At 43.4% G+C, this 72,089-nt stretch overlaps 1 long non-coding RNA gene across 2 annotated transcripts; it reads right to left on the bottom strand.

The window, feature by feature from the left end:
* Nucleotides 1-19,151: 19,151 nt before the first annotated feature.
* LOC118207450 lies at nt 19,152-55,109 on the bottom strand. 2 transcript variants are annotated; one of them, XR_004761381.1, is made up of 4 exons: nt 54,922-55,109; nt 35,735-35,881; nt 35,269-35,413; nt 19,152-20,087 (listed from the first exon to the last, which is right to left on the bottom strand). It is a non-coding gene; the product is annotated as an uncharacterized LOC118207450 (long non-coding RNA). The 2 variants fall into 2 exon arrangements; XR_004761383.1 differs by lacking the exon at nt 19,152-20,087 and adding an exon at nt 21,240-23,985.
* Nucleotides 55,110-72,089: the final 16,980 nt, after the last annotated feature.

Genomic DNA, 72,089 nt, shown 5'->3' with positions numbered 1-72,089 from the left:
CACATTGATATAGGTAGAGCAGTAATGGAGGAGAAATAGCTGAAAGTGCATGTGCATGTTTAAATGTGTGTGAGTGCGTGTGCGTGTGTCCGTGCGTGCGTGTGTGTGAATTTATACATGGGTGGCTGACATGACATGGGATTTTTATGTTCCCAGATGTCAAATATAAATAAATAATGATTAGATATCTAAAAATATATATTTTTCTATACTGTTGATAAGATAATGCATTGGACATCAGATTCAAGCAATGCCACAACATTTCTTTCCAAAATCTTCAGCCAAAAATGAAAAAGTTCATATGGTGTGACTGTCCAGAACATGGTTCACTGTGTTCAAACTTTTTAAAAAATGAGGAAAAATAGAAATAATTCTTTTTAAAGTTGAGTGTTGTCACAAAGGTTATCTAGTGGTGCTTAAATTATTGAAGTCAAAGCATAATACTGGAGCATAATACACTACTGCATAATACTCTGATTGAAAAGATTTTGTCCAAGAAATGAAAATCATATGGTGTAAATATATTTTAATCAACCAATTATTTTGACACCCTTGCAAAGAAAGAGTCCAGACTCAATTAGGAAGAACAAACTACATCTCTGGAGTACATGAAGAGGTCAAAAGGTGCCTTGTAAGTCTGTTCAATAAATAGCACTTTTATGTATTGCAAGTTCATTACACACTCTTGTCTTATGGTGTGACACATTTTACACAAAAATGCAATACAAGAGTAAACGTTGTCAGTACATTTAAAACATACCATGTTGCAATGAGTGTGTTACCTGGGTGCTGGCTGATCATCACTAGACTCCAGATTGCCCCAACTGTGTGAGACATCATATGGTGTGATGCTATATCATATTGTGTGACAGTGTTTTGCATGTCACACCATATGACACATCTGTCACACCATAGTACATGAATTTTATTTAAGATATTAAACACAAAAATCTAAATATTACAGCCATTCTTACTCCTGTGCTTTGTGTTTGTCACCTTGAGACAGACACTGTAGAAAGATGTCAAGAGCAGAGAAAACAAGGGAATTCAGAGAGAGAATTAAAGCCAACCCTGTAAGTAGAGAGGAGATCCTGAGGGAAAGATGAAGAAAGTAAACATGAACCAGATCTATTGACAGGACGAGTACAGTGGCCTGGAAAATCACTAATTAATTTATAAGTGTATAACATTGTGGTAATAGTGTTTTGTTTTTCTGTTAACAGATTTAAAGAGAAGAAACTGAAGGGGGATATAAAAACAAATCAGGGTTCAGTCTCTTCATCTAAAACAGAACAACTGAGAGAAATATGTAAAAATTCCCAGCTGAAATACAGACAAAAAAACTATAATGAAATATGGGTATTGCCATCACCCAGTATGGCTGTCAGCATCCTGTAATGAACACTCCACAGTTGAACACACACACATACACACACACATACACATACACACACACACATTTAATGGTGAATTCTTGTTATAATCAATGTTTTTCTTGTTTGAAATCAAAATCTATAACTTCTATATAAATTCTTTGATAAACTTTTTGCTATAAATTGCCTATTTTACAGATTAGTTAAAACACAAACTTTTCATAGATCATATAGAGCCAAGACTCTGAACAACAGAGTGTTTTTAAGCTTATAAACCACCCACAAGCACACATTTTTATAAATATATATGTGTGTGTGTATGCGCACGTGCGTGTGTGTGCGTGTGTATGTATGTATACGAGAGCACACTTGGCTGTTGAGAGAACACAGTTGCTGTTTTTAAGTGCCCGGGGCATGTGCAGCCCACACCCCCGCCCGTGTGGGCCCCGGGTAAATGAGGGGTCATGAGCAAGTGAGAAGAGCACTTCCCTTGGAAATACATTAAGGAGGCAGATATTGATTCCACATTCTAATTGTTTTTCGCTCCGATATATCCAATTACCCTTTGAACTTTCTATAGGAGCACCGGTGTCCCCCTAGGGAACCGTCAACTGGTGGTTTCTCCGTGGACAGGTCTAATGGCAGGAGAACACTGTGGGAGACGGGCAGGACATCAGCCAGTGAGGGAGCATTCTGCTGCTTTCTCACACATGTACACACGAACGCACTATGCGTGGAAGGAGGGTCACTGCTGTAAAAAGGTTATGATATTCTCTTAGTGTGCTTTTGAGATGCACGGGCATCTAGTAGCTATAATGTTTTGGATTGATATTCTATGTGATAAAACCCAACAGGGAACACAACTAAAACAGAAAATTGTTTCTTTTTTTTCTGTGTCATAGTTTCAGTCATAGTTCATCTCCTGTGCTGTTATGTCACAACAGTTGTGTGTGAATGTGCCAAACGGCAGACCTTCAAAAAGCTCGGCCCGGGCACAGCAGCTTTTAATGTAAACACGACTGTTTCCCCAAACATGGCAGCCCGTCCTTCAGAGAGGAATGTTGGACACAACCTGGTATCACTGTTTGCCAGGCTGACCTAGACACAACAGCACTAAAGAATTCAGAGCTTCTGCAAGGTTCACAAGCAGTGAGGGACCATCATTGATCTCTTCTCCATCAGAACAGAAGCCTGATGGATTTCCTTTAAGAGAGACGGGCCCGGCATTGCCAAACATTGCCCTTTCTCCCTATCCTACATTTGTGCATATTTTTTTGAGATGGTTTCACAGGTCTCAGTGGTGAAGGCCACGTTTGTACTGAGTCTTTCTCTGTCTTCTGTGTAGCCAATCAATATGCTTGTCAGACTATAACATTCTTGGTTGATGGTATCCCACAGTTTCTGACAGCCAATCTGCAGTGTGGAGCTGTCACTCAACACTCGTGGCCCACCCACCCCCCACCCCCCAAACCTTCCTTGTCTCACCGAGGGATCCTTACGGAGGCAGGACAGGACCCGCTGACCTTGTGCTGTCCAAGGGTCGCGTTGTGTTTGTTTGAATCTGCTCCTGCGACCCAGGCAGTTGGATTGGCCCATATTAAAGATGCTTATCACGGCTGCTCCCCATGCAGATAATAGCTCCCTCCCTAGCTGAGCCCCGCCACTGTGTCTCAGGGCGCTGATCAATAGGGGAACTACCGCAAACATGCCACTTGTTATTAACTGCCCAAGAAACACTCCATCACTGTGTCACCAGACCCTGTGCACCGCAGAGATGAATTTATACACTTATTAAAAATGCTGGGCACCCTAGTGACAACTTGGAGCTAACTCCCCCGTCCTTCCCTCGCTCGCTCATGCTCTCTCTCTCTCTTTCTGTCTTTCCACATCGTTCTTTCTTTCACTCCTTCTTTCCTGATTTCTCTCTGGCTTACTTTTTCTCGCTCTTTCCTATAGTCTCACTACATCACTCTTTCTGCCTATCATTCTCTCTTTCTGTCTCTTCCTGCTTTTTTCTTGAAGTGTTATTTTCTACTTTCTCACTTCTTTTTTCTTACTTCTTTTTCTTTGTGTCTTTCTATCTGGTTGCTCATCTCTCCCTCTCTCTGGTCCACTCTGACAGGCACTCGAGCCCTCCTCTTTTTCCAGCAGTCTCCCCTGGACTCTTAGCCCCTGTAGACTGTACTGTAAGCATATACAAAGAACAGAGAGAGATTTTATTGTGCCAGCAAATATCTTCAGAAGGTTTTCAGTTTGTGATATAAATTATTCACATTCTATCAATGCGGGCCTGATAGGCAGGGGAGTTTAACAATATTTAACAACAAAACAATATATTCAATTTGAAATGATCATTGTCAGATAAAATATATAAATATAGATATGCTTTGCACAAAAGGATTAATTAAGTTTAAAAAGGCAAGTAGCTCTGTGAGCATACAGGGTGTTCACAAACCTTTTCTCAAAAAAGAGCTCACGCGATCTTGATTCATTGTTTTTTTTAAGCTTATTTCTTCTGGATAAAGAGGAATTATCTCTCGCCGAATGAACATGAAAAAAAGCCTCCTTGGCTAATAAATTGTTGCTAAATTATGGCTATTCAGACAATGCATTAATTGGCTTTAGGCTGCAGTGCAAAATAATGCATTTAACAACAACAAAATAAAAAAATAATCATCAAATCAAGCTATCATCTTTAAGCCTACTCAAGTTCAACAAGTTTTGACAGAGTTAAAAGACATATTTATAAAAAGCAAAAAATAACATTAGGGCTATGACAGCTAACCATCGAATTGTTTAGGCTCTGTCTCATAAGGTTTAGTGCGTCTTGAGATTTGCCACATAACCTACTCCTCCTTTTCAGTGTCATTTTGATCAGGTAGAAATCATTACTTTGTGCCTACAGAGCCTACTGATATGGGCTGACAATGATAAGATGCTGCACTTTTCTACCAAAATAAGTGAGGAGCATTTTTGAAGTTGTAAGACTCATTATTTAGGCTCTAGCCTTCATTTATTTATTGATTTATTTGTTTATTTTCCAAGCCAGAATGTCCAGAAGGCCTTGCAATTCATAAACTTTGATCATTTTTACCATTTAAAATCAGCAGTGGCCAGCTAGTGTATGCAGACACAATGCAGAGGTTAAAGGGATGCTTTCTCCCTTATGCCTGCCAGTTGTGTGCAGAAGGGTAAGTGGTCTAAGCACTGCAAAATTCCTGAGATTTGCCCGAGTGTGATACACACTCCACAATAGCCTCCAGTCTACTCTTCTCCCAGTAGAATCAATGGTGAGTTATTTAGCAAATAAAGAGAAAAATCAATCTCACATATCGCAGGAGAATTTCTCTGACAGGGAGGCAGAAGGGTCTGTCGTGGTCTGGCCCCGACCCAATGTGACAACAGGGAATGAATGCAATACCAGAGACTTCATATTTGAACTGGAAGCAGGACAAAAATCTATGTTTGATTGTTATGAGTTAAAATCAAGTAATACTGAGCTCAATTAATAAAAGTAATGGTGAAAAGTTCAGGTCACTGTAAAAAATTACCACTACATTACAAATGAAAGTTAAAAAAAGACAGTTATGGAGGCAAAAAATGTGATAAAAGCACTCAACACAAATTGCCAGCACAGATACCATTTAGTATTATTATTATTATTAGTAGTAGTAGTAGTAGTAGTATCATTAGTATCATTAGTATTATTATTATTGTGTCATGGTTGTTGAATAGCGATAGTGATTGGTGATTAACTGCATATACACAGTATACACCTCTGCACTTAGTATATAGATGTCACCATTAGAAAACTGAGCCTCCTGGTAGTGTGGACCTAGCTTTAAACCTCAGCTGTTTCAGAGTGCAGTTAGGGTGCAGCTGGGAAAGTCCACTGAAACTTAAAGTGAACAAATTCCTCAGTACAACCCTGATCGCAATATGTAGGCTTGAAAAATCCCCTGAGCAATTAGAATCAGATGTGCCCCATGCACACATGCAAATACTGTATAAACTTTATATACACAGTCATGCACACATGCAGGATTAATTGCCTCCCTGTCATTATAGCGGGTCTTCCCTAGTCCTCAAATAAGACACAGGAGCAGGAGGATGGTTCATCTGAATAGGGTATTTCCAGTCCAAATATCTCATTACTGATGACATCACTACCGTGTTCCACCCATCCTAACAAAGTACACATTTGTCTAGTACTGCTGCTCTGTAAAACTTTATGGAATTTGGAATATCATTTGGTTGAAAACTACTACAGTTTCCCTCTACATTTTATGGTTTGCTGTGCAAGCTGCTACACCTGTATGTGCCTATGTGTGTGTGTGCACACACGTGTGTGTGTGTGTGTGCGTGTGTGTGTGTGTGTGGCGTGCATGCGTGTGTGTCTGTGTGTGTGTGTGTGTGTGTGTGTGGGATGTTGGGCTCTCTCTACACCTGTCATGGAGAGTCTGACCCATGGCATATGACCTGTACCCACCCCACCCCCCCAAATCACTTTTACTGCGTGAAAGCAACTGCCCTGCATGGACCTGCTGCTTCCCCTGCTATTTATATTTGCTGTCCCAGAGCTCAGTCTTAGGTATCTGTCGACACTTGCCTCCACACATCCCAGCATATATCCTGGGTCCAATCTGTTTTCAGCACAAATAAAACCAAATCTGTCAACAAACAACCAATAAACAGCTTAGGCTTTTCATGGACATCAGCTCCTTCCCTTTTGATGCGTTTATTCCTGTTTGTGTCAATACCGAAAAGGCATGCTGGGGAGAGGAAGCACTCCCAGGGAAATATCAAGGTGTTTTTTTAAAGCTAAAGCCTCATTATTGATCCTCAAGTCTTTTGTCAAGTTCCGCTATTCAATTTGAAAATGACCTGTAGGAATCCTGACAGAGCCTAGCATTTTTCATTACAGACAATATGCTAAAATGGCTAATTATTGTGACCAATTACCTGAGTAATTAGCCAATTATCCATGCGAGCAATCTATTGGATGGAGAAATCAATAGCTGTTGCGATGCATCAGATATTCCACTAATGCAGACGTTATTCCCCTCCTTTTCCCTCTTACCTGCCTAACACCCAGAAAGAGAAGAATGAAATAGCTGTGTGCTGGATTAATTCAACAAATTAATATTCATTGAATTTATTGATTAATACATGAATTAAGATGAGTCCAAGTCATCTGTCATAAGAAAGAATGGACACTGAACAAATCATTTTAGGACAGCAATAATAATTACAGCAAGCAGAACCATTGCAGGAAAGCCATATATGTGAAGACTGAACAAGAGTTTTATTGTTTAACATATATAATGTTTATGTAAATTATGTAAATTAAGAATGTTACTTCATTTACTTTGAAATAAAGATGGTGAGACTAAAGATGAAGGTACAGTCATAGAGCCCATGAAAATGTGATTATTATACGGCTCATTGGAGGAGCAGTAAGGGGTATTCAGTTATTATTATTATTATTATTATTATTATTATTATTATTATTAATCTCTAGAATGGGTGATGCCATGAATTAAAAATTATATAAGTGCATATAACATATAATAAATAAGAAGAGAGACAGCTGGAGACGGTGCTGGTGCCTCCTGCAGTCCCCTCCGACCCTGTCCTGGATTTCAGAGGGTAGACGGGAGCCAGGCCCCCAGGCCTCTTTAATTAAGAGCCACCGCCGCCCACCCCCTCGACCTGCCCAGCACGAGCCCGCAGCAGCCCTAATGAAAGAACTCAGCCACACGGCACTGACAGTTCCTCTCTCACCACTGCCCACATTCCTGCCTGCTGGGTCAGGTTCTGCGGCTCTTCAGCGTCCCTCCCTCTGGATTTCTACACTAAAACAGCACACTAAATCATATAAAGAAAACAAATATAGTATGGGGTGTTTAGTTTAAATGTACTTATCTATTCATTTGTGTATATATTATTATTTATCAATTTTTATAGTTACACACATTCATACATATGCACACATGCATACATACATACTGTACATACATACTGTACTTGCATTGGAAATACTTTGGAGAGGTAATATCTTCACAATCAGTTCAGCTTTGGATGGCTTCCAAATGTGTGTGCGGAAAAAATTTACATGCAAGAAACAGCAGACACGTAGAATTTTTTTTTTTTCAATTGCAATGGGAAGATTTCACAGTGGCGTTTATCACATCATCTAAAGCCAGGAATTGAAAGAATCTGGCTCCTGAGTGAGTGAGTGAAAAGGAGAGCTGGCGGTGTCAGAGTGGGTGTGGCCCTGTCAGTTACGGTGCTGAAGCATGGATGTGGAAAGGGCCGGGGCGAGCATTCCCACAGGAGCGAGCGGGAGGCTCGGGTCCCACTGAAACCCCGGGCCCTTATCTGCCCCAGCTATCAGCTGTGAAGAGGCCACTGGCGGATCCTCCACGCTCCCGGGCCTTCCCGCCCCCACCCCACCACCCCCCTCCCTGGCTGGTGGTTCACATGTCCCTCAGAGAGCACACACAGTAACCTGCCCCTGGAGAAGGAGCGTCAACACATCAGGAGGTATTAAGACTTAGCAGTGGTGTCCCAGTCTTACCTGAAAAGGATTGATGTGGGTGCATGTTTGTGTTTTAGCCCAGCATTAAGACACTTGATTCTATTCATCGAGGTGTTGATTGAAGACCGTGAATGGTTAATTGGTTGAACCGGGTGTCGTAGTACGGTGCTAAAACAAAACCTTCACCCACACCGGTGCTTTTTGGATAAGACTGGACACCCCTGCTTTAGAGTGTCACTGAAGACTACGGGGCTGTGGTTAATCCTTACCTAATCCTTAAATCTTTCTGATTGGAAAACGATCCAGGTGCCTTTTGTGGGCCTACGTATGTGTGTGTGTATGTGGGTGGGTGGGTCTATTTGCTGTCATTTAGATGTTCTACAAAATAAAGAAAAAAACCGTGAATATGATGGTTATAGAAACTTGTCCCTCAGATCTACTTTCGATTATTAGATGTTCCTTATAGGGTGACTCTCTACAAAGAGGGATAAAGCTCCTGCAGGTTGGGATATCTGGGCCTGGCAGCTAGACAAAGTGGAAATAAATTGCATTAAAATAGTGCAGCGCTTGTTACAAATTTGCATGTGAATTAGGGAAAGAGTGGAGGTAATTACTCAGGGCCAACGTAGCTAATTGAATAAGGTCTGTTGCAGCTCTTGCCTGCTTAGCCAATGTCATGACAATGGGGTGCTCTCCGTGAGCTGCCTTAAGGTGGGAGTATGCTTGATAAGAAGGTAAGCTCAGTCAAAATCGAACCACAGCCAAACACAGTGCTGCATGCAAACGTCTTTATACTCATGAACTGGTTGACACTCCATGTTGGCGCAGATTCAGGTTCTGCAGTTGTGATGATCATGGGAAACAAGGAAGAGACGTTTGCCACACCAAACACAGGACTGCGCTTCATGTGTATTCCTGAGTGGAGCATAACTCTTCTGAGATTATGAGGGTGTGTTTGGTGCGTGCAGTGTAATTAGTAAACCTAAGAGCTAAGAGTGTTTTATTTATAAAAGCTTCATTGTCTGAAAACACTCCTAAAAGACATAAAATTGTTGAAGACAAAACTTTCTTTCCATGCTCCCTAAGTATTTTCTCAGCACCAGTATATTCCAAATCCATGACCTTCCGGGAGTGAAAACAAAGTCAGATTGTCCTCAATTACACAGCATAAACACACACTCCCCAGGTTACTGTTTCCCTCCAAGCCTAATTGACTGAGCGAATGTCATGGCGAAGGTATACTCGGGTGCTGTTAATTATGAGCGGCGCCCAGTCTTAAACCGGGCGCTGTGAGGAGGCCGAGCGGCAGGAGCCTTCTGAGGGAGCGTGTGTTTGTGTTACGCTCCAGTGAGAGAGACGAGATAAGAGTGACACCTTCAGATGGACTCAGCCTGAGAGTGTCCGGGCCGGACTCTTCCCACAGCGAGGGCTGTTGTCCTCCCCCCCAGTCCCACGGCCCCTGCTGCAGCGCGCAGCCTGGCTGCATGGGAACGCGCCAGCAGCCGTCACCCCAGCGTGTTTACGGCGCGGCAGCCGCGGCAGGTACAAAGGTGCGGCGAGGGACAGTTCTCATGTCGCCGTTTCATGTCAGAGTGCTGTTACTTTGCTCCGGGCTGTCTCACGCCCAGAATTTCCACTCGCTGGCCTCTCGGCTGTTTTGACACGGATACACACAGACAGGGCTCATGCTCTCTCTCTCTCTCTCTCTCTCTCTCTCTCTCTCTCTCTCTCTCTCTCTCTCTCTCTCTCTCTCTCTCTCTCTCTCTCTCTCTCTCTCTCTCTCTCTCTCTCTCTCTCTCTCTCTCTCTCTCTCTCTCTCTCTCTCTCTCTCTCTGTCTCTCTCTCTCAGTTCTTCTGTCTCCCTTGATCCCACTGTCTTTTCTCAGCGCAAGGTTTGAAGCTTGAGCATGGGAACCAGGATCGGTGCGCTTTGCCATGCAAATCACCCGGGGGGGGGGGGGGGCGGGGGGCGAGGGGGGGTGGCGAGGGGGGACCCACGTGCCAGTCACTCCCACCTTTTTTGTCACAGCACCGGGGGGACTTGTTTTCGGCATGCCGCGAAGGCCCTTCAGGTGACTGACGGTGCACATTTTTGTCGTTTTTTTTTCTCTTCTCCTTTTTTTCCACCCATGCCTTCCCACAGAACCCGGCGAGACGCGGCGGTCCCACCACGCCTACTCTGCGTTATCTGCCTCTCCCATCAGCGGCGTATCAGCCCCATCTCCCCCCGCGCACCGCTTCACCGCACGGCCGCCACAGAGACTGCTGCCTCCTCACTCTATTCGCCTAGTCACCGGCCCAGTAACAGGCTTATCTACAAGGGCTACTCAGAACCATTTACACTTATTTCATTTATTTGCTTACTTGTGTTTATCCAGCAGAAGCACTGGATTATGGAGATAAAGGAGAACTGAAGATTGTGTTTATAGTAAAGATGGAACCTCCACTGTGTACCTGTGGGATGGTTTCGTGATCTCAGGTTTCCAAAAGCCCGTGCTTGGTGTCGTGTACGTCCAGGTCCCCTCTTTTTCACGTATCCTGTATTGTCTTTGTACTGTCATCCAACAGTTCAGAAGTCGACAGAGGTCAGTTCTACCCTGCTCTCAAAGTTATGGGACATGGAAGTCTGTTTTTCCAAAAGTTTGCTTTCTCTTCATGAACACAAACTAGAGAACACTAACAATGTTTCCCGCCCTGAGCGAGGAAACATTGAACATCCTGAAGCTGTATTTACAGGCAATACTGGAGTCCTGGTTTCTGTAGGCTCATTATGGTTAAAGACACTCTCCAGTTTTACAATCTGATTGGGTGATTAGAACTGAACTTGTATTGTGGTCCTCACCCATAACCTTGGCAGAAAAAAAGTCAAGCTGTATTTTCACTGATAATAAATGTACACTCAATACATTACAGCAGCAGAAGACATTACACAACTTTCTTTTCTGCTTGAGCAAAACAGGCATACTGGTGGGGAATAAAAGCATTTAAATTCTATTGGAACTATTTCCTTGACAGAAAGTGAGCAAATTATCAAAATATTCAGTGACTGTTTGTCTTATGTCTATAGTCATGAAGCCTAAACAACTCTAATGTCTGTTTCATACTAATTTAAAAATATATACAGGGGCGACATGGCTCAGGAGGTAAGAGCGGTTGTCTGGCAGTCGGGGGGTTGCCGGTTCGAATTCCCACCCTGGGCGTGTCGAAGTGTCCCTGAGCAAGACACCTAACCCCTAACTGCTCTGGTGAATGCGAGGCATCAATTGTAAAGCGCTTTGGATAAAAGCGCTATATAAATGCAGTCCATTTACCATTTACCATATACATGTTAAAATAAAATATTGAAAATACAGTGCATTATTCTACATATATAAATAGGGCTTCATATTTTTAGATAGAGTCCACCACCGAAGATAAAGAAAGTAGTCAAATATAGTATTAAAAATAATGATACTACATATATCTATTTCCATTCTGTTTTGAAACATCCTCTCACTTTGTCCTGTATTCGCTGTTCAGAGATAGTCCAAAATAAATCAAATTTACAACAACATCTTTTTACTGGCAGCAAGTGTCCACCCCCCAATGCCTCATGGACTAAGCCCCTCCCTGTCCCCTCTCTCCCCTCCAGTCATGCTCCAGCTCTAAATATAACCAGGTACATAACAGGAAGCTGATCTGTGGTGAAAGTACAGGGTGCCACTTCAGGTTATGTTCTGGGATACTTGGCAGTAATACCAAATTTTGAATTTTTCTAACATAGAGTAGGAATTCCCCAGTACTCCTGCTACTTGCTTTCTGCTGTGTCACAAACAGGACAACGTGACCACAGATGTGTTACTCTCTGTCACGGCACCATTTTGCCTCACAGAATAAATAGACAAAGGATGGTCTCTTCTTTACATTTCTTTCACATATTCTATTTACTTTCAGCAGCTTGAGGTGTGATGATTGGGGGGATATGATTGGGACCACTCCCAGTCCTCTGATTTGGCATAGACTGGAGGCAAGCAGAGTTAAGGGGGAGTAATGGGGAATGGAGGAAGACTTGAGCTGAGAGGGTGACTGTGTTTGGGCCAGGAGCATTCTCCCTTACTATTTTGTCATATCCTCTTCCCTGTGTTTCTACCTCTATATGCTTATTTTTGAGTTGCCGTACTTGCAGAAAATATTACATTTACATTTTAAGCAACCTTAATAACCAGGGCCGGCTACTGTAACCAATGGCAAAGGCCAGAGCTGGCCAGTACGAAGCCTTCTTGGATTCGTCCCAGCTGAATCTCGAGTGACAAGTTAGCGTATGTGTGTGGGTAATATTTTCTCTGGTCATCTCACATCTGTGCACAGGCCACTGAAGTGAAATCAGGTCCTCTAGACAAGCGATGTCATAACATCTCGCACACCTGTCCTGCATCTCCTATGGTTTGGACTCAGCACTGTCACTGGTCAAGTGTACATGACTGTCGGCTTCCATTACTGAAGGGATTTTTTTCTCCACTCTAAAATTAACAAAGGAAAGAGAAGTATAAGCACTGAAAATATCCCCAAATAAAAAAGTATGCAACAGTCTATAAACATAAACCCATACACATACCTGTACACTATAAGGATAAATATATGACCGTGTTTTTAATTCCTATACAGTACACCTAAATAAATACCTCCTTTTAATATTTACTCTGGAATTCATAGATATATAAATTAACGTGATTTAAATGTAATTTTATGTCACCATGCATGCATTTTATATATTGTTTTGTGTCTTCTCATGTGTATAAATAAAATCATGCATGTGCAATAAAATGTTTTGGTGTATCTGAGTGCCATGATGAACAGTCTCTTCATTCTATTTCCTGTCAACTTCCTGTCATTTGATTTACTGCTAGCTCTCTCTCTCACACACACACACATACAGAGAGACACACACACATACACACACAAAACACACCCACACATTCGCTCACTCCCTTTTTATCATTTGTCCTCTTTTCTCTCCCCTACACTTTCAGACACACTTTCTTCATCACTATCTTTCTCACAGACATACCTGTATATGCACTTTCTTTCGTTCTCTCACACACATTATCTTCCTTTCCTCTCTTTCTATTTTACCATCTGTCACACATGGATACACAGGCACCAGGGACAGAGGAATGGAGAGACTAAGCAGGTAGTTTGTTTTTAGTGCGACCCGCACCGAAGTGTTGAACAGGCGAGAGCAGATACAGACATACAGAGGTGAGCAGACATACAGAGGTCTCTTGCAACCCAAGCTTCATTTCACAAATGGGCTGTACCATCAGCACTGACCTACCTCCAGCACAGTCAGAGGCACTAACACACAGAGGGAACTGCGCTGAAAGAGTGACATCACCCTCAGTGATGAAAGAGGGGCCAGAGTCTGCCCCAAGGGCCCTCATGGAAGAGACAACACAAACCTTTTTTATTTAAGTCACAAAGCTCTCACGCATCCACAGCAAAGCTGATGCTGTCTCCTCTCTGTCTTCACCAGCACGTGCTCTGACGATGTCAACCTGTCCCACAACACCTGCCATCTCAATGGCAGACAAAGAGAGACTGAACCAAAACTGGCCACCAGTCACAAATTTCCAGTGCAAGGACACAGCTCAAAACAGGTTTTCTGTTACTGTTCTCATTGTTGTCATTTGTTCATTTTTTTTTTCTAACTGAAACAGAAAATGTAACCTTGATTTTGTTTCCCTCTTTGTTCTTCATCCGATTGGAAGAAGCGACCCACTTCCTCATATTGTCCACATCATTTCAGTGCTTTCCCCATGTCCTGTCAACACAAGTGGCACCTAAAAATTGACCACTCCAGGCAAAGCCCCGTCTAGCTCAGGACAAATTATCAAAAATCATTACACTTTGAAACACTCATGCATCATTCATACGGAAAATTGTGGACTACCTGATATAAAACACATTGATTTTAAGGCATCAACAAGCAACAACAAAGGCTGATAATCAATACCAACATTAAATGATGCCATATAAGTGCCTATGGCATGTATGTATTGAATAGGTCCTATTGTGAATAATTAAATAAGAGATTTGTATCGATCAGCAGTTTGCTCTTGTCTAATGCACTGGGCATTTCAATGTTGTTTTAACTTTCAAAGGTTCAAACAATCCAATATTCTGTCCCTAAACTCAATGAATGCCTTTGTATCCAATTGTCTAAATAACCCATTTGCTCCAGGTCTTAAATGTAACATTATTATATTTAATACAATATCATTTTTTTCCATTATAACATGTATCATTATGAACACTGTCACTCAGGTCCCCCAGTCAGGGTTAACTGGTGCACGCTGTGGAACTGTCATTCTCCTCTGCTGGAGTGTGTGTGGGCAAGAAGAGAGCGGCGAAAATGGCATCACCGCCATAGATACACGAGTGCTGTAAATCAGCGATACGATTAATGTGCCTTGCGTCACCTCTTCCTCAATCTTCCATGACAGTCACTGCACTGAAGCCAGACTGAGGCAGACGGAGGCGCAGGCCTCCCTCCTGGGGGAACCTGAATAAACGAGCGAATAAACACAATTAAACACAGAGGCCTGGTGGTGACCATGAGGGTCCGGTGTCTGGCCATAATTAAGATGTCTGTACGGGGCTGTCTGTATCAATAATGCAGGGGGGTGTGGTCAGCAGGTTGCCTGGCGAAGCATTAATCAGCCTGAGGAGGCCTGTGGGGTGAAGTTGCCCTGAGAGCCGAGACACATCGGGGGATTGAGGCACTGAAGAGGCAGCAGGTTACGCCTGTTTTCGTTGGTTAGTCCTGCTTTGCTATGGCCAGACCCTGGGTTTTTATTGGTTATTCCTTTTGTGATGGTGCAAGACCCGGACATTGAGTCAATCAATTAGACCACTATATATTCCATACTTTACTACAGTATTTTGGAGCAGAATGCATCACACAGCTGAAAGTCTATTGAGATACACTGGAAGGGCCTGAGCTGAGTTGTAGGGCCAGAGCTGAAACAGTTCTGTAAAATAGGGTGGTCCTGAATTCTCCCAGGCAATGTGAGAGACTCATCCACACTTATAAGAAACATGTACTTAAAGTTATTGCAGCAAAGGGAGGTTTTACCAGCTACTGCAGCCAGGATGGGACTTACTTTTCCCGACAGGGATGTTAAATGTCTGGTGATTTTGTTGTTGAGTAGCCAATGAAAAAGTAGTATTTTTTGTGTCATTTACAATATCATATCACCCTTTATATCACCTGTGACTTATGTGATTGTCAGATATCCTTTTGGTTCAAAATATCCCTAAAAACAGGAAATTAGTTGGGGGCGCACTTATTTTTATATAGGCACTGAATAAGGTACTGCACTGTTTTATGATTCCATAAACACTCACACACTGTAGAAAGATAGAGAGAGGGAAAGAGAGAAACACCAACACACTCTCTCACTCTGAGTCACAGCCCAGAGATGAGGTGACAATAGAATCCGCCTCAGTTTGTCAGCTACATGACTCCCCTCCTTGCCTTAGTTTCTCCATGCAGTGAATGTCACTTCACTTTCCAAGGGAGAAGAATGGAAAATCTAAACAAAACAAAAGGTACGAAGAATGGTGCTATCTCCCAAAGTATGCATCCTCCGTCTTCCACTCTAGTCTCTGTCCTTGAAATCTTCCCTTTTTACATGTGCACACACACATACACACACGTCCATATACAGCCATGCACACATATACACGTACATGTACGTACACACACACACAGTGCTGTCACACACAGACACCCACAGAGCAGAAAAATACCAATTTCTTCACGCTTTAACATATCATTAGCATAAAGTATTTTTGTCCATCTCTAGTGAACTCTAATGTTTTCACAATGTATCCCTCCTTATCATAACCTTCTCAGTCTTTTTATGTAAATTTCTTTTGGTTTTTAGAGATGTGATTGTGTTCTCGCGCACGCAAATGGTTCTTCTTTTCATTATGGCGGCGATCATTTATAATGATTGTTGTGATCATGATCATTTCAATGGCAATAATCACATCAATCTGTCCCGTGGTAAAGAGAGCCGTCCATCATCGCGCTCTTAATTGGCTGCAGTGTCTGATCCCGGCCCCATCACTCCGGGCTGGTTGCCCCTCCCCCTGCTTCTCCCCACCGCCGCTCCTGCATTTAAATGCCACTGAGGTATCGATCTACTCAATATAATCGCTTCTGTGCTGCCCGACTGCCGCAAGGAGCTCTTCCCTTCCCCTCGCCCCGACGCAAGACAGGTCCACAGCACAGGTAATTCCTCACGCCCACCGTCCGGGACAGGGGAAGCTCTTCCTAAACACTGAGAAAAGTTTCAGGCATGCACGCTGTGTGACTGTGTGTAAAATTCTGGCTGGATTTCGGAACACCGTGATTAATATCTGCAATACCCAGGTTCCACTCCACTCTTCCCGTCCCACGTTGCTCCATGGGGATGCGTTCGGCATGTCAATCAAAGTGTTACATTTTTACTTATTACATGAAAAAAATCATCTCCAAAAAAAAACAGGGAATGCTGGTGCGGGGGCGAGAGACAACCCGCCGCTCGTTCGCTCCTCCGCGTCCCCCCCGGCGCAAACTCTGAATATGAAACAGCGTCCTCAAGGAAGTTGGGGACGGGATTGTGCTACCGTCAGGTCAACCAGAGCTCCCATCAGGGAGTCAGGAGCAGCACAGCCTCCCTCAGCCTTCGTCTGTAGTCAAAGCAAACAGTTAACCTTGCCTTGGGCCCTGGCATAGTTACAAAGCTCCCCTCGCACCCAGCGCACTGAATCTGTCCTCTAAATTAAAACGGCTGCGGAGGGAGGGGGGAGGCTGACGAATAACAATGTCTGTTACTCTCAATTACAGCTTTAAATTGGAATCAATAGAGCAGGAACAACAGCTAGAGTTTTTCCTGCTGTGTGTGTATGCGTGTGCACGCGTGTGTTTGTGGGTGTGTGTGTGTGTGTGTGTCTGTGTGTCTGTGTGTTTTAGGTGATGGTAGAGGAAAAACAGGGCTTAAATTAAAAACAGGTTGTTTCCCTCAGAGTAATAAAAGTCATGAGAAATACACTATGTAAACTTGCAGGACGATGAATAGCAAACACAAGGTGCTGGTCTTCATTGTCAGTCTGTGTGTCTGTCTGTCTTTCTTTCTCTGTCTCTCATTTCCTTCTTCTGCCAAGGCCTTGAGCCAACCCCCACACCCCTGCCCCCCAACCCTTGCCTGGTTGCCTGGATACTGACCATGTGTTTTGCCATGGTAACATCTGGAATAAAGGTGGGTGGGCACTATGCCAGTGCAGGCCCAAAGTTTCACTGTAGCCATAAAACTAACAAAAATAAATCTTGTTCAACTGCTCTTCCCTGCTCCACTCAGCCCTACTCCCCTCCCGACTCATACTCCCACCTCCACCCATCCAGCAGTCTCGGAAGACTTAACCGTTTCTCCCTTCATGGCCTAAAGGCTCGGTAGGATTAAGATTGAAGCAGTGCTCATGGGATACCTGAGGTGGATTTGGAAGCTGCAAGACTTACATACAGACCATCTCCCCAAGCACACACACAAACACTCTGCAAACACATACATACAGTACATACATGGATGCATACATACATACATACATACATACATTTGTTTCTTAGGCTTTGTATTTGAAACAGTGGATTTGAAATGAAACAGTGAGATTAAAGTGCTGACTGTCAGATTTAATTTAAGGTTTTTGACATCCATGTATCCAGTGATCCATGTAGGAGTTACTACCCATTTTAAGCACAATCCCCCAATTTAGGGGGCCAAAAGTAAATGCACAAATCAACATAATCTCATGATGATGCCGTGCTGGGTCTGCAATGCTACCATCTTCAGCTTCTGTTACAGTAACATTCATTTATTTATTTTATTTTTATTTTTTTAGGGGGGGGGGCTTTCTGGCTTCAGCCTTCAGCAAGTGAAATGCATGTTCAATTGGATTCAGGTCAGGTGAGAATTCAGGTCAGTGTCAAGAACATTCCACTTTTTGGCCCTGAAAAACCCCTTGGTTGCTTTAGCAGGATGTCAGGGAAGTGAGGCTTATGTAAAAATATGTTCCAACAGTCAATGCCCTTGTTAAAATGTTCAGCACTCGTGCTGCACACAAGTGGTATTGCGTGCTAGAACGCCTCACTTAACCTACATATAAAATATATTTTATGTGGCTTAATTTTGTCATTATTATTGAAAATTACTATTATCAATTAAATCCAGTGAAAATAAACTCTACATCAGGTCTTAAGATTAAATCATTTAATTAAATAAGAAGCAGTCAATTAGAATAATTAATTGAAATCATACATTCTTTATTGAATGTAGACTCACTACTAATTTACAAAACAGAAGACATTAAACAAGACGTTAATTTGAAATTACCAGAAAAGAGAGAGAATGATAAGCCAGACCTTGCCAGAGAATTACACTCTTCTAGTTTCAGCACCACAGGAACAAAAGGAAACTAGGTAAAAACACACAGCCAAGGAAGCACCACCAAAATAAAAAGAGGAAATCCCTTCTTCAAAAGCCAATGGCAGCACAACACAACTTTTTCTTGCAGTCATCTGAAATACCTTAACCCAGCTGCAGGGCTTGAGGATGCCTTTCCTCATTGGATGATGCTGAGATAAGGTGTGGGGGGGGGGGGGGGGGGGGGAAAAGGGGGGGGGGGGAACCAGACTCATTTATTGACCTATCTAATAGCTGGCAATTTAGTTACTATTTAAATGTAGTTTAAAAAAGCAGGGCTATGAACCATGATATTATCATGAAAACATTCATGGTTTTAGCCTGTTTCTAATGAGACCAAACATTAATATGTTAGGAGCTAATTCAGCCCAGCTATTGAATACCTCTACAAGATGGAAAAGTACTCATGATTTTAACAGCATGTGATGGTTTTGATCCCCGAAAATGGGGGGACTATGCATAAAAAGGATTGTATTTCCTACACTGATCACTCAATATGGGTGCACCCTTAAATCAGAGCTGACAGTCGGTACATTGATCTCAAAATAACAACAAAAAAATTCCACTGTCCAAATGCTTACAGACTGCACTGTACACACAAGCATGCATACATACATACCTAAATATGCACATATGTATAGAGGCACATCCACACAAACACACAAGCTGTATACACAGATATAAATACATACATACACAAAAATGCACACACATGTGTACTGTATACACTTACACATACACACACACACACACAAGCACACAGGCTCAGATACACTGTGTTTCCAAAGTCATTTGAGTCTGTCCGCCTCTGATGGGCTCTATAAATCAGATCATTTCATGCTGTTACTGTCGGCCTAAACACAATGTTCCCTTTATTATCTGCTTCACCTCGGGATGCAAGTCACACATCATTTTTCTTTCAAACGTTTTCTCCGTCTTTTTTTACAATAGCGTGATTTCATTTGGTGCGTTGCGTTTACATAAAACAGGTCCCCCGCTCTTCGGCTGCTTTGAGGGCAAGAATATGTAAAACAGCCCTATCATCAAAACAAAAAAGTGGCGAGGAATATAGGGCAATCGAGTAAATTAAAATGCACCCCTGGAGACCTGTCTTTCTCTTTTCCCTTCTCTTCCTTCTTTGTATTCCATTCGCGCTGGCTTGTTTTAGACTTCAGTTCTCTCCTCATATCTTGCCAGGATCTGTCCCACCTCACCTCCAAGCTTGACCCCTGCAACACCAGTGAGTCAACACACTGCTGTTTCCAAAGTCTTGACCCTTAACCCTATATATATATAGAGTAACTGCAGAAACACAAATTGCATTGCAAGCCTATATCAGTGATGCATGTACAGATTTGTTTTCATAGTATGGTGCATTTGCTGTCTCTAGGTTCATCTCAGGACCCCAGTTCACCCTGGGAAACTCCAACCGGATTCTTGTGCCAAGCCAAGGGAGCAGAAGGTTCTGATTCAGGCGAACATCCCGGACTGATTTCTGTCTGGGCCTGGACCAGAGCCAAAACCGGCTCCACTCGCTCGGAGTGCTGGGGGGGGTTCAGACCCCCATGAACCATCACGTGTCCCAACCGCAGGCACTGGGTGTGTCACCTTTCTGTCGCCAGGGGCCCTGCGTTGAGGAGGTGTTTGGACCAACCACTGGAGCAGTGTCTGAGGAATGGGGGAATGGCAAGTGTAGGGGTGTGGCTTTAAATGCAAATGAGAGCATGCAACACGCATATCAATAAATCAATGTGCAGGCAATAAAGAGGGGTGGGCAGAGACTCTGTGGAGAGATACCCTGTTTATACAACAGGCAGGATTAGTGAATACATGGCAGTTCACCCCCCCTCCCCACAAAGCTCTCTTCACCCCACCACTCAGTCACACGTCAACCATATATACTGCACAGTGTCTCTTAACCAATGATTTAATGGCCAAGGTTTCTGGTGAAGAAAAAGATTTTAATTTCTTGGAACTGATAGTATGAAAAGATCCTCTATAGTACAATGTGAAAAATAAAAATAACCATGTTAAAATAGGCCTGACTTCTGAGTGACTAAGAAAGGGGACAATAATTGGATCCAGACATCTCAAAAAAAAGTGAGAAACAATCAGTTTTATCAAGCTATTTATGATGAAAAAACACACTTGTTTTATGTGTCATTCATTTCATCAGCATTAATCAAGGAACAGTTCTCGTGGATTAACAACGTATGCAGCAAAATGAAAGAAACATTTCAATTTCGTATAATTTTTCCAGTGCTGCCTTTATTCATAAAGTATGTCTCTTATTTTGCCCAACAGAAGGCACTGAGTTCCTACAACATGGTCAACGCAATTTCACACCAGCTCTCGCAGGCTGTAAGACTCCTGAGAGACTGGAACAAGAGAGCTCGTGTAGACCCCCCCTGCGCCTGTTGAGTGTGTCTGCATGTGATTAAATTTTTAGGGGGTATGTAAAAATAAACCATCTACATGGTCGAGGAGTTCAGTCTTATTTTCTGTGACAGGTTTATGGGGTCTGTGAAGGTATGGGGCCGTGAATGAGTTCATATATCTGTATCTGATACGAAGGGCTGGATGTCACAACATAACACCATATATTCCCAGTGCTCTAGTTTGATGTAGCAGAGAGGTGGCACAGGAGAGAGGCTGGCGTTTCAGAAAGTAACCTGGAACCTGCAGCACTTTGAAGTTGTACGCAATCTAAAATTAAAACACCAACACTGCTAGTCATTTTCATATTCCAAATGCATGTTTACTCTATTCCCCCCCCCCCCCCCCCCCCCAACAACAAAGAGGCATCCATCAAGAAACCTAAGTAGAACCATGTAATTATCTCAGTACAGTTGTGCTACAAAACGTCTCCTGTTGCAAAGCCAAAGAGCGGCGCTGCAGTTTGTGTGTAGAGATTTGTAATTACCAGAATACATTTAAATACATTTGGGCGGATGGCTCCTCTGAGAATATTGCTTTACGCCGGGGCTGGAGACAGCAGCCATCAGCCGGTGTTTTACGGAACCTCTCAGCCATTACCGGCCCCCGTAAGTGCGGCTCGGACAGAGAGCAGCCTTGACCAATGTGACCACTGCAGCGGTGACTCCTGCCTCGTCTGGGCCTGGTGCCACCACACAGGACCTTGGCCCATCCATTAGCTCCCCCTGTGCGGTTATGTAACCCGGCACAAGCGCCTCGCCCCCCTCCCTGCACTTCAGGAAAGAGTCAATTATTTATCAGCCATCTTGTATTCTTTCATCTCTGCTTTAATTGCTGCAGTGGACTTTGCTCAGGGACCGAAGTGCTCCTTTCTTGTGTCTAACCTGTTATCGGGGCTTTCTAATCAGGTAATCTTTCCAGGGGTCCTTGAGAATAAGGGTAGAATTGGGGGGTGGGTACAGCAGTCACCACGGAAACTGTGACTTCCTTCATTCCCGACAATGGAGGGGAACACACTGTTCCCTCTGTAAATCTCTCGATCACTGGGAGCAGTTTTTAAAATTTATTTTTCTCTTTATTTCCATCTCTGACAATGTGTGAAAGAGGTTTCCTTTTTCTCGCCACCTCTCGCACACACACGCACCCACACAAACACACAAGCGGGCGTACAGGGGCAGAAAGCTCTGACCTGCCCCTTGCTGACCCCCCGGTGACACAGCAGCCACAGGCACGGGGGTGGGGGCTTGACTGCCAGGCACCTCTCCTGCTCCGGGAGGTCAGAGAGGCCAACGCTACGCAGATCAGCGTCCTCTCACCAGCGTAACAGCCTCTGAGCAAACACAGCCTGACACAGCGGCCAGATGTCTGCCTCCCTCACAGCACGCACTCCGCAAACACACTCAGCAGACACATCCACACACCCGGCAAACGGTCTCACCACTGACAAATACACCGCCCACAGCTGCACAATCTGAGTGTGTATTTGATACGAAAAGATAATTAAAATTCTTTGCGTTTTAGTCTGGGGTTGAATTTTTATCAGAAAAGGAAACATTACTATTATTTTTCAATTATCTATATATTGTATGACAAAAAGTTGCATGAATGTATACTGAAGCAGGATTTATTTTTTTGGTCTCTGACAGGAAGAAATAGTTAGATTAATCAACATCATTGCTTCCAAAAGGCTGGAGAGCAGAAAGCCAGAGAAGGGCAGTGTGAGGACAGTATTATACCCATTTTCAAGTGGAACAGGGGTATGGGGGACCCCATGTAAGCAGTGCTGGCCATGCCTGTTGCCAAGGGAGAGGGGAAAAGGGATTTACGGGGCATTCCTCAAATTCTTCCGGTCTAGAAGCAGTGCCCCGGGCAGCAGAGTCACAGGGTCTGCCAGGAGTTTTTTGTAATTCCAGCCCACAAACCCCTGCATAGTGTCCTGGCAACACACCGAGGGAGGGGACACTCTGTGCATAAGAGAGGGGGGTCAGCCTGTAACACAGGAGAGAGACAACCTGTCAACCTGTACAGATGAGAGAGAAAAGGACAACTTGTCCATTAGAGATGAGAGAGAAGGGGACATTCTGTCTATTAGAGATGAGAGAGAAGAGGACATTCAGTCCACAAGAGATGAGAGGGAAGTGGACACTGTTCATAAGTTAGAAAGGAAAGGGAGCAATTCTTCCATTGGGGGAAAGTGAAGAGGACACATTGCTTATGACACATCATAAATAACAAATCAACTTCACATGAAAATTTGTCAATGAAGAGGCATTAAATAAGTAATTAAAAATTCTGTCCATATAATAATCATTATAATTATCATAAATAATAGTGTCATGTAAACTGGCCTGAGCTGCATCTGCCCTGAGCAGACACAGATCTGGAGCATAAGCACCACCTCATGCAGCCCGCCAGTCACTGGGCAATCTTCCTCACACAACAGTAGGCTGAAAGCAAATGATCACCAATAGACCTTGCGTGCATAGGATAATGCCTGATATGGCTTCTGTTAGCCTTACTGCACAACTGGGCTTTTGTTCTGGCTGGGTTCCCCAATGGGGTCTGGTTCCCATTCCTCGAAGCAGACCCCTCAGAGTGACATCACCCAGGGAGACAACTACACTATCAATTCAAGTGTGATGACATCACACCTCCTGCTAAGGAAAGTAAATGAGCATTTTGAGCACATGGCAATGTTTATGGGGACATGGGAATGAGAACAGGAGACAACAGAAGAGAGAGAAACAGAGAGGGTAAAAAATGAGAAAAGGTAGAGGGGTGAGAGAGAGAAATGGGGGGAGGGGTGTGGGAGAGAGGCGGAGGGAGACCGAGGAGGTGCAGATAAAAATCTATCATGTGTTGCCTGACAACCACTTTAGCCCTGAAACAGCAGATTCTGACTGTGCCCGCCGACAAATCTTTTCTATACATCATCTCGCAGGAAACAGCACATGATAAATTCTTAACACAATACATTTTGTCCAAAAGATTTAACATCTAATTCAGGCCTGACAGGTCTCTCCATCTCGTGGCTTTGCCCCGCACCATTGATCTCCCCCCTCGCTGCCCGGCCTTGGACCCAACAGTCAAGCTGGAAGGTGGAAATACAGGCCGCCGTCGCCACGCCAACCTGGAAGAGACCAATAAATCAGCGCCGCGTCACGCTGACGCAGGACAGAGGGCGGGGCTAGGCCTGGCGCACTAGAGGGCCGGAACACAGACACGCGCGAATCACAGACGCGCAACATTCACCTGCAGTTTCCTCCGCTCCTGAGAGGGCCAAAGCTTTCCTCAGGCATCCACTGCTCAGCCCAGCGCCGCACACGGCCACCTCCCTCACACACGTGTGCAGGGCAGGCTCCCTTGTGAGGCCCTTGTTTGCAAAGACGCTACTAGGAATCAATACAGTATGTGCTGTATCGACATGTGTTGTAGAGAGTCTTTGTACTTTGAAGTGTTTGATGCTTTGTTGATAGTTCAATATGTGTTTACCAAGTGAGCACCGATGTAGAAATTCAATGGAGAACAAAGTTTGCATCACACATTCATGGATTGCTACTTTTAAAGATTTTACTTGAATGTACTTTTTTTTCTAGATTGGGCTCTGTAGTTCAGAATTTTAGCTTTGCAAACAAACAATTCACATGTTGTTAAAGTGCAGATTCTGAGCTTTTATTACAGGCTATTTTCATACATTTTGGTTTGACCATGTAGAAATCACAGTAGCTTTTTATACATAGCCCCTGAAAAAAGCTGGAAAAACTGAATGGCCAGGTTACAGCTTGTTAAGAAGTAGCTAAAAGAGTTCTGGAAAAAGATCTTATGGACAGGTGAGATGAAGATTCAGTATCAGAGTGATGGCAAGAGCAAAATGTGGAGGCCAAAAGGAACTGCACAAGTTCCAAAGCAACAAGGGCGTAACTTTAGTTTGAATATTAGGGCGGGTGCCCGGGGGGAGTGGGTTGAAATGCATAGGAAGACAACTGTGGTGTGGGGATGGCTGGTTTAAGCAGCCACACCTGTCCTGGGTCAAGCTCATTAGACCTGGCCAATTGGATAATTGGTTAAGAATTAGATAATTGGCCAGGCTAATTGGACCCAGGAACAGGAGTGACTGCACCTGTGCGTAGTGAGGTAATCACTGCGCACAGGTTAAATCTGCCATCCTCACCCACACAAGGGAGCCTCTCTGTCATGACAGTGTTTTAGATCTGCTCACTTGGCTGTAACATCTTGCCAAACCCTCGTAAATAAATTTGGACTGCTGGAACATCATCTCCCTGTGTCTCTGTGCTGGAGGGCCCCTTGGAAAGCCTCTTCGGTGGCCTGTGGCAGGCTTGTTTGCCACAACAACATTGCATGAATGCATGAATTTCGGAGCGACATAGCTCAGGAGGTAAGAGCGGTTGTCTGGCAGTTGGAGGGTTGCCGGTTCGATCCCGCCCTGGGTGAGTTGAAGTGTCTCTGAGCAAGACACCTAACCCCTAATTGCTCCCAACGAGCTGATTGGCGCTTTGCATGGCAGCCATTTGCTTTTTGCATGTGAGTGTGAATGGGTGAATGAGACGCATCAATTGTAAAGCGCTTTGGATATATAAATATAGAGATAAAAGCGCTATATAAATTAAATACATTTACCATTAGAATTTTGCTGGTTTTTGCTAGCTGTCTATATTTAACATATTTAATAACATTATTAATAATATAGCAAATCTTACTACCTCAGATATCAAACTAGCCTGCTAGTTAATACACCTGATATGCACTGTATAATTCCATGTGGTATTATTACAATGCTATTATACATAATGGCAGAAATATTCCTCCCATATATATATATATATATCAATCTGTATATATGGCCGGCTAGTTACTACATCCATATTATCTGTTCATTTACAGCAATGATTTTTATGAAAACATCTTCTCCTGGCCATAATCTCCATATACAATCCAAAGAAAACTGAATTGTCAAATGCACAAAACTTCAATTTACTTCTCAATCATTTCTCAGTCGAGTTCTGGATTCATTTCAAGGTGTATTCAGAGCGGTCCAAAACAAATAATTCCACTGCACCCCTTTCTCCTCCCCTCTGTTCAGGGGTGTGTCCTTTGGTACTGTGTCACGGCCTCCTGAGTGAAGTTTGCAAGTGACGCTTGCGAGAGCAGAACATTTGATTGGACTGCAGCCATGAAAAAGAGAAACTAAGAGAAAGAGCGAGAGTTGAAGTTATTATTCAGCAGCTGTCAAACAAAGCATATATAAATTGGACAGTACCACAACATAAAAATAAAACCACAAAAAATCCAATAAAAAACACAACTTCAAACAAGAGAGAGAGAGCGAAAAAGTGTGAAAGATCCCACAGGGGCACAGGGGAAAATGTCAGCTCTACGATCATTTCCGAATGAACAAACATACACACAGCATGACCAGAGAGTTCTTTGAAATGACAGCATGTGGATTTAGGACTGAGGAATATGCACACAATTCTATTCAGCTCCAACCCTGAAAGGTGCTTAAACAAACAGTCCAGGGAAAAGTCAAGCCACATCTCCCCTTCAGCCTATTGGACTGACATCACTCATTAGCAGCAATTACAGAACTTCAAAACCATGTGAGACCGTCTCTTCACATGCACACACACACACACACACGCGCGCGCCCTATCTGGCAGAGTATTTTCAGGAAAAATGTTTTTTTTTTGAAGAGGCAGAGGCATTCAGAAAATTGGAGTTTTTGAATGAAACTAAACCCACAATGTCAGAAGCAGAGAAACAGCCCCCCCCCCCCCCCCCCCATTGGAGGTGGGGTCAGAGCTGGAAGAAGAGGAGTGTGGGGGGAGCATTTGGGGGAGGGAAGGGCTGGGGAGGCAGGTTGAAAGATCTGGTCATTCACTGACCAATCGCTCGGCATCTCTTCCCCTCCATTTACCGGGAGGTCACACTTCATGTTTTGTTCCCATGGTGACGGGTTTCAGAGTAACGTCAGTAATATCAAAGTGGGGCTGGAGCGAGGCCAGAGGAGCAGGGGTGAGGGCTAATCCAGGGGGAGCCAGCAAGGGGAGGATGAGAGGTGGGGGAGCCTCCCTCTCTGTCCATTTAAGTCAATCTGGCAGGGGAGGTGGGGGGGGGGGGCAGTGGTGATGCAGGAAGAAGGCAGTAGTGAGATGAGATGAAGATACAAATGAAAGGACAACTAGCTGACCGTGACAAAACAAAGTTGAGTGGGCAACAATTTATTTAAAATTTGCGTCCATTAAAATGAATCACTCATTCTCCTGTGTAATCAACATGGTTTCATCGTTTTACTGTTCCTGTACCAAAGTCGCTAGTCCAATGAATGCTCATTAAACATCTCCCAACATTATAAACTACAGTATAAACAGATGTATCCTGTTAGTAGATACTGTTTGGTAGACTTGTTTTGTAGTGGCTGGCTATTTTTAAGAGTCGAAAGATGTCTACCATAAGCTGGGCACCGCACTAAATGTTAATATAATGATAACAATATTCAATGGTTATTTGTTCATTAATATTAAGCGTTTCGAGAGATGGACAGATTTTACTTTAACTACACATCGAGTAACAGCCAATTCATCAGCTTAAAGACACACTTCTTTGTTTGAAAAGAACTTACTGTCAAGCGCCAGGGCCTCTTGTTTACTATCAGCATCAAATGCAGTTTAATGATACTCTCCAGGGTATTTTATCCATTAAATATATTATACTTGGAATACATTTTCACCACTTTTAGACTGTCTCCAAAATCAGACAAACAAACAGTGAAGTGAAGTGGGAAAAAGAAAATGCGCTGTGGTCTCTGTGGAAACCCGTCTGTTTAAATAACACAAAATCATTTGAGAGGAAAGGGTTACACAGTTCTTGCACAGCGCTGTGCTTCTTCAAGCTAATGGATTGCAATTCCTTAGATTATGGCTTGGCCACATTCCCGACATACAAGCAAATTGGAAGAATTACTAGGAGGACACAAGTCTCAGCGTTTGGAACGGTTAGACAAGGACTCGGATCGCCCTGCAGTACAGCATTTAGCAGCAGGAGACATGTAAAACCACTGCAATAATTAACTGTTGACTACACTTGGGAGAAAAACTAATTCTGCTATTTTTGCCATGGATTTGAATAAATCCTCAATTTGTGTTTCTCTAATCCCAGGTCATGTTTGGAATGTAGTCTGTACAATGTCCCCTGTTCTACACCCAGACATCTATGCAACAACCCCCCTGAATTAGTTTATTTCGCACACATGCACACACATGCACGCACACACACACACACACACACACACACAATCCAGGAACAGCCATTACCATGAAAACAAGAACACATGGTTGAGGCAAAAAGGCTGTCATTACCCTTTGCAAGATGTTCCCAGCATTTCAATTATCTAAAGTTTGTAAAGCCGTTGTGTTGAAATTGAGAAAGGCATGGTGCACTAATGCAATCCGCAGCGATTAAAGTGGTTCTGAACGAACGGAAAATGGCTCTATCTTTCGTGCTAATTAATTTAATGACTTGTTGCCCCAGGCTAAGCCCGAGTGCTGGTATTTCAGAGAGTACACCAACCGCCCCCATCTCTTTCTCTTACCCCCCTCTCTCTGACTCTCGCTCTCTCTCTATCTGCCTGTCTCTCTCTCTCGCTCTCTCGCTGTCTCTCTTTCTCTCTCTCTCTGTGCAAGGAATGGGAGTCACAGTGTGAATGCCTGTCTGCCTGACACAGACAGCTGGGGGAGCGATTCCATTTATATGACTTCTACTGATATGGGAGAATTCTTACAGCCCCAAAGAGCCTTTTTATTTATACAGTCATACTCCTGCCAGCTTTTCACTAAGACACTTACAGGACTCAGAGTGCACAAATCCTCATTTACTCCCTCCCACTCCACCCCCCAGGTCCCGCTCCTCCTTGTCTGGTGCGGTTTAAAGCTGCCACTACAGCTATGAGGGCAAAAACACATTTAAAATTTAGGAGAAGACCACAGGACACAAAGGCCAGCCAGCAGCCAAATCACACTCACCGGAGATGCCAGAAGATTCAGAGCTGAAGAGAAAATTTAAACTAAGCAATCTCACATTTAAAAATAAACTTAAATGAAGGAAAAATGGGAGTCATACACATGCACACTGCAAACTAGTCTGGATGTGGAGTAGAGTGCCCTTCTCTCAGGCTAGGATTGCTTGTGTTAAATCCACCTGGGCACCAGGGTGTGGGGCCAGCCACCATACTGTCAAGGCTGAAAAAGTAAGCTTGAGAAATGGTCATGCCTATGCTCAGGTATTGGAGGCCCCATGGTGCAGCAAGTTGAGTGGGAACACACCTTATGATGCAAAGACAGCAGAAGCAGCACCCCCACCCTCCATTTCAGCTGCTATCCAAGCCCACCCCTCTCTCCCTGTGGGGAGAGAGAGGCCGGAGAGAGAGGCTATGGGGAAACTGGCCTCCTCATACACATGTGGAAGCATTTTGGAGGTGATACTGGACTGTAAATCCCCACACTGGCTTGGGGGATGCTCAGATCATTACCAGAATTATTATTATTATTACTACCATAATCATTTCATTACTGATTTTTTTTCTTCCAAAAACTATGGATTGGGGGTGGGTAAAAAGCGCTGAAACAAATAGCAGATGTTTATATTCCTGGGGCTGCAGAGAGAGAGGAGGTGTGTGTGCAGGCCGGCGTTCTTCTGCTAGTCTGTTTATGGTCCACGAGAGCCTTTCGCCGTCCCTGCAGTCAGTCCCTCCTCTCTCATATATTTCCGTCTGTCTTTCATGTCTGTCCATCCCTTACAGAGGAGGGAGCGACATGGGCTCAGCTCTGTACAGTGTGGAGGGAGTTGCTTTATTGGATCTGGTAGTCTTTGATGCTGATTAAGCCCATGAGGTGTATATAGAGTGGAAAAAAGAAGAAAGAGGGAAAAAAAACCAAGGAACAAGAAAGGCTGTGACTCATGGCGGCTGTTCATGTGTGTTCATGATTTATACAGATGTTCCATTGACAGTTGGAGCACAGTTATGAGGTCCTGGAATGGATGGGGCTAACAGGGACCAAAAGAACTGTCTTTTCACCTGATCACGCAATCCTATGTTTGTGCTGTCTTCCCCTAAAGAACAAATGCTCCAACTTGATACCCATTCCACAAAGGCCTGTCTACAGTACAGTGATCAGTGATTTCCAGTTTCAACTACTCATATGGGGCAAGTGAGGTCAAACTATGACACCCTACAACTACAGCGACCGCAGCTAGCCTGTAGCCTGGCCATGTGCATTTGTGTAACAACACAATCTCATTGGCCAGCCATTTCTAATTGTTTCTAATTGTTACATAGCAATTTCCAGGACCCTCTCATTCCTGGAGATGGCCCCGATTTTGAGAGACGTGTGCTGCCACGCTCAGAGTCTGGCTGGAGATCAGCTCAGGGACTGACAGACGATAACAAGCAGAGGTCTCTGTCAGCTCAGGTAACGTCACACCTGCTTTTGGGATCAGCTGTCAAGATAGGAGCTGAGGATAACGCCACCCCGTCTACCAGACGGCACTCAAAGCACAGCAGGCGCTAACAGGCATGCCGTACCGCAGAGACAACCCAGAATACATGCATGAACACACACGCACGCACACACACATACGCACACACGCACACGCATGCACACACACACACACACACACACACACACACGCATGCACACACACACACACGCACACACATACGCACACACGCACACGCACACACGCATGCACACACACACACACATGCACACACTTACACACCAATACATATCAACATCTACATACACACTTGCCAGTGCACACACATACACACAGATGCACATAAACTCATGGACATATGCGTGCATGCGATCAATTCATTTATGTGCTCACACTCAGACATAAACACATATTTAAATAGCCACACACACCATCGTACAAACGCACAGAACATGTACATGTCATCAGCACAGAGATGCTTAAAGACAGATGGCCCCGATGACACAAGGAAACAACCAGAAACATACACAGTCCAGTCCAAGACCAGCCCATAGTATAGTAACAAGCCAACAAAGGGGGGGGAAAAAATGACTTTATATCATCATAGCAAATGACCAGATTCGCTGCCAGACATTCCAGGACAGGAAGCAGGACGATCAGACGTACTATAAGCTGAAAGCCATACGAGCCATGGAGCAAAAGAACAAAAGCTACAAATGACACAAAAGTGGGCCAGCGTCAGAAACAGCTCTGGCCTAATAAATCACCATTCCCACTCACAGGGGCCCTGTCGCCACGCGAGCGCGGCGCGCTGACTCCGTGTTGCACTGGCGGAGCAGGTCGAGCTCTACCCCTCGTCTGGGGGGACGTGTCAAGACACATTAGAGGCAGTCCCGCACCCAGACAAGCTTGGAAACGTCAGCCCAATTTGTTTCCCTAATAGCGACCACATTATTCCAATATGCCCTTGAGTGGAATTCAAGTTCACGAGCCACGGAGCGCCCAACTTCGCGCCGCACGTTATTAAAAGGGAGGTCACTTTGAGGTGTAAACATGCTGTCCTTTTCATTTGCTTATTTATTTATTTACACTACACACCCTCTGTCAGCAGAGGCAGCTGGGGTGTTGAGAGGGAGAGAGAGATAGCATTGGTTTGGGGGGGGGGGGTGGGGGGGGGGGGGGGCGGTAACGGAGAAGTCTCTTCCAAGACCTGCGTGAAAGGAAAGATTGTAGCACCATTCAAACCTAGGAACCAGAAGCAGAAGCAGTCTCAGTGACGCTAGCTTCTGTGAGCCCTACTGTTGACAAGGACGCTGGCCGGTGGAGCAGCGGGCTGGTTCACAGGGGAGCAGACACGGTTCAGAAAAGCCCAGTAGGACTGCTGTGACTTCACACAGAGGGAGTCCCCCCAACCCCCTCCACAGGCCCTCAGTGCTGTGAGCTGTGACCTTTCAAGGTGTTCTCGCCTCCACAGTCTCTTTCAGGGCCAAAACCAAACACCACACTTGGAAAGAATGAAAGTTTTTTGAAAGGAGAGATTATTTTACAAATTATTTTCCTTTTTTTTCTTTTTTCTTTTAATTTCTCTCTGTCTCTCTCTCTTTCTTTCTCTCTCTCTCCCTCCCTAATGAGGGATTGTGGGCAGTCAGGCTGTTCGCTGTTATTCAGGAGAGTGGGTTTGCTCTATCGACCCCCTGCGGTTAATATTCATAAAGGCTATTTCAGCAGCTTTAGACTTTAACATTGCAGCCGCTGTCCTAAATCAATTCCCATTGATCTACATCGGCTTTTCCTCCATTCATTGATCTCGTTTAAACTCACGCTCAAGGTCTTTTCAAACATATTTACTTTGCAATGAAGTCCTAGATGGCTATAATTTCTTTTTTTCTTTTCTGCAAATATCATTCTGATTCAGAGATAACAACAGGGCTGAAGTCACAATATGCATCTCGATATTTTCATCGAGGCAAGAAGGGTTGTTTACATCTTGAGAGAGAGAAAGAGAGAGGGAGAGAGAGAGAAACAGCTTGCAGGTGTTTCAGTGGTACCTGAGGGCTGCTTAAACTAGCTGTCATTAAAAATGCCATATATTCCTTTTAATCTAGTATCTCTCCCATACCCTCTTCCTCCTCTGCATGGAGAACAAAGGCAGCATTCAAATCCATTGCGATTCTCTTCACAGAACACAGACATGAAATGAGCGGTACCCGTCCAAACAAGTCCAACACGCACGCATGAAGTAGAGAAATACGCAATGTAATCAACTCGGACTGTAATTGTGGGCTGATTCAGACTGCAAACAAACGAATAAACAGAAACAAATAAATCAATGGCTATGTTTGGACACGCCACACTGTTAGGCACAGGAAATATGATCGTTTGCCTGGGTTCGTTAACTGCCCACAGCTGGAGCTCTGAATGGTAACTACCCCACTGAGTTAATCACTGCACCCCCACCCCTGCCCCAACTGCTCTCCTCTCCTTTCCTCTGCTCTTTTCCCCTCTCCTTTTTCTGGTCTCTCCTCCTCTCCTTTTCTCTCCTCTCCTGTCTCTGTCACCTTGTCACTGGGCATTGTTTGGCAAAGACTTTTCTTAATTTCCAGCTGTTCTTATTCCTGTCTTTAAGGGGATTGCTATATGAGCATTCACGCTCCCAGGTCTGTTAATCTCAGCCAGTCTGAACCCAGACACGCTCTGTACCTGACACACATCCAGCCCCTCCAACTAAGGGAGGGACACAAGCCCCCTCAGCCCTGCCCGAGCCTCCACCGGGGCCGCTGAGAGAGGACGGCCAACCTCTCCTGCCTGTCAGACAGCGACGAGGGGTCCGTGGCGGGCCGTGGCGGGTGCCAGCGCACAGGCCTGAGCAGAGCCAGGAGCAGGGAGCTCCCTGGGGAACACAGTCTGCAAGTCTGCTGCTTCCATGTTCATTTGTATTGCAAATCATCCATAAATATGTTAGTAACAGTCCATTTAACACTCACAAATAATGCATTTCCTCAAATAATATTTCACTGTGTATCTCCGTGGTTTGGTCATGCGATTGCAGATTGTTTTATTCTGTATTTAGTCAAGTCCATGTTGTTCTGTCCTATGTTCTGTGACGTTTTTGATAAAATCAAGGAAAATTAATTTCCTTCAATTTATGCTTCATACTAAATAGATAATTTACTACACTGACTATATCTATAAACATACGGTTTTATAAAATAGTTAGTGTGATATGAGGTTGCCCGTAATAACACATGCTACACAAATAATCCAAGCTCAATTTCTAACTGTAATGCTACCAAAAGCCAAACCCTAATTGTACCCTTGCACTGTAGCATAGATCTTGCTGATTTTGATCGTTCATAACCCAGTATTTGAATTTTTTGACAAACAAAAATAGATTTAATTCCATTATACTGAATTTATACAAATTAAACAGTTACAAATCTATTCCAATGTAATATTTATGCAATCTCTGCTTCAGTAACAAGAGTTACAGGTAAAATTGTTGTTTTTGTGAATTATACCATGCATGCATCCTAAGTTCTTAATGATAATCATGTATATAATTCATCTACACAGTTAGCAACTAAAGGTATTGAAAATCTTATAGCTACAATCACATTATTATTCAAAGTGTTTCAGTTAAACAAGTATTTTTTGATAACATATAATTATGTACATTTTATGTAATATCTAATATCTAAATACTGTAATTAATCTTTAAAGATATAGGCATAGTAGTATCAGTAGAAAAATGTGGAGGGGGAGATTCATGGTGGCTACAGCACTAGGCACTTTATCACGGTTGCTGCAGTAAAAATCCACTCACGCCTTTACATGCTTACATTACTGGTCACTGCACTTTGTAAGCAATCAGCACAAGTTCCAGCTCATGGCATGTTTACAGAAAAGGAACCGTGAAAACCTTCAAGACCTTTCCCCGATCAGACAGTATGATTTGCCCTCTCTCGTGGACCCTGGCTCACTTTTCATTACCCCAGACTCCTGCACATGCTCCCCAGACACACACACACACACATACACACATGCACATGCACACACACACACACACAAACATACACACACATACACACATGCACACGCACACACGCACATGCACACACCCACACAGAAACGCACACACACATGCAAACGCACACACACACACACACACACATACACACAATCACACATGCCCAAGCACTCAACTGAATCATCCATTCCACCAAATCAAGAACACAAGTTATGTGCACACACAATAAACAAGGATGAATTTTTCTGGAACCTCTAAAGTGCAGAAAATATGAAAAATTTAATAATTCCAGGGAATAAAAATTCATAAGGAATGTACAAAATCAATATTTTATGCTACTTACTGTACCTATTCTTTATTACAAACCTATTCAGGAACAAGCATTAAAAATTGAAGGTGAAGGAGGAGGGAGCGGAGGTGGAGATAGGGTGGGGGGAGGTACTGTGAAGCAGAGCAGCAAGTTCAAAAGCAATACTATTTCATTCATGTTTAAAAGCCCTTTTTTGTTTCTCCAAGAGCCACTAAAGCAGTTTTTAAAACAGAAAAAAGCTTTGATAGATTGAGCGTTCCAAGGTGCCAAGTAGCTGTCAACATAAATAGCAATAAAAATTCGAGAAAATGTTTTAAACCTGAGTTTTCAAGGTTATGGCCCATGGCAATGATTTGAGGGAACTGCTTTCTGTCGCTACAGTGGTTACGCAAGGAGAGTGTGTGTGTGCATGCACGTGTGTATACGCATGTGCTCAGCTAGGTGCGTACAAAAACGTGGGTGCAAGTGGTGGGGGGGGTGGTGTTAATTATTTAATCTTTGCAAAGTTAATCTAGACTTATCAAAGTCATGAATGTGCTGTATGATGGACTGGCTCTGTTCACCTGCTGATTCAATAGGCTCATCCAGCACTTTCACACGGTGCTGCTTTCTCTCTGTTCTCGTCTTCTTTTCCCTCTGTGGTTATGCTGGTCGACTGGGTCATTTGCTCATTTTATCACATTCCACTCTGGTCAACTTCATTCTGCCCTGCTCTCCGAACAATGGAGAGTGACATTTTATACATTTACATTACATACAAAAAATACAACCATAATAATAATAATAATAATAATAATAATAATAATAATCACATGTCATCAGCATAATTTCAAATAGAGTGGTGCTAATTAATATAATTTCTGGAAGCTTCTCTCAGTTCTATCTCGTACGTAAGGGTAAAAAGTTAACAAAGCATCTGCCATTTGTGTGCAGTGCTAACCCCTTTGGTCTCGTTCATGTGATGTCTGAAAAAATATCAGTTTTGAGTGCTGTCACAGTTACAGTCGTCTCATTCAAAGTCTCACTTACTAATGTTGTAGGGATGAGGTCAGAGCAGTCAGCTGCTGACAGCCCACCAGACGACCCAGGCCCAGCTCTTCTCCCAGCCTCTGTCTTCCACGCCGCGTATGTTGTTTGACAAGTGCGTGTCTGCATGTGACATGAGCGCGGACAACCCTGCCAGACACGGAGACACAGAGACTCAGTTCCACCTGCTCTCGGTGGGCACAGTAATGGAAGAAAGATGTTTTCATCTGTAGAGATCACCCACAGCAGCCAGATCTCAGAATGACAGCGCTCTCTCTCTCTCTCTCTCTCTCTCTCTCTTTCTCTCACTCTCTCATTCTCCTTCTCTCTCCCTCTCTCTCTCTCTCAGTGTCCCTGTCAAAGTCTCGAGAGCATCACTGCATGACATGATGTGTTGCCAAGGCAATTAAAAAAATTTGAATAAGAATACTTGAAGATACAAAATTGATGGTTGGTGATCACTTTTTACGCGCACCACTCAGACTTAAAATGTTCTAGATATTTTATGGTTCATAAAGCTATTATAAGTTCATTAAGACTGCAACGGCGCTGATTTTTAACAATATGTGCAAACCTACGCTAAAGCTAATCAGCTGCCCTGAAGAATCAACAAACCGCATACACTAATAATTTAAAAACCATTATTAAACTAGTTTCAAGATTAAATTGTGTAGCCTGAATGGTACAGTTGCTGCATATGTAGTGCTCTTTGTGTCTTTGTGTTCAGTGTTTGAATGTGCTGATGATGCTCTGGGATGATTAAACATTTCACCACTCCAAAGAAAGAAAACCCTCATACGTGATTAATGTCATTACATTTGTTTTTCACAGAAAATAATTTAGTGTTACGAGTCAAATAAACAGAAACCCTTTCCTCTTAACCTAGCTTATCAAGTTAACACTTCATAATTAGACTGTCCCTTGTCATTACATTACATTTAGCAGATGCTCTCAGGCAGTGTGACTAACATTATAGGAGAACATAAGTGCATTTGCCTGATTAATATGAACAACAGTGCCAGACCTGGCTGACAACATTCTCAGACCAGAAAGTAATGACAACATCGCTAAAGCGCTGTGAAATACACAGAGACTACATAACAAGCCCAGCAATGATAAGCATAAGACAATTGAGCACTGCCTTACGTTCAAGCATCTCATAGTGGCCTTGATTATGGTAAATTTGAGTGCAGTTACAAAGCATCTGGGGGACAGTGATCCATATTTCACTATTATAACTCACGGCACCGGTCTCACGGCAGCAGTTTAATGCTATGAACACCTTCCCTTTGCTTGGACAATTCTCAGTCTCATTCTACTGTCAATCAATTCCAGATTAAAAAATATCATTAAATAATAAATGTTACTATTAATAATAATAATAATAATAATAATAATAATAATAATAATAATAAATATTTAATACAAATGCTGCTGAACATTTAATTTCTGAAATATTCAAACTCAGAGTTAAGATTATACTGTATATTATATATTTATTTTTCTACAATTAAATATGTTATTTCAGTATTTCTTCATAATTTTGAAATCTGGTCAGTTTCAACATTTTTAATTTGATTTAGATTTTTGATTTAATTTTAAGTTGATTTTTAATTCCAAATGCTTTTTATTATATATATATATATATATATATATATGTATACATATATATATGTATGTGTGTGTGTGTGTGTGTGTATGTATTTGCATAAGTATGTTTGTTTGTGTGTTTATGAGAGAGAAGAGAAACATTATACAAATGAAAGAGAGATGTTTCATTTCTGCTAAATGTTCATTTTACAAGTTTTATGGTTGAAATTAGATATCAATTTTCTGTGAAATGTTCATTTTTTAATTAAATATTTATAAATGTTTATGTACCTTTATTTACTAACTGTGAAATGTTCATTTTATCATTAAATATTTATAAATGTTTATGTTCCTTTATTTACTAATTGTTTGTGCTTTGCAACAATATCGTTGGATTAGATTTATAAACTAGTAAACATTTCAAATATTAAATTGGTTTTGAAATTTCAAAAGGACAAAAATCCCATATAACCTGGCCTTAAAAACCACATTGTGCAATTATGCTGGACCTAAGCTTTTATGTTCCATTGATGTTTGTGTTAAAACAACTGCTCAGCAATCCCCTGCAGGCATATTACTAGACAAAAATTACACGCATGGGATCCCTACACGATCATAACTGCAAAGAGAGGATGGACCCTTAATTCAACACTGTCCAATAATCAACACATCACAGTTCAAACAAACAGCAGTAAAATGAAGAAATGATTTTAATAAACAGGGATGTACATTGATGGATTCTGAAACAATGAGCTGCTGAACTGATTAAATAACTTTGTACAGAATTGAAACAGCTCTGGGAGCAATGGGCAGTGGTAATTAACAAGTGTGATTTGCACATTTACTGCAGGTAGGGATGTTAAAAATGTTAACAATGATTGTGTGTTGCTCTAATGTGAAATGATGGGTGGGTTCCCCATAGAGTAAATCTTTTAGCATGACATCATCATCAATGTCGCAATCATATGTAAATGAACACATACACGGTTTATGCACATTTTATAAGGGTTTAAGGGCTTCCTGATTTTTGTTTTATTGGCAATGAGCAAGCAATGCATTTCTGGAAAAAAAGATTGAAAATCCTAAATATCCATAATACCTATTGCTAGCTACAAGTGGTTGGTCTGGGTAAGGTTCCAGTCGATGTTAATATCGTGTATTGGCAGCCACCTCCCAGCAAAGCATGCACAGTAAGCAGACTGTGCAAGGGCACATACTCCAACTATCGAATTCCATGCTTTTTTTATTTTTACAATTAAAATAACAACAAGTACCTTTTTATTTCTGATCTTTTAGCTGTTTGTCATCTCTGATTTTGTGATTTTTAGTTGCAAATTGATATCTAGTTTGCTGCAGCTAGGGTGAATGGGATATTGTACTTGTGGTAAAGTGGTAGGACATCATTTCAAGCGTGCGGCGTAAGCTTGTTTTCCAGTCAGATGGCTGTCCGGCATCTCAGTGAGCAAACCAGTGTGAAAGCTTTGCTGCTGCTCTTGATGTTCAGTACTCATTAATACAAGTGAAAAATGCACGAAGTAGCCAACTAGAAACATTATGTCAAAATATTGTGTGATGGTATGGCATACAAAATCACATCACAAATTAATCATTACAACCTGCTGAATGATGATTACTGAAATATATATATTTTTAGTAATAGGGGATTTTTTGTTGAATATTGCGGTTTGAATTTTTGTTTTTGGTTTCCCACAAAATATCTCAAAAGCCTATATTGTAGTTTAGCACATTTTAGCACATGGACAAAAAAAAATCACTCTGGGATATTTACTGTCCATTTTTAAATTATTGGTCATGTGACACTGTACCAGAAATCAACAAAAACTAGATATCTTGTTTTAATTTAATTTCTTTAAATCAACTCAAAAGAGGTAACATAGAACTCTTTCTCCCTCACTCTCCCCCTACGGTTTAGGCTCTTTCTGTTAGCGGCCAAAGCTGGTGGCAGCGTGTGCTTTCCTCTCAGTCTCGTAACAGGCAGTACCCATTTGTATTGTGACAGCAGCTCTGTGGCAGTGGCTTTTGGGAGTGTCTCCCTTCGTCATCGCTGCTTCATCTCCCATTGCACACAGATGCTATGACAGGTGACGCTGCTCCGCGAGCCTATGATGCTTCTCTTAAACTTTCATGATTAAGTCATAACTGATGAGATTGAATGTACAGCTTTAGGCACGCCGAACATCACAGTTAAACAAGCCCACCTGGCACAAGAGCTGAGGCGCACGTATTTACATATTACACCAGGCAAATGCAAACCCCCCTCCATCCTTCATTCTTTCCCTCCCTTCCTCTCTCTCTCTCTCTCTCTCTCTCTCTATCCTCCTTTCAACAGAGCAAACAATTGAGCTCTGCCTTGTTTCAGACTCCTGGAATAAACAGGGCTCCTCCCCTCTCCTTTGTCTGCAATTCCTGGTGGAAGTGTTTAATACGGGCCTGAACTTTAATTGCTTGTGAATTGAGTGTTTTCATGGGGTGTTAGTTAGGACCCTCCTCTGGATTAGCGTGCTCGCTCAGGGGGAGAAGAGGCTGATTCGAGCCGACAGGCGGCCCTGTCGGAGGGAGGCAGGCAGGCTAACCTGCCGGATCCGTGCCCCAGCGGAGGCGCGGCGCGCTCATGGCGAGCGGAGACATATGGTGGGAATCATGCGCTCTCTCTGCCTTGTAATTAAAACATCTGGGAAGCGGCCCCGGAGCTCGCTGAATTAAACAGGAGCGGCTCGCTGGGGAGAGAGGGGCTGTGATAGGACACTTCCACCCCAGACAAGCCCCCCACTCCCTGCCCCCACGCATTCCCAAAACTCCGAGCCACGGACTCTTTTCTTGTCATATTTTAACAAAAAAAAAATATGACAGTATTCAGAAATGACAGAAATAATGTCACTTATAATTATAAGAACTGGGAAACAATGAGCTGAATAATAACAGGTATTTGGTAGATAAACATTAATAACAATATGCACCTTATTTAATTAGCAGTTCTGAAAAACCACAAGCATCTCTCTTCGATCATGCCCTCCACCTCCTTTCGCCTCGGTTTCTTCTTGGTTATTCAACAGGAAAAGGAGTGCAAACCAGATTGTGCCACGTTTTCAGTGACTCAAAGGCTCAAAGGAACTTTAAATGAGAACAGCAGTAAACAGTAGCAGGGCCACGTGATCAGTGATCAGCAATAGAAAATAGTTTTATGCTTCCTCAATGTATATGTGTATCTGTGCAAAAGGGAAAAGGGAGAAAGGGAAGAGCAGTGTCTGTGAGCGAGAGAGCATGTATATGCACGTGTGTATATCTGTGAACATGTATGCGTTTGCGTCCCCTCAGAACCGAGGGTGAGCTGCCAAGTGAACGTGCGTGTGGCCCAGAGTGGTTTCTGACAGCACGGGGTCACCGTCTCGCAGAACTGAGCTTGGATTGAGAGTACGGTCCAGGCCCAGCCCTCTCTGCTCTGTGAGGCTGTGTTGGGCACAGTCGTCCGTGCTGTGCACACCATATGCTTTCCTCAGTCCTCTGAGCCCACCAACGCAACATACAAATCCCACAAGCCTCTGCGGTGTCACATCCCTCTGACAGCCCCCACCACCATCCCAAACTGCAGGGCCTATCCAGATCTTGGCTTCTCTCCTTTTACTAAGATGACTGAGGAAAACAGTACATTTTAATGGGAGCCAAGTTCATTTGAATCCAAACCGATGATATTAGGAATGTAGGATAGGTTTGTGGTTTGGTCGTGTTTCAGGCATAATGATCATAATTCAGCTGGAGCAGGTTTGGCCCCACTGTGACACATAGAAGGAAACCCAAAAGTAAAAGCAGAACTGTATGCACAAATGCATCATCGCCCTAGCCCCTTGAAGTGTGTCGCATCCTTCATGCATCCCTAAATAAATGACCGCCCTAATGTTAGCAATTGTAATAGTAACTCCTGTACTGGGGATGACCTTTATTGAGGACGCGGACGTAATTGTGGCTGTTCTCGGGTCTCATCATTCCTCCTCAGCAGCCAAACCCAGTTCAGAGTCACCGTGCCCACGCCACATTGTTTTTGGAAACACAGATGGACAATTCTGCAACGTCACGTGCTCATGAGCCGAAACTCACCGCCACCCGAGCTGCCATCGCCACCGCGCAGGGCTGCTGACTTGTCACTCCAGCGCATGCGGGTCCCCCCTCTCGCCTTACAGGGTCACCGCGTTCCCACGAGACGCACCCGAAACCTCCATGCATTCCCGTCTCCTCTGAGGGCAAGAGGCAGGCTGACCCGTGTCACATTATCTCTCACGGAGACAACAATCAGACAATCAGACACACCGATCAGGTGACAATCACGCAAGGAGATGATGAGACATCATACAAAAAATGTGCATTCTCAGGAAAAAGGACAGGCTGCTTCTGTCCCAATTTAGCCTGCCGTTCTGCAGGGTGTCCCGCATGGAACTTTATGAGTAACCATGCCAGTCCCGCTAAGCACATGACAAAGAGACAAGTCCTCGAGCGATTAAAAACACATCAAACATTCCGTATGCCAATTAGACAAGTAAGCCATCCCACTCAAATCCCTCCAACCTAGCCCAGCATCCCACAGGCTGGCACCTGTCCATAGCAATCTCCTTTTCCGTTCACACTTGGAAGGCGAGTGTTATTGTTTTTCACCTTTTTGAATTAGCATCGCTAATGCGAGGCAGTGGCTAATGCGCCTGTAACCAGAAGCAGCTGTTTGTTGTCATGATGTGTGAATTGCATCGAGGCCCTCGAGAGCAGAAAATAAAGGGAGGGAGAAACCGGGAGGAAGGCAGGAAAAGACCGAAGAAATAGAAAAGCTGAAGGATAAATAGAGAGAATGGAGGGATGACAGAGCAGAGGGGAGAGATGAGAGGGGTAAAAGTAAGAGAGTAAGAGAGAGAAAGCATGTAAAGGGTAGAAGGTTAAACGGGGAGGAGAGAGAAGAAAGCCTCGTTACTGCCACACTGCGGTCCCCAGAGCTCACAGCTTCAGTGACAGGAAGCAAGGAGGCTGGGGAAAGGGTGGATGGGGAGGCACTGAGGCACTGCTGAAATAAGGCTCACAGCCAGCACTCTTACAGTCTACTCAAAGGGCACACACGCACTAGTACGGGGATGCCAGCAACACACACACACACACACACACAGACACACACACACACAAACACATACACACACACACACACACACACACACACACACTCTCTCTCTCTTTCTATCTCTCTCTCATTCACACAAACACACACACACAGACACACACTCTCTCTCTCTTTCTCTCACCCACACACACCATCTCTCTCTCTTTCTCTCTCTCTCTCTCTTTCATTATTTCTCTCACCTACACACACAAACACACACACACTCTCTCTCACACAAACACACACACAACAGCAACAACAACAACAACAATGAATAAAAAGCTACTCGTTAAACTAGACAAAATAGAATTGAAAACACATCTGAAGGGTAGAATCAGTTTTCTTTACTACTTGTTAACAAGTCTGGTGTAAATAATGTTTCCAAAACACCAGAAGGTAATCTCAGCAAACATGAAAAGCCTTACTGAAATGATAACGCTATAATTAGTAATGTTGTCTTTATTTCTGTCACACACACTGTGATGATATCGGCATTGAGTTTTTGTCCACACTTCACAGTTTGTTCTTAAACACCGGTAATATTGTAAGAAGCACATTACAAACTATCTGTATCTTCTTTAAAACTCCGGACAGTGGCACTCAACATTGTCTGCTGATTATATGTTGCAGCTATCTGTTTGAGAGCTTTTCTTGATACAGCATAGAACATATAAAATCCTTGTTACTTTGTTATCTTTGAGGCAACTTTTCAGAGAGTTTAATTGAATTGTGTATTGCGTGTGTACAAGATTTAATGCACCATTTTGTGGGTTAATTGCAAAGGATGTTGACCCAGCAGCTGAGCACTTCACACAACAGAGTGACACATGATGGCCAATTTAAAGGTTTTAGCACAGAGTGCACAACACTGATGAGTTAAGCACAGAAGAAATGTCCAGGACATGGTTCAATCTCTTATGCTATACTCAGTCCCCCAGAACCATCTCTGGCTCAGCCCGCATTTCACAGACCTGAGATCAGCAAATCCTAGAGCACATGATTTAGAGACAAATATTACACTCAGGCAAGTCAATACCACTGAATTATTTAACGTCCTGCTCAGTTAATTAGATATTTAATTGACTACGGACGTCCACAGACAGATGATGACGTTCCGTTCCAGCATAAATTCATGCAAATGGGACAGCACTTGACCCCTGGTAGATTTAGAGGCCCCAGTTACAGGTCAGAGTTCAGTGTGAGGTTGGTAGAGTGAGCCTGACCACTCTTTATAGTCATCTGTTCAGCACCTGTGCCAAACTGCCATTCCTAAGTCCCTCTCTCCAAAATTTTAAATAAGATACCTCTGGTAAGGAAATAAACATTCTCACGTCCACCCATTCAAGTTGACAACATGTAAATTAACACCATTCTGGGGTGTGCCTTTCCTTTTGGAAATGATTTTTTTGCTGTCTCTGTTTCTCTTTCCATTCCTCCCCCCCTCCTCTCATGAGTGAGCCCTCTTTCCACCTCTTGCTTTCAGAAGGTGTTTGTCTCTTCTGCATAAACAGTCCTCTATGCTCTGAACCTCCTTCTCTCTCCCTCCCTCCACCCACTTTCTCTCTCTTGTGACTCCGCTTGCTTCAATGGACTTCCATGACAATTCATTCCATGAGTTTTTTTCCTCCCCAGGTGAAATATTGATGGATTTTTTATGAATAGCTATGAAAAATTCATTCACTTTCTGAAATGAAAAAGCGTAAACATACAGCATCTCCCTATTTCACATGCATTTATTATCCCTTTTCTCTACCTGTGAAAATAGCATTTGTGTGTGTTTTCCAGCAGTCACACTAATTGCTTAATTTGACCCGCTTTCTCGTCAATTAAAAGCCTGTCAGCTACGGAGAGATGGGTAGATGGATAAGCCGAGGGAATCAATGAACAGATCAATACACAGATACATCAATAAGTGAATAGGGAACTGCTGAAATGAAAATGAAAATGAGACGTTTAGCTGGGAAGAACAGAACAGGCAGTTTTCTGCAACAGCCGCAGCAACTGCAACCAAAACCACATCTATAACTAAAACCCTATCAACAGAAATGAGGAAATGAATAATCGTGTCAAAGAAAAAGGCAGTTGCCTTTCAAACCCTCTTCTTTAGGGTCTCAATGAATGACCTGGATGGCCAGAAGCCGTGGTGAGATGCACACATTGTAGATGCACCTCTCAATGTCTGAATGTTAGTCATAAACAAATTTTTTACAAAAGCAGTTTCAAATTCAAAAATGGTTTTTTAGACCAGTCAGGTTTAATACAGGAATCCCCACCCACACCCCATCACCTTGTTTTAATTAAATCTCTCATAAGAATCAAAGTCAGAGCAATTATATTTTCAAAGGGAACCCTGAGAGTGGTGTGTGCCTGCTGTGTCTCTGACCCCCTGAGGTACCTTAATGAAAGTGCCCCATTCCATAGAGTCCTTGCATTCAAGCCACACTCCCTCTAGATTCACACATCCTTCTGGGTCCTCGCATGCATGAGGATGAGCTGTTGACCTGATTATTTTGGAGAACATTTTTCATGATGTTTCTACACATAGACGTATAGTCAAATGCAGGTTGCTATACATCCTTCGATGTAACGTGCTGGATTGTTTCCTGTCAGGTGGTGCATAGTGAGCCAATAGGGATTCAGGCTGTAAGGCATCCCCAGAATGTCCCACCGGTTGCCCTGGACACTCAGAAGACTGACTGCTGTGCTGTCTGGGAGTGAAATAATGACCATAGGAGTCTGCCCTCAAACTGACACTCTGTCTTTCAATGCCATAGAACAATAAGAATTATTTATATTATTAAAAATAAATTATGAAATATATGTTAAATACTTTTTACATTAATCAAAAAGATGAGTAAACCCAGTTTCGTGAGGCCAAAAGTACTGAACACAGGAGAACTGAGGCAAAGTGGATTATTATCATTTTATTTGACAAAAAGCACCCAGAGCTTACCAGTCTGTGCTAGAACTCCTGTAGTACTGTGTGGTCTATAGATAATTACAATAATTACTGACTCATGGGTAGTGTAAGAGATGAGTGCACTAAGTTCTGCAGTTCTCTTTGCACATTTTTTCATCTCAGAAACAGAGCAAACTGTGAACAAAAACCCAATTTCTTCTTAAACTGGCCTACGCTTCATGGCATTGCAAGCTGCAACATGTCACCTCTGGCAATGCCATGAAGGGATGAGGAAGTTAATTTCCTTGAGGATGAAATGAAACCAAAATCAATGTATTCACACTATTCTAATAGGTTGTTTTTACTGTTCACATAATAAAATACAAACATTAATATTTATTTATTCTATTATAATGACTATTACAGCAATTGGAATATAGCCATTGTTTTACAGGCAATTCAAAGCCTACACTTATTCTCAAACTGTCACCTGCTTCAATAACTTGTAGTCTAATTATGCAGTTCATGGCAAAATGTATAATTAGTAGGGCTGTCAAAGTTAACGCGATAATAACGCGTTAACGCAAATTCGTTTTAACGCCACTCATTTTTTTTACGCACGTTAACGCACGTTCTGTTATGATGAACGTTTGCCCGACCCTTATGCTGCATTCAAGACAACTCGGAACTAGTAAAAAACAAGGTCCGACTTGTGAAAGAAGCAACTGAACGGTCGTAGGCCTCGGAATTATAGGTCGGAAATTCGAGCATCATTTCTGAGCTCCGACTTTTCCGACTTCCTGATTCGTGACGTCACATTAAGATAAATGGCGGTATTTAGTTCGTGGTAAGAAAGAAAAATGGTGTATTTAGGCTTTTCATGCATTTTCATTTGGGTGTGTGATTATATGATATGCACTAATGAATAATGAAATTTAAAAGTTACGATATCCATCAGCGACTTTTTTCGCTAGCCAGCTTAGCTATAAAACGTTATTTTGCTCAGAAATAAATGCTGCAAATGATACAACGAAACACCTGACAGTGATACCATATTTACATTTCAGTACTACTGCAGCCTAACTAGTTTCGCGGTTTCACTCTATTTACTCATTTAATATACTCATTAACAATAAATAAAGCAGGGTTTTCTGTAGGAATCCATGTTTTCCCAAATAAAACAGCGTGAACGCAGTTTTTCATTGTCTGGGCATATTGTTCAGAAGAAGGGAGCTGCCCTGTCATCTGACAATGTAAACAGGCTTGTCTGTTTAAGCAACTGGCTCGGAGCAAAGAAATAGAAGTATAGCCTAACTGTTGTATCCAAAGACATGGAAGTATAGCCTAACTGCAATATCCTAGTTAGAGTCCTAGTTCTGTATTATACTCCCTTTCCACTGTATCCTGCTCACTTTATTTATTGTTTGTTTTATTTTGTATCATCCTGTTTTGATCCCATATAGTAGAAGGGGATGTTTTTGTGAGCCTTTATTTTCCGTATGTGAGGTTGGACACAATTACGTTGTGTGATTTGCTTTAGAAGTGCAAGGGATCCAGGGAATGATCTTTGAGTAATGGAAAATTTAGCTGACCAATGTACCTGTTGTACAATGTGTCTGTTGTTGCAATGCATTGAGGTCCATCGTTTTGTGTTAATTCTTTTAAAAAACGGGATGTTTTAGTGAACCTTCATAAGTGTAAAGTTGGACACACTACATTGTGTGAGTACTCATATTACTAAGTAATATTAAATTTAGCAGGTTAGTATGCCCATCTGTTGTTGCCTGTTGGGCTTGAGTTTGCCATGTTATGATTTGAGCATATTTTGTTATGCTAAATGCAATACCTTTGAGTGTTTCTGGACAATATTTGTCATTGTTTTGGGTTGTTAATTGATTAATTGATTGGTTGTTAAGTGATAAAGCAAGCATATTTGTCCACTCCGATGTTGATAAGAGTATTAAACACTTGAAAAATATCCTTTTAAGGTACATTTTGAACAGATAAAAAAATGTGTGATTAATTTGCGATTAGGTTGAAACAGCTCATTTCTCCGATGCAGTTTACTGCCGGTTGATTAAATTAGCGGTATTAATGTGATGAGAAGCACTTTGTCGTTTGAATGCATAACACGCAATCCCTTGCGCCCACAACCCGCCACCCGATGGTTTTTGCTTGTTATTTCATCAATCGGGCACTGTCAGGTTCGTGCTTAAAATCTGGCCAGAGTTTTTCAGGCTGGTTCAGGTTGGGCCATAAAAATGTTGGGCCTTAAGCAAGCATGAGCTTTTTTTCTACCCCTATCCAGGCCTCTGATGTCAATGTCCAGGGTCACCATACACTTAGGTGTGCAGCAGTCAACAATATTATGTTTGCAGCAAGGACACATTCGAAGTGGATCAACTTCTGACTGACAATAGCCAGGGCAACCATGAGCCACCATCCCTGTACAAGGTCAGTACATCTGATTGAGGTGTCTCCGGGATCAATATTTTGTTGCAATCCAATGTGCCACAGAGACACCTGGATGTCACCATGGTCAGATGAGCGTTTGCACATTGATACAAAGGTCCTAGAATGAAGGTATCAGAGCCAAGTGCAAATGTCAGTGCTGAATAACTACCGCAGGGCAATACAAAGAACTTGGGTATTCAAATATACCAAAAAGCAAGTTGCACAAGTAGATTGTCTCAATTACACAGGTGTGACACTGTAGGGTGCAATTTAGCATGGAGAGAGATGACATTTAGTGCTATGCAGTGGCTTCTATTAGTCTCAACATTGTGAACAACAAATTTGAACATTTCCATGCCACTCTAACACCTCCAATTAGCATTAAGTATATATTGCGATCCCTTTACTTAGAAATCTACCATAGTGGATCTGCTATTTCAAATGACATCATAGCATGGCAGCTAAGTCCTAACAGCAGTAGAAGTTGAGAAGATTTGCTTTCAGTCATATGATATCAGCATTTCAATTCACACTTGCCAACAGGTTTGAAATTGGGATTGATTTCTTGTTTCAGATGACCCAATAAGCACAGGTTGATGAAGTTTACAAACAGTATATATATGAGAAGAACAGCTCTTGTTTTATTTCAATTTATTATCATTGATTTATGCAATTATGTCCCAAAAAACAAAGCCAAAGCCTAACCCTTGTTATAAGATTTTCAGTTTGTCAAGCAAACATTAATCTTGCTGGCTATGGAATTTATCTCAGCATAAAGACTAAAGTCAAAGAGAAGACAATGGATGGTTGTTAAGCTAACCCAGAAGTGCCTACTTAGAATACAATCAACACAAATTTAATTCACCTCTTCAGACAAACTCACCAGATGGAAGACTCTTTGTATAAAGACTAGGCACTAAGTTATTGACTCCAGAAATTGATTTCAGTGAATAAACTAACACGACTCATCTTAGAGAAAGTTGTGAAGAAGGATCAACCGGCTTTTATATCAGTTCTGTCACAGGATCAACATGCTGTCCTAAGTTTCTGACCCCATCCAGATAGATGGACAGAATAATAACTGTTTATTGATAGCCCCTTGACTATGTAGTGCTATAACTGTTAGAGTAGCCCGAACCCTAGCCGGAACCCAAAACCTAATCCTAACCCTAGCTGTAACTGTAACCCTAGCGGGAACCCTAACCCTAACCCGAACCGTAGACGTAACCCTAACCCTGGCCGTAACCCTAACCCTAGCCGTAACCCTAACCTAAGCCCTAACCCTAACCCTAGCTGTAACCCTAGCCCTTGTTGTAACCCTAAACCTAGCCGTAACGCTAACCATAGTCCTGACCCAAGCCATAACACTAACCCTAGCCATGACCCTAGCCATAACCCTAACCTTAGCCAGAACCTTAACCATAGCCCTAACCCTAGTTGTAACCATAACCCTAGCCGGAACCCTAAACCTAACCCTAGCAGATAACCCTAACCATAGCTCTAGCCATAACCATAACCCTAGCCGTAACACTAACCTTAGCCCTAACTCTAACCCTAGTTGAAACCCTAAACCTAGCCATAAACCTAACCATAGCCTGAACCCTTACCCTAACCTTAGCTGTAACCCTAACCCTAACCCTAGCCCTAAACTTAACCCTAGTTGTTACTCTAACCCTGGCCATAATCCTAAACCTAGCCGGAAACCTAACCCTAGCTGTAACCCTAACGCTAACCCTAGCAGTAACCCTAACCCTAACCCTAACTCTAGCTGTAACCCTAACCCTAACCCAAGCTGTAACCCTAACAACAGCGATAACCCTAACCCTAACCCTAGCTATAACCCTAACCAAAACCCTAACCCTAACCCTAGCTGTAACCCCAACCCTAACCCTAGCTGTAACCCTAACCCTAGCCCTAGCTCTAACCCTAACCCTAGCTGTAACCGTAAGCCTAACCCTAGCTATAACCCTATCCCTAACCCTAGCCGTAACACTAACCCTAGCCCTAACTCTAACCCTAGTTGAAACCCTAACCTTAGCCATAACCCTAACCATAGTCGGAACCCTAATCCTAACCTTAGCCGTAACACTAACCCTAGCCCTAACTCTAACCCTAGTTGAAACCCTAACCCTAGCCATAACTCTAACCATAGCCGGAACCCTTACCCTATCCTTAGCCGTAACCCTAACCCTAGCCCTAAACTTAACCCTAGTTGTAACACTAACCCTGGCCATAATCCTAAGCCTAGCCGGAAACCTAACCCTAGCTGTAACCCTAACGCTAACCCTAACTCTAGCTGTAACCCTAACCCTAACCCTAGCTGTAACCCTAACCGAAACCCTAACCCTAACCCTAGCTGTAACCTTAACCCTAACCCTAGCTGTAACCCTAACCCTAGCCCTAGCTCTAACCCTAACCCTAGCTGTAACCCTAAGCCTAACCCTAGCTATAACCCTATTCCTAACCCTAGCCGTAACACTAACCCTAGCCTTAACTCTAACCCGAGTTGAAACCCTAACCCTAGCCATAACCCTAACCATAGCCGGAACCCTAATCCTAACCTTAGCCGTAACACTAACCCTAGCCCTAACTCTAACCCTAGTTGAAACCCTAACCCTAGCCATAACTCTAACCATAGCCGGAACCCTTACCCTAACCTAACCGTAACCCTAAACCTAGCCCTAAACTTAACCCTAGTTGTAACACTAACCCTGGCCATAATCCTAAACCTAGCCGGAAACTTAACCCTAGCTGTAACCTTAACGCTGACCCTAGCTGTAACCCTAACTCTAGCTCTAACCCTAACCCTAACCCTAACTCTAGCTGTAACCCTAACCCTAACCCTAGCTGTAACCCTAACACTAACCCTAACCCTAACCCTAGCTGTAACCCCAACCCTAACCTTAGCTGTAATCCTAACCCTAACCCTAGCTGTAACCCTAACCCAAAGTCTAACCCTAGGTGTAACCCTAACCCTAACTCTAACTGTAACCCTAACCCTAAACCTAGCTGTAACCCTAACCCTAGCCATAACCCTTACCCTAACCCTAACCCTAGCTGTAACCCTAACGCTAACCCTAACCCTAACTCTAGCTGTAACCCCAGCCATAACCTTAGCTGTAACCCTAAACCTAGCTGTAACCCTTACCCTAACCCTAACCCTAACCCTAGCAGTAACCCTAACACTAACCCTAACCCTAGCTGTAACCCTAACGCTAACCCTAACCCTAACCCTAGCTGTAACCCTAACCCTAAACCTAACTGTAACCCTAACCTAACCCTAGCTGTAACCGAAATCCTAACTCTAGATGCAACCATAACCATAACCCTAGCTGTAAATCTAAACCTAACCCGAACCCTAGCTGTAACCCTAACCCTAGCTATAACCCTAACCCTAGCTGTAACCCTACCCCTAACCCTAGCTGTTACCCTTACCCTAACCCTAGCTGCTAACCTAACCCTAACCCTAGCTGTAACCCTAACCCTAACCCTAGCTGTTACCCAAACCCTAACCCTAACCCTTGCTGTTACCCTAACACTAACCCTAGCTGTAACCACAACCCTAACCCTAACCCTAGCTGTTACCCTAACCCTAACCCTAGCGGCATCTCTAACCCTAACTGTAACCTTAACCCTAACCCCAACCCTAGCTGTAACCATAACTGTAACCCTAACCCTAGCTGTAACCCTAACCCTAGCCCTAAACTTAACCCTAGCTGTAACCCTCACCCTTACCCTAGCGGTAACCCCAACCCTAACTCTAACCCTAGCTCTAACCCTAACCCTAATCCTAGTTGTAACCCTAACCCTAGCCATAACCTTAACCCTAGCCAGAACCGTAACCATAGCCTTATCCCTAACCCTAGCCATAACCCTAACTCTAACCCTAGCCGGAACTCTAACCCTAACCCTAGCCGTAACCCTAACCATAAGCCGTTACCCTAACCCTAACCCTTGCCCTAGCCATAACCCTAACCCTTGCTGGAACCCTAACCCTAGCACTAGCCCTAACCCTAACTCTAGTTGTAACCCTAATCCTAACCCTAGCTGTAACCCTAACCCTAGCCCTAACTCAAACCTTTACCCATAACCCTAACCCTAGCTCGAACCCTAACTCTAGCCTTACCCGTAACACTAACCATAACCATAACCTTAACTCTAGCCGTAACATTAACCCAAGCCCTATCCCTAGTTGTAACCCTAACCCTAGCCGGAACCATAATCCCAAACCCTAGTCGTGACCCTAACCTTAGCCGGAACCATAACCCTAACCCTAGGCGTAACTCTAACCCTAGCCTTAGCCCTAACCCTAACCCTAGTTGTAACCCTAGCCGGAACGAATGATGGAGACTTAAAGGGAAATCTCGCTCTGAGCCCTTTTTACTGTAAGGGTAGGTTCTAAGTAGCAGCTAATTTTATATTAATGTCATTATAACAATAGTGTTTTTGTTAAAACTTCCTTCCCTTTGTTTAGCGTTTTGTAACTATGCAGCTGTAAATGGCATAAATTATTCCTTTCTCTTTGTATATTTTTTTATGTACCGCACTTGTCTTCCAGGAAAGAGGATGTTACTGAATTAGACAAATTCATGACCTATTCTGCAGAAGAGTGACTAAATTAGAAACCAATGCGTCCAAAAAGGTACAAGATTAATGTGTGTTTAAAAACAAAATGAAATGCGTATGAGCCATGGGAACGCCATGACTTATAATTACATCTAATTAATAATATATAGTTTTTTCTTCATGATCCATTCTTGCATGATACACAAGGTCTGCAGCCAGGTTACAGTCCCGTTCCTAAGGCCTGAGACTGGCATGAGAACTGAAAAAGATGTGCTCTGGTGCGACATACTGTAAGCTGCTACCAGTGATCTCTCTCTCTCTCTCTCTCTCTCTCTCTCTCTCTCTCTCTTTCTCTCTCTCGTCAGATTTTGGCTGAAAGAGATTCAACTTTAAATATAACGCTCTATTTATCATAGCAACCACTGTGACTTGAGGACACAAAGTGGCTTTTCTCTATGTATAGGTGTGTGCACACACACAGGCACACGCACACATGCACACATACACACACACATACAGTGCAATCGGGAAGCTGCTCTTTATTGAAATGGAACGTTTTATGGAAATCAAACCAACCAAATGCTTAACCATTCAAGTAATTTTGTACCTAATTTCTGCTTTCAAGAAAGAGCACATGAAATCGGATGTCCCCAGGGCAACTCCACATTCTAAACTCTAAATTCTAAATTCCAATATGTGATAATGGAGACACTGAGGCAATAAACACAAAAACGGGCTCAAAATAGGCAATAAAATAGTCGTTCAGCATCAAGCAAGACTTACCGATTGAAACAATAAAATCAACAAACCAGGGGACTCTGCAACGTGAACTAATCAGTGCCCTTTTACGCTCTAGTCATCTAGTCAAGATGACAAATCAATGAAACCATTTCTGACCTATCTGGTGAAACATGCATGGGGCTCTTCAGTCCTGGCCTGAAGGAGGAGGGGGTGGCCAGAGCCGTGTGGCCCAGTGTGAAGTGTGGAGATATAACCATACATCATTTATGTCTGCACTCTGCACCCTACACACATCAAATTAAGGCCACTTCCATTTCACCAGAGGCAAACTAGAACTATTTAAAAGAACAACTTTACAAATGAAATAAAAGACTGGCCAGTCTGTCATTCGTTTCATTCTTTTCCACTGCGCTCACTCCTTCTTCTGCTGGGTCATTGATAATACCGCGGTCATATCCCACGTTTGACACCGCTGCACGACAACGCGACTCTTTTCACTTCAAAATCTGAGTGCACGTCGTGCCATGGGGTAAATTAGAGAGTCGGGCTCAAAGGTCGGGGGATCAATATCAATCATGAGGGGCGTGGCAGACTGCGGCAGGACAGAACATTATCTTGATGCACGTGTGACAGAGGGACCGCACCCTGTATGACTGCACAGTGTGTTTTACATACCAGCATGCCCCTTACAGTGCAGGGACGTTCACTACCCAACCCAAAAGCACCATGACCCCACTGGAGCAACAGGAGAGGCACTGAATGGCAACAAAGAGAGAGGTGCGCAAGCTGACTCCTCTTCTGACTTCATTAGTCTAATCAATCCACCAATACTAACAAGATTTTGGGGAGGGGGGGGAAGTGTGCATTGATGAATGAGATAAACACTTATTAGATCATCAGATCTCCCCCTCCCCCGCCCAGCCTGATAGGACTGAATTAGGCCCACAGTCACTTAAAGACACAGAGGAGAGGGGACTGGGAAGTGCTGCATCGTTCCTAATCTGGTTTCAGGGCCGTAATCACGTCAATGTCACTTTCAATCTAAGAGTAACAACGAGGAGTAAATAACTCCAAAAATGATTGGGCCCAGATTCAGCACGAGCACAGTTGACTATGTCTTTAAAATGACCTACAGTTTAAGAATCAAACAAACATTGAAACTATCTTTCTCATACAGGCTATATTTGCTATGTTTCTTATGCTGTAACACTATTGACTCCTCTTTCGACAGACAGACAAAACAAAAAATAGGATGCAGTACAGTAAAGTAGCACGGTCACAGAAACTAAAAAGAAAACTGAAACAACACTGCATGGTGGGAAGTGAATTCCACTCATATTTTCTCACAGGGGGAGCACGTAAAGAAGACCCTCATATTTACTTCCCTGCCCCTACAAGATAAAATGATTTAAAGAACCTTTATACAAAATAAAATGAAACTTTTTTGTGGCTTTGTGAAGTTATCATGACATCACATACCTTGAAACAACGACAAGCTTACATGCAATACCTGTACAGCTTTAATGGGAAAATGCATTCAGAACCATAACACACAGTAGAGAGGGGGAACAGCATGCCAGCATTCTAGAAAATATGAGAGTGATGCATTCTTCTAAATGTAAGTGGCCTATGTGGCATGTATAGTTGACAATCATTATAATTTTTTTATTCCTTATTCATATTCATACACCAAGCTGCTGCAAATCACACAGCCAGCTAATAAAAGACACAGGACAACTGCCTGTTTTGAAACTTACTTGGTGCAAACACACAGACATTTGTACTTACTGTAATCAGGAACATTTAAAGCTGAGGTTTTTCTCTCAGGGTCAGGTGCAGACACCCCAGCGCTTCTTCAATTAGAGAAGTTGGGAGGATTTTCTCGTGAGGCGAAGGAGAAAAAAATCAATGTTCTGGAGCCACAGGCCGCAGACCTGGGTGCTCTGAACTGCGTTTGTGGGGGATTTCTCAAACGCCAATACTAACTCTCTCAGCAGCTTTCCCACCACAACAATCTGGTAATGTTTGGTGGCTTGCTAGGATCGGCAGATTCAGTTCCCCAAAAAGTGAGTTTAGAGAAGCCGCCTTCCCCACTCTCTTGAGACCAGAGCACTCTGAACTGCGCACATAAGTACATGCACGTCTCCAGATGAATGTGACATCCTCAAAACACAAAAACCCAACCTTTCTTATAACGAAAAATATTAACAGAACAATGACAGTTATGAAACAATAAAATCAGGCAAGCTGTTTTAAAACATAGTTTAAAAATTTGTTAAAACCATACTTTTCATTAAGCTCATGGGCTGTGAGGTGAATCGCCTTGCTAAAACCACTAGGTTTCAGTCCAGTGGTGCATCCCATGGCCTGCTAGAGTAGTACATAATTGTAATGGGGAGAGGGTGTCAGTTGGCTCTATTGTCCCTCTCCCAATGCACAAGAGCAGCTCTTCTAGTGGTCAGACCCCTGCACTCTGCCCGTGTTAATGGCACATCATGGCATGTGCTTTCAGATGCAGTAATGTGCAGCTCAGCTGCTGGATAGCAGAGTGAAAATGAACAGGCGGCTGTGTAACACTGCAGAAATAAAATTATGAGCATATGAAGGCAGAATAAAACTACGCATTCCACACAATATAGTATGCTTACTTATCATATCACATGACAATGCACTGCACCAGTACCAAGAGGCACAACATTGGTGAGGTGTGTTTGTGTGCGTGCATGCATGTGTTTTTGTGTCTGTGTGTTGTGTGTTCTGTGTGTGTGTGTGTGTGTGTGTGTGTGTGTGGTGTTGTGTGTATGTGGTGTGTGTGAGTCCTGAAAAATGTCAGTTTTGGCATAAAATCTGTGCTGAAGAGCTAACAACGAAAGCTGCCCTTGAAAGAAAATGCCTTCATCGTGAATGAGGGAAGTTAAAATGGGTTCGCTTGATTTTTAAGGTAAACCACCACCTCCACCCCGTAATCAGATTGTCTGGTATAACTGACAGAGGTGTGGTGGAGCTGATACGGGGAGAGGAGAGGGGTTTAGAGAGCGTGACGGTGTATAGGGGGGCTGTAAGAGTATGGTAACACAGGAAAACGGAACATATAAAACCAAAAAGAAAACCTCCAACGGTGATTTTCACGGAACATGCGCCTGTCTTTCCTTCAGCCTACCTTTCTATCTCCACACCGCAGTTAAAAAAAATAACAAGCATGCCCTTCATAAAAGGAAGAAATGAACAGTTTCCCTTTTCTTTGTCTTTCCTGCTACAGCTTTCTGCAGGAAGCAACAAGTATTTCTGCACATAAAGTTATTGGTAGTTTCTATCCTACATTTTAATTTTGCCTTATATTTTTCATATCCAAATCTTATATTACATTTTTTACGTAACATCTACAAAGCACACAAATGACAGGACTTGTATTGCACACTGAGCTATAGAGAAAAGAAACAAGCTAAAGACAAACACATAGAGGGTTGCACAGTCAACACAGGCTTTCTGTTGTTATGACTCTGAGTAACTGGTGGAGCTACACACACCCAGCAAGTAGCTCTATTTCCAGAAGGTGAGGGGTTTCTATTACTGTCACTGTAAGGTCTGTGGTTGCATTGTGGTCAGACGGAGACAAACTCATCTGTGGTCACCTGTCTCTCATGCACCTGTCTCCCAGTCCGACCGCATTTCACACAGGCATTGGTGTTTAAAGCACCCAAGAAACTATTAAGTCCACCAAAATCCACACAGTGCTCATATGCCCAGTGCCGCTGATTCTGGCAGACTCTTTTTACAGTGGAGAGAGACTGTAATAAATGTCCTTGCCGCTTCTGAAGCTTCTTGAGGAATGAACACACGTTTTTTTTGTCTTTTCCATTCGAGGAAACTTCTCTCTATTTTAAATCACACCTGCATCTCTGATGGGAGCACACATCCAGGAATAAGCAGGGGGTCTCACTGCAAGAACAGGAGATGACAGTTACACAAAGAGAAATGTGAAAAGAAACCATCAGACCAGCTAAAACTCATACTCATACTGTTAATCCCCCAGAACTGCAGTTGTTCCTCTTTAGTTGCTCCATTCATTTATTTACCCCAGCTGGACTGTATGTGCAGCCTTAATGAATGTGTGACACCACGGTTGCAGTGGATGGAGCGCTATAATTGATGGACTCTTGGCAGATGGTTTGTGAACCCTTCCTGAAATATCTCTGGCCATACTGCTGCCCAGGGGGCAGGCCGGCTCCCACCGTCAATATCGACATCAATACCATTATCATTATCCCCACTGCAGCACGGCCCGTTGGCTTTTCAGCTGCAGACCACCGCTGCTGCAGCTGCGGGATCGACAGAGGAGTTCCAAGCAAAGCAAACAGAGCCTCATTTGCAACCAGCGAGCAAACAGACACGTCAAAATGACATTCGTACTGCGTTTGAACCTTATGTGTATTATCAAAACAAGCACATGCAATAACTCCCCACTCCCCGCTATGAAAGGAAGGGCAGGCAGAACTGGGGGTGCCGCGCTTTGTGCCCGTGTTTGTTTTCTTTCTTAATACATTTCATTTGAGGCAGGCATCGAGCACGCCGACGGGCCCCCGAGGACGTCGCCACGGCGACGCGGGCGCGACGAGCCTCCCGCTCCGCGTCTCGGCGGGTGGGCCTGGCGGACGGGCTGACCCGCGCCGGCGCCGAAGCCCGACCCTCGCGTGGCGTCTGGCTTCAAAGCCGGAGGGAAGATGACTGTCACCGTCAGGCTCCAGCTGAAGACGGGCCCTCTGGTTTTCATCTTCAACAGGAGGGTGTGAGGCCTGCACTTCAAACAGCCTCGCTACAGTACGCAGCACGCACTTCAATCAGCGCATGAAACAATGTTCCAGGACTATGGCTAGCAGATGAGCCCCTTTAATCAGAACAAAGCCAGCGGGGTTCCATCATGTAGCCCAGCAACTGTTTCTTTAAGAATTAAAAGACGCGTATTACATAAAAATCTGTCTTTGGGGGAGAGCGGGCATGGGGCAGCCCATAAAGACACAAACGAGTCCAATTTCATTCCAGTCAAGCAATCCGGTGGCAAAAAACCCCATAAACTTCCTTTTGGCAGCCAATGCCCACAAAATAACATGGCCTCTAACAATGGCCAGCCTGGCAGAAGAAGAGGTTCCCTTTCAGACAAAATGCCCTACAAGCCCTATCTCACACACCCACACCACTGCCTCAAACCGCTGGGGGGTGGAGCAGGCCCACAATCACTACTGGCTTTCCATAATCGCTATTCCTTTATTCCAGTATGACTGGACCCATTTCCTGGGGGTTACCTGGCAATTTAACTTTCTTCTTTCTTCTGTTCTACAAACCGTTTCAGCCTCATCCCAGCAGCCCCCTCCTCCCTCCCTCCCTCCGTTCTCCATTCTCCCTCCACTCTAAATCAAATGCTGCCCCAGCTAATGCATGGATCCATACTGCCCTGAGTGAATTAACGTTAGTAATAAGATATCATGGCGCTGATTGATTCCTACCAGCCACACTATAAACTGGCTCAATCCCAGGACCGACAAGGCCATTATTTTCAAACATTGATCCCGGTGTGGACCGGGGGACGATAGTGGTGGGGTGGGGTATGGGAAGGGGTGCTTTGAATTTGAGGGAACAGTACCACACCAGTCCTGGGACCAAGTCAGTGGTCCTTTACGGTCCAGATGGAGGAGAATAACATTTGGATCCCACACAACATTTTAACTGGTATTTCATCCAATAATAAAATGGCAGCAAAGTTTCAGGCAGCTAAAAATGCAATTATCCATAATGCGCAAAAACTTTATCAACATTAACACTGTAAAATAGCTGCAGTAGCAACAGAATTGTTAGTAGCTGGCTAACGATTCTGTCTAGAATTTAGCATAAGAGGTCACATAACACAACATAAGCACAGCACAGTTATTTAAGATACAATATCAGTAAATTATAAGATTTGTTCCTTTTGTTTTGTGAAAAAAGATATTAAGACAATCTGGTTCCTGTGATTCATGCAGCAAAAAATTTACATTACAAAAACTTACAAGTATTGCTCATTTAGCCCAAGAGTGTGCTTTTAATCACAACATTTGAAAATAGTCTGAATCAAGCATTTCAAAGAAAACATCGATGCAGCTTTCAGACTAGATGGGACACTTGGTAAAATCTGAGAGCGTCACATGTTAAGTGTTGATGAATACTGAATCGATTTGGTTTAAAAGGCACTGTTTTATTCTGGACCAAAATGACTTGTGCAATGAACCTGTCCTTTTTTGGACTTTCTGGCACCATGCAGTGAGTCACACTGCAAGCGTGATTCAGACAATACGGTGTTCTTCCTAGCCACTGTGTACTTGCATATTACAGGCTGAGGGTAAAATAACTCAGTAAAGAGTAAAGCAGTAATCGCTGTCTATGCTCAGATACATACTAACTCATTTCATACATACAGACCATATACCAAATATAAAATATGTGCATATAAATATACACATACATACACATAAATACACATAAATACCCCAACCCAAACCACGATGAGGTATGCACACACACACAACACACACGCACACAGACACACACAAAACATACACCTACACATATTCAGGCAAGTGGGACAATTTTTACTGAGTCACCTGCAGTAAAAAATAGCATTCCCACTTGATACTGTCACAATTCCCTTTCAAAGCATAATTTTCTTGGAGACAAACCTCTGAAAATGAGTAAGGTCTACAAAACAAAATTCTGTTCCACAGCATTTAACTTCAGGGGGTACAATTAATCTATCTGTGTGTGTGTATGTGTGTGCGCAAGTAATTCTCCTTCCCAGTTTCAACAAAATGACAAAATATCCTGCGTTTACAAACACAAACAATGAGCGTCTCCTCAGCAACATGTAACCTAATTAAAGACACCATCTGTTAAATATGGTAAGACATAAAGAAATGACATTTTTCTGACATTACATCTATACCCTCTGTGAGCACCACCTCCCCGCCCCCTGTTTTTAATTCCCACTCTGTGATTCAGAGCAGTGAAAGGGGGGAGCAGCGAAAAATCCCCAAAGGACGCTTTGAAGCCAACTTATTTTTGTGAATGCTATTGATTTCCTTCCTTAATTGATATTCACAATGCTAATCTCCAGTTATAAATCTAGGCAACTATTGATCAGGGAGAATGTAATAAACTTTTTTTCTCCCCAATGCACAAAATAAGCGTTATTGCAATGTTAGGAAAACATCATTTAATACCAATATTGGAGTGGTAATTATATTAACGCAATCGAACGGCAGCCATCGTGACGCATAATCAAAGTTATAAGTACAGCTGACGGCGTTCTGGCCTCTCCAGGGAGGCCCTGACGGGGAGGCTGGATATAAAGTGGCAGCTTGCCCGACGAGAAGCACCATTTCCAGGGCAGGAGGCCGGGCATTAATCCCCCTCCTCCACACCCCAACCCGGCTCCCTCCAGAGCAGTCCAGGGGCAATCATATCAGATCACAATCCATTTAGCCAAGGCTGCTGCGGACAGCACTCTTCCCAGAGCCTGGGATCAGGCAAGGAGAAGAGCTGTCCCTTCCTGCCCCTGGCGGTGTGCACCAACCGCTTTGCAAATGGAGGGATCAGCCAAAACGGATATACAGCCAAAGTGGAGATACTGTACGGATGTACCGGTCTTGTAGGTACAAGGGTGGCAGGCGTCCTCTGTCTCTAATAATGACAGGCAAGGGACCTAAAGTGATCACTCCCAAAACAGCCACGCATATTTAAGCCTCAGGCATTTGAATTCTGTCATTATGAAAGTGCATGAAATACAGCCAAACACGAGTTTACAGCTATGCAATAGTGCCTTTGGGTGGGAAGTGAGGAAATGACCCTTGATCCAGTAGTATCCCTCAGTGTCAAACTGACTGACTCACTCACTCACCCATTCACAAAGTCAACAGCTCCTGCAATCAAAAAGGGCAGGAAAATCTAGGGAGTTGATGTTTTCATTAAATACTGAAATCAGTTCCAACTGACTCCCTGTGCAGCTGCAGAAGACTAACCTAAAGAAGTTAAGATAATAAGGCATTTTTGTTGATAATGGCATACATAGAGGAAGTTAACTGCAGTAAAAATAATGCTTTTCATACAAGTACGACCCTACATCCGTATTCTAACCTTATACCAGAAAGGTTTTAGCTGTGTTATCATATCACATATCCCCTGTGCTGATGTGTAAAATGTGTTATTGCTGTTAAATGCTCTTACACAGGAGTCTGAACTATACTGTAGTTTGTGAATGCAACAAGACACATTTTCAATGTCGAAGGACACCTTAGTTGTATATATATATATATATATATATATATATATATAGTTTCATACATTTTTCTTCTGCTGTTCATGATCATTTATGCTTTTGTAGTGATCTTGCCAAAGCAGCACCAGAGATCCAGGAAGAGCAGTGCAGCTCATTTACATGCTGTTATTTCTGCAGGAGATACTCAAGGGTAAAATGGCCACTGGAGAGTGGGGCAGGCCATGCGACATGAAGGCAAGCCACAGCGTGCATAACTTGTCACACCAGTTCACAACAATGGGCTCCATTTAGCCATCGGAGGGTTTCCAGTGCCACCACGATGTAAACGATAGCATGAGAGCTGTCCAAAATATACATCTCTTAGTAACGGCCACATGTACACTGAGAAGTCGTTAAATCTTGAGCATAGATGAAAAAATGCGCCTCACGGGGTCATAAAAACTTCAGCAGACAGCAGAGAAGGCCCAATTAGGCCCCTTACAGGCCTCCAGACAGGCTGTACAGTGTAAATATCCACAAATCGGCACAGAAAAAAAACAGGGTCTGGCTCCAAAGAATACAGTTTTGTCTGCTTACCTCCAACTCCCACCTCACATCACCCAAGCACTATTTGTAAAAAAAAAAAAAAAAAAAGGAAAGGAAAGGGGATTTTTAGGCCAAAGGCTTGTGAACCAGCAGACTGGAGAACACCTAAATTAGAAAGTTATAAAACTGCTAGAAAGGTGGAGAGGAAGTGGGTTGAGGTGTTGGTGGCTTGTGTGAAACTAGCAAACAAAGAAAAAAAACTATTTATTTATTTATTTATTTATTTATTTAATATAGACCTACATTAAATTACCATCAAAAGTGAATAGGTCATAACACAGTGGATGGCAAGGAGCTCATTTTCAAAGGGACTGCTCACAGGGGATGGTAAAGATATGGGAAGGGGAAAATAGAAGAACAGTGTGGTTCACATGCAGTGGTTTTGGGACCCATGTTACTGAGAGGTGGCTTTTCAAAATGTGCACTGTATCTGTGTGTGAACGCATGAGAGGGGTGTATGAGTGTGTGTGTGTGTGTGTGGGGGGGGGGGGGGGGGGGGTCCAGTCCTATAGTTTCACACACAGCGCACATGCCTGCAGTCAGAAAGAACACTGAATTACTCCAGTTTTAACTGCACATTGCACTTTTACTAAGCGGTTAACAGAATTTCCCTGCCTGGGAACTGACCTCTTGGACCCCCATTCACCAGTCCTTAGTCCCTGCCGTTCCTCCCACAGCTGGTTTTAAAGGTGGTTTGCGGGGACCACAGTGCCACCACAGCCCCAGTGGTGGATGAAGCCCCCGTGCTGTTCTGGCCATGCCTGTTTTCATTCCTCCTCTCTTTGGTGTGAGGTTCTTCGTGGGAGGTCGGTCTGTGTTACAGTAAGTGTGGGACTTTGTCAGAAAAAAGCCCCGGGTCATGACTGCTCCTGACTGCTCCCTCTTTCCCCTGGCCCTCTCCTCCGCTGGTAATCGGACAGAGCCGCTCTGCTTCACACATGCTGCTCAAAACCGACAGGGGAATATTATCCTTGCAGCTGTCAATACTTTGAAAAACACGCACACTTACACACACATGCGCACACACACATTCATATGCACACACATACTCTAATGAGGGAAAGGGAGAAGGTCTGGCCAGTTGGTCTACTCCACCTACCCTTTGCCCTACTTGTTGGGACTGGTAACCCACAAACCGAAAGGCAGAGAACTTAGCTTTATTTTACAGACCGTTTAAACTTGTTCAATTATTTGACGAGTATGGTGGCCATTTAAAAAAGGGTCCCATATTGGCAACTGACTATAATTAATATAACCCAATATAATTAAAAAGTGTGAAGGGAGCAAAAGTGAGGCCACCGCATCAGACAAGGGTACATAAGTAATAAGTTGATGATGTGCAGTCACAAATAAGAGGTTGTGGACCATTATTAGTTTAAAGTTGCAGGGTCATAGGTCTGCCATATTTATGGCCCTGCCAGCCTCAGTACAGTCTTTTCATCGGGCCCTGTTGTGGTGCTTTTATATCCTTATAAATGCCTTATATAACTTCTACTGAAAATACTTCCCTACTCTCCTCCAACGTTAGCCTCAAGACTGCTTTCACTTACATCATATCCTACTCTATATCCTCCTGCACATTTATAATTGCTCTACTATTTTTGCACTACACCCCATTATTACCATGATCTACCATTTATGACCAGCTGGGTCATTCTTGTTGTCTTCCATATGTAGTTCTGTTTTTATGTTTTATTAGCCCTCTGATGGGCCACCAACACAGGGCCTCCAGGTCTCTCGTGTAAGGCTTGTAAAAGTTCCCTCCTCTTTCTCCATCCCTCCATCCTCCAGTGAAGCACGCTCAGCTGGCTCTCTGCTGGTCCCGGCTGCACTACACACAGACCACATGAAAAGCAGCCGGGGCTGCTGTGTGTGGAGGAACGCTCGCATCCACGGGGCAGGGGGAGGCCGGGGGGAGGGAGGAGGAGAAGAGGGGAAGGGGAGGGGGACTTCTGCCCTTGAGCACCTGGCTGGCTGGGCTGACAGACGTGGTGCGGAGCAAGCACTCACTGGGCAGGGGACGAGGACCACGAGGGGGGGCACTCACGAAAACAGCTGCCTGTCTGCGGGAAGCCAGGATGGCCCTCTGGGCAAGGTGAGAGGGTCAGGCGGAGTCAGGGGCCAAGGTTAGGCAGAGCTGAGGATTAGCTTGAAGTGGCTCTTTTACCTCTGCTGTCATACTTCCACCTGTTTACCCCTCTTTAAGTGAGAGACAGCCTTCCAGCATCTTCATTTGTTGGCAGACCAAATGAAAAAGTAAAAGGAGAGTTATTTCATAGTAACTGCACCTTTAGAAATATTTTTGCTTTACATGCTCCCCCTGAGAGGTTCTGAACAGCTCAGGGATCTGACGATTAACATTGGCAGGAATGAACATTCTTTATTAAAACGTAATCATAACAATGGAAAGAGCTGCCTATTCAAGTACCATGGGTTTACGGGGGTTTATAGGTATGCGCGAATATGGAAACATTTAAGGATAAGAGTAAACATTGTGTTATTACATGTATTATTCACAAATGATTTCATTTGTTCATAAGTGATTCATGGGGTATTGTTGATCACAGGATTGCTCATAGAATAGCCAAGAGCTGTTGACAAAAATAGCCAGTTTGGACCCCTAAAAAGTTTAAAGGATGTTTGGAAGGGTGATTTTGAACGAAATTGCAGCTGAATCATAAATGACAACCAACAAACTTCCAAGATGGAATATCAGCGTAATAAGAAGATACTAATCATGTAAAGCAGGGATTCTGTTTGTTGCAGATTTAATCTGAGAGTCAGTTACATCCCAAAGGCAAAAACATAATGTCATTGAGTAATTATAAGGGGTGACAATGCTGAGAAACTTGGCAAACAAGCAGCTATCCAAATGTGGTTAAATTTCATACAGTCCGTGACTAAATATAGTGAGTTGATTTGCTTTCTATAGAGATAATAAATATGTAGTCTTGTAATCAATTCAACAGAGAACACAGCTGACACAATTTTCTTTACTTACGCTCCTAACAATCCAGTTATATCTACAATCTTCCACACAGCTGATTGCGCACAGCTTCACTGTGAAAGATTAATGGCAAAAAGAAATGCTATATTTGGAATGCCACATCAGCATGCACCTTCATGAACATCACATGGCTTTGCTAGCGTCGATGTACGGTACACTTTGTTATTCATCTGAGAGGTTGTCTCAGTTCTTCACTATAAATCACTGACAGTACCTTCGCGACTACTTGGTGCAACTTTTAGACAGGAGTGAATTTCAAGGCTTCAAGTCCATTCTCAACAGTTAAATGGAGACATTTCATGAATGCAGTCCATGGTCTATGTTCTGCCAATTCATGATCTAATTACTTAACCAGAGCAACTGACTGGATGGGAAATTGAATCACCTGTTGCTCCATGTTTCATTTAGCCACTGATTAAAATGCATTCTAGAATATCTCCTGGCCTCCCGACTTCCAGGACCAGGAGTGGACACAATGCATGATTCTGGGCAGGTCATTTTCTCCATGTTTGATATTGATTAAATGCTCACAGAATAAAAAGTGTAGTAAAACACTATTTCTGGTGGCTGATCGATTGCCATTATCAATACCCAAAGTGCCTTTTTAATATATAATATCCTGATTTACAGTGACACTCAGGTTTCTTCATCCTGGAATAAAACACTGATGTGATGTTCAGTGAACATGAAAGTAATTTTGGTATGTTGGATGGGAGGTAGAAAAAGATTAATTATGTGGTGGAATCAGGGCCATGCACAGACTTGTGGGCATCTGTGGCAGGACGGGCTATATAGAATCCCTTCAGCCAAAAGGGCCCTTCTGCTGTCTCAGGGCATACAGTATGCTGGTGTCTATCTGTGCATGTGGCAGGGTGGAATAGCACTAAAACTATAAAGCAGTGATGAGAAGATGACACTGAGGGGGCAAGTGCAGCTGAACTCCTTATTCCAAAGATTCTGGCCTGTATTCAATCAACGTTTGTCCTTAACTCTGACTGACAAGCAACCAGATGAGTTACACGCTTTCTACACCTTTTAGTGATTGCCAAACTGTGTTTGTGAAGGAAAAAAGAATACTTGCATCTATTTGTTATTCAAAGTTAAGGGTAAATGTTGCCTGAAACCCAGTCATTCTTCCTTTCCAGGAAAAAGAAAAACCGCGGTTAACAAAAACACTGTGCGGACCGCCCGTCTGCAGCCCCCTGACGGGACCCCAATGCGTGGTGGGCAGCCGCTCGGAACGGGCACTTCCAGCAGCCTTTAGCGTGAGCGGGGCATGTGGGGGGACAGCGCCCTCCTTACACACAGACTCTTACAGTAAATCTGGCCCTCGACCGTAAGACGCCAGGAGGGGTTTGGGGGGGAGATGCACAGTCACAGACAGCTAAAAATAGGCAGCACATTTTCAGAGGCTCGGTAATGCGGACCATGCGTGCGTCTGATGTGGCCGCCAAGGCAATATCCCCCAGGATGGTGTGTCACCAGCGTCCGTAGGGGCGAGAGAGAGCGCGGGAGAGCGCTGGGATCGCGGCGCACTGCGCCTCCCCCTCACTCCCCCTCCCTCTCGCACCCGCCAAACAAGTACAAAGGTATCGCATGCTACGGATAAATACGCCTACTCCCTAAATCATCACTTTTATTCCCTCTGACCTGAGTAAGATATTTTATATTGTGATATTGTGATTGGGGGAGCTAAGGCTCCAACGGAGTGACTAGCACTTCCTGTCTCGTGTGAGAAACAAACCCATGTGTGAGACAGGGGGGAGTGCGGACAGAAAGAGAGAGAGAGAGAGACCGGCAGACTCTGCGGGTTTTAGGGACTTTCCACTCCAGACCCCGTCCAGCTGGAGTCAGCTGATGTGCAGGGCTGTGCATTACCGTATGAGTTCAGTCTGGGGTGCGGAGGAGGCTACGAGAGAAACCACAAAAAGACACCTGTGGCCTTCAGCCATTCCACATACATGACCAAGAGCCCCGAGAGTACTGACGGGCAGCAGCGCAGAGCAGTGGTCAGCACATCAGACGCTGGAACACAAGGGTCCCAAGTTTGATTTCAGAGCAGGGAAAGCCACTGGCCTACTGAAGGTACCACCCTAAAGTCCCTGGTACACAAAACAAACAGACTATTAGGCAGGAGCAAGTCACACAGAACGAGGTCATGTTGCCAAGCAAATAAATAACGTAATGATGACTGTTCTTCAGCTCATGCTTAATGTGTGTTTGTTTTATGGTGTTGTCGTTGTTTTGTTTTTTTTTTTTACTTCTCCCTGAGAAAATAACAGATTGATGTGTCCCTAAATAGCTGGTAAAGACCAAACATGGAGCCACAAACCATGGCCTTCCCACTCTGGGGAGGCTGTTCCGCGCAGGGACGAGAGATTTCACCACAGGGGCCGCGACCACTCTTCCCCCACCTGACCTGTCCATGATACAGGCGGCATTTGTTTGGAGTAACAACCAGCGCAAGGGCTGCTGACGCATCAGACTTATCTGTTGTCCATTCAAACACTTCACTTCCTGCCCTGATAGGTACCAGCTGGCAACAGCAGCAGAAAACACAAACTGTCTCTCGAGCCACGAGCGATCGACTCTATGTCCCGAAGTCAAGCAGAGCTCTTTTCAGCCCGTCATGCTATTAATGCCCCCTTTTAAAATGCTCTTTTTACTGCCCTTTAACGGCCTATCGACTCCACCCTCAGTCCATTTGTCCAGCGTGTTCTCGGTCACATTCAGGACAACCTCCATGAACTCTGTCAGCCGGGACCGGCTGAATGGTGTGGGCCCTGGAGAAGAGGGCCAGAAATGATTTGAATATCACTGAAAGGCCCAGGCAACGCATCTGCTTCAGAAAACATCATTCAGGCGGCTTCTAAATTGGCCAGCAATAAGCAAAACTCATTCTGAAAAGCATTCTAAATACACACACATACAGATATATATTCTTATAGCCTCAATGAGGGAAAAAGTTCATAACTTTTTACCCCCAGGGGGAAAAAGATACAGTGACTGTCAGGCAAAAAAAAGGGAAAAAGAAGCCAGCCGGATTGTGATTAGAATACTGTGGGAAAAGATTGAGGGCACCCCCTTTAATATAGGAAGTCTTTCCCCTTCTTGGGCTGGGAGATGTCAGGTTTGGTTCATTTTCTAATAAATCCATGGCCCGGAGTTATTTGTGTGCGCTGACTGGACAGGCAGAATGCGGTTTAAGGTTATCACTGGCGGAAATTGTCGCGGCTGCGGTGGCAGAGAGACGGCGTGTCTTTAATCTGCCTTCATGAGTATGCCACGGAGAGAACAGCTCTGCCGAAACGGCCAGTGAACAGAGGGGCCAGCGTGGACACGCGCTCCCTCTCCTCCCTCTCAGAAACACTGCGCGTGGTCCGCCATGGAGAGTGACGAGCGTGGTTGCAGTCACGCCATGTGCAAACCGAGGCAAGTCAAATCACATGCGCACTGAGCAAGACCGTAACTCAGTAAGGCAGCTGACTCTCATCCCGTTTACCAATCCCTCCAGGTGGTCAGGGGTTCAATTCCCCATCACGGTAGTTTCAGTACTCTGGGGCCCCTCTCTTCCTGCTTTTCTTTGGTCTCAATAAAGCAATAAAAAGTACACAGGGGGAGGACTATGCATTTCTCCCTTCATTTAAAAAATGTAGCGTTATATATAAAATGCGACTGACCCACCCATGAACAGTTAACTACTCCTTGGATCAACATGCTGTTAGAGCAGACTGGAAATTCTACTGTGAATTATTCACACAGCTGCATTACGTGAGCATGGAGGACCTCAGCACACCCCATTCGGCTGGGATTAAGCAGACATGCTATTTATTTACACTTTCCACTGTATTTATTGCAAAAGGAAAACCTGCCAAGAAATCGTGCAAATTAGACTTTGGACAGATTTCAAAAAACAAGCACAAGTATGTGCGTTAACAACCCAAGGAATGGCAGGCTATGTTAGCATTCAGTTAAAGGATTTCTTATTCAGATTTACAGTGTGGTTCTTTGTCCTGGAAAACAGTAATTACAATGTTATTAATGAGCATTTCCCCATTTTGTGATCTTTTATTTTTCCACATAATTTATAATACATGGACACAGAGTGGGAATAATGGGAGATTGACTACACCAGGAAGAGTAGACCAATGAGCAATACTCTTTGTTCCACTGATGTGAAGCTCAACCACAGTGGCAAAACCAGTGCCTTTAAATCGGCTTGAACACCAGCTGACAAACCCTTTTAAACTGAAACATTAAACAGCTGGCCAGTCTATCAGAAGTTTTGGTCCCACAAGGCCAGAACCACAACAAAACAAACACAGACCCTGTGATCTTAAATAATAAAACACTACATGGGGGTATGGGGGTGGGAGGCAAAATCTAGTGAATTTACACACCAGTAAGGGCCAGCATGTGTTGCCTAACCATGAAATAGATCTAAGATTGCATCGCTGAAAATGGTACTCCATCATGCAAAAATAAGAAATGCTTATGAAAAGAGGGGTGGTTGGAGACAGAGAAAGAGGGAGATAGAAAAAAATTGAGAGGTTTACAGAGTGAAAGAGAGGGAGGGAGGGAAAAGGATATGTTCCAAATGTGTCATTTTTTTTGAGAGAAAAAGAGAGCAGGCAGTATTAAGTTGAGAAATAAAAATAAACGCAGCAACAGATCAGATATCTCACGCTTATGTTCCAACCTAACCCCATATGTCAACATGTGGTCCATGCATACTTCACATTTCTAACAACTTGTTTTGAACTTTATCTTGAGAAGTTGTTGCCTGGGAAACCAAGGCTTTAGCTGCAGAACAGGGGTTTCCTGTCTAATTATCTGAGAAAAGGTTTATGTCTAACAAGGAACAGTATATTGAACCTGAAGGCAAGAAGTTATGGAAACAAAAATATTAATAAAAAATCACACTCCTCTTAAGGGTCAGATGACTGGGTATTTTAAACACACTATTTATTTTGCATGAATGGAAAACAACTGAACTGAAACTGTAGACTGTACCACTGAAGTTTTATTGTCAGTAACCATTTTCACCCAAATAATTTAACCGGTTTTGATTAGTTCATGGGGACTATATGTTTTGTCCACATAGTGTAAAATCTTGTGTATATTCTCAGATTATCCCAGAGGGTCCATTCCAAAGAGAGGGTGATTAAATTCACAGCAGTATTTATATGGTGTGACCAAGAATTCTATAGTTTACAAGGTCATATAAAAACTGTCCCAAAACTAATCTTAAACTGTATTTATTCAGATAAGCAAGTATATATTTATAATACTTGTATAATATTGTACTTCATACTTCATACATAATTCCCCAAATGCATAGAAACTATAGTTAATATTTTTTATTTCACTAACTTTTTGAGTTCCCTGCCTAAACATTGGGCAAAAGGAATCATCTTAACAAAGAGAAAACATATTTTTCCAAAAAAAAAAAAAAAGACAGGTAAATAATTACTAATTGATGTCATCTCTGGTTTTACTCTGTAAAATCCTAAAGGACAAATAATAACCAAGGCTGAACACATGCAATAAATTTTCAGTCTGCTACGCCAAAAGACCCAGTTCTCTGGCATGAGAGCCTAGAGGGCTTTTAACCTCCGACATCAGGAGATGATGTCATCACATCTTAGGGACTCATTACACCACTTAAAGAGGCGTGACTGTGTTTGGGTGGAAGCAGGGTCGGAGTGCATTGAGTTACCAGGGTCATAGATTACCAGACCCACAGGCCTAGGTTAACTAAACAACACAGACTAGAGCTGGAAATACTGTGTAGTGAGAGTACCAGCATAGCAGTGGATTTAAGGTACATAAAACAGACAGTTTGTGTCAGTGAGTGTGCGTGCGCGCACATGCACGTGTGTATGTCTGTATACATGTTTTTATTTATACACATATGGTATACTGTATGTATGTGCATGTGTACTGATGTGTATACGTGTCATGTATACTGTGGGTATGCATACAGTCCATATTCATGTGTGTAATTGTGGGTGCTGTGTGAGGTGGTGCATGTGCCAACATGGAGCCTGGCAGGGCAGGAGAGACTGACTAACCCTGGAAAAATGTGGGAAGTGGGATGGAGCAGTGCCAGGGCCCAGGGCTGACTCAAGGCTGGCTCTTCATTTCCCCTGCATCATCCTCACTGATGTGGTCCACAGGGCCCACCTTGACCCATCTGGGGGCTGGGACCAGCACCAGGACACAGGAGAGGCTGCCGGCGCACTCACATTCACCTGTCAGTGCGAACCACAGGTCCATAAAGACTAGGGCAGCAGAGAGCAGCAGACAGGGCACAAGAGCATGGGAGGTTCGAAAGCGTGAGACAGATGGGTAAAGAGAGTGCCACATTGTTGGAAAGATTGTCAGAATTCTGAACAGAATGAGAGAATCATAGTAAACCAGACAGAAAGACAGACTATGAGACAGTATCAGAGAGCAGGAGAAAATACCAGTAGGTAGGACAGAAGAGAGTATCAGACAGCCATGAGAGTATAAAACTATCTGAGAGTGTGAAAGAGTATGGGGGAATACCAGTAAGTATTAGTGAATGAGATATTTACAGGAAATAAGAGTATGACAGAGAAGCAGAAAAGAGTAGGAGAGAGCAGGTGAAGTGACCAGTGAGTCGGTGAGAGAGGGAGTGTAGGAGCGAGCAACTGTGAGCTGACCTGGGTGTGTAGGAGTGGCGGGAGAAAGCTGCTCTGAGCACAGAAGAAGACAATAGGAGAAGAGATCAGGAATGAACAGGACAGGATAAAAGCTGAAGAAAGAAGAAAGCAGGGGTGAACAGAAGTGTGCAGAGAAGGAAAGACAGAGAATGGAAAGAACTGGCAAGAGCAAGAGCAGGTGAGCCAGATCCCACAGCGCTAATTTAGAAGTGGTGTACACTGGCCATCAGGAACCCATTACAAAATGCAACCATTTCAAGAAAATGCTGACTTAAATATAATTTTCATTAACAAAAAAATAACCAGAATCTGGTTGAAACTACATCATTTTATCCCTCACAGAACCTGCAAACCAGACAGTTCCATTAGAGGT

The sequence above is a fragment of the Anguilla anguilla genome, chromosome 11 (genome assembly GCF_013347855.1).
Source record: "Anguilla anguilla isolate fAngAng1 chromosome 11, fAngAng1.pri, whole genome shotgun sequence".
Classification (NCBI taxonomy): domain Eukaryota; kingdom Metazoa; phylum Chordata; class Actinopteri; order Anguilliformes; family Anguillidae; genus Anguilla; species Anguilla anguilla.
This window is presented reverse-complemented; position numbering and strand designations above follow the sequence as displayed.